At 43.0% G+C, this 72,089-nt stretch overlaps 1 protein-coding gene across 3 annotated transcripts; it reads right to left on the minus strand.

Annotated features, from left to right (window-relative positions):
- Nucleotides 1-1,419: 1,419 nt before the first annotated feature.
- On the minus strand, nucleotides 1,420-52,026 carry LOC135507825 (long-chain-fatty-acid--CoA ligase 1-like). 3 transcript variants are annotated; one of them, XM_064927505.1, is made up of 21 exons: nucleotides 51,937-52,026; nucleotides 31,089-31,301; nucleotides 23,344-23,458; nucleotides 19,768-19,832; nucleotides 19,375-19,476; nucleotides 18,815-18,914; nucleotides 17,952-18,127; nucleotides 17,713-17,745; nucleotides 17,478-17,529; nucleotides 16,378-16,451; nucleotides 15,302-15,379; nucleotides 14,387-14,521; nucleotides 13,504-13,638; nucleotides 11,550-11,645; nucleotides 10,906-10,978; nucleotides 8,947-9,035; nucleotides 6,471-6,587; nucleotides 5,614-5,757; nucleotides 5,284-5,385; nucleotides 3,618-3,689; nucleotides 1,420-3,382 (listed from the first exon to the last, which is right to left on the minus strand). In XM_064927505.1, exons 2-21 carry the CDS (start codon nucleotides 31,287-31,289, stop codon nucleotides 3,242-3,244), a joined length of 2,100 nt encoding a protein of 699 aa, XP_064783577.1. In that variant the 5' UTR covers nucleotides 31,290-31,301; nucleotides 51,937-52,026; the 3' UTR covers nucleotides 1,420-3,241. The 3 variants fall into 3 exon arrangements, with proteins under 3 accessions (XP_064783577.1, XP_064783576.1, XP_064783578.1); XM_064927504.1 differs by lacking the exon at nucleotides 51,937-52,026 and adding an exon at nucleotides 51,436-51,454; XM_064927506.1 differs by lacking the exon at nucleotides 51,937-52,026 and adding an exon at nucleotides 33,943-34,015.
- Nucleotides 52,027-72,089: the final 20,063 nt, after the last annotated feature.

Below are 72,089 nucleotides of genomic sequence, written 5' to 3' on the forward strand. Positions count from 1 at the left end.
CCTGTATATAGCCTCGCTTGTTATTTTACTGCTGCTGTTTAATTACTTGTTACTTTTATTTTCTATTTTTTTTTAACTTAAAGCATTGTTAGTTAAGGGCTTGTAAGTAAGCGTTTCACTGTAAGGTCTACACTTGTTGTATTCGGCGCATGTGACAAATAAGATTTGATTTGATTCGATTCAAGGGCTTGATGCTTAGTTGAATTAAGCCTGCCAGCCTGTGAATCTCCAGGAGCAGCATGGAAGAATGGATTTCACATGACTGTATCTGTTGGTCACAGATACCTTTAAGGTTGTCAGTATCTGGTGTAACCACCATTTGCCTCACATTAGAGGGCGGTTATACTTGTCCAACAGTTCATTTCTAATTTGTAATACAGTAATTCAGTACAATCCTCAATTACTGGCTGTTAATGTACTTTATAAACAGAGTTTTTTCCCTATGACCTAGGCCTATTCAATGCAGGGTGTGTTATAGCAGGGTTCTCCAACAGGTCGATTGTAAGCTACCAGTTGCTCGCAGCCCACCTGTGAGTAGCTCGCCAAACAATTCTGAAAGTACATGTAATTTTCACGTGTTTCTCGTAAACTGTCAAACAAATCTCACAAGTATCAGACACCACAAGCTCCCAGCTACTATCTAGTCGATGCAACATTGACAGTATCCCACCCCTGGTCAGCCACTATTGGTTTAAAAACCCAAACCTAACACAATATCTGCCAAATTAATTTCCAGGAATATTGCTAGTCTGTCTGTGTCGTGCGTTTGTCTATCACTCCGTGTGTAGCCAGATATAACCGTCTTGTGGGTTGACAAATACTTTCCCCAACCACTAGCAAAGCTGCAGCTGGCTCAACACAGAGCAGCACACATAGAACTAACACGCCAGTCCATCCTGGTCGAGGGTTCATGATAGAGTAACTACTTCGCTTCTAGGTTTCATGAGAAGTATTACTGCAATGAAAACTCCAGATTGTCTTCATAATCAAATAACATTCAGCTCAGACACCCATGTTTATCCCACAAGACATGCCACCAGGGGTCTCTTCACAGTCCCCAAGTCCAAAACAAAATCACGGCAATGTATAGTATTAAACAGAGCCATGATCGCATGGAACTCCAAACACTCAAGCAAACAGTAATATTACCTTTAGGAACTGGATTAGACATCTTATGGAACGGCGTGGACTGTGAGGTAACATTGTGTTGTATTTCGTTTGACTGTCCTTGTCTATCAGTGTTACTGTCTGGTATTTTTGTGGACCCCAGGAAGAGTAGCAGATGCTTCTACAAAAGCTAATGGGAATCTAAATAAAACCATGCATCTTAAAGTTTAACGTTTTTGTGATGACTTAAATCAGTTACCGTATTGCGTACATCAAAGAAAGTCCATATACAAAAAAAAGATGAATCAGAGAGAGCAGGGACAAAGTGTTTATTTGGTACAGTCAAGTAAATGAAAAGGTATGGTTTCTACTCCTGTACAAAACACATCGAAACCCAACACGGTTAAGTCGATTTAAAGAGAGGTCAAGTTCCTAGTATTGGCCATCTGTGATGGTGTCTCGATAATGTGATCCAAGCAGAAACCCAGTACAGAACAATGTTAACAAAACAGGTCAATGTGTATCATGAGCACTTAATTCATTGTTAAATAACCTGAATTCACAAAAGGACCCTTGCTAGATTGCAAAGGAGACAAATGTCTATAATGTGGTTCCTTATATAGAGGTAAATGGTTGGTTAGGCCTAACACAAATCACTATTTTTGTACACAAAAGTAAGCTTGCAAGGGGCCAGTGAGCCATGGCTTGGTACTGGTCTAAACCAGCTTAACCTGATCATTCTCCAGGGTATCCTTCATTAGGCATCAAATGGGAGGAAACATCTTCAAATGGATGGTGAGTGTGCAGTTCAATTGGACAAAGGTCAGTTTTACCACCTCCATTTGAAAACATTTGAATGTGGATGTGTAAGCATGGGCTAGCTAGAGACATTGCATCATTTCTTACACAAAAGGAATAATTGGGTGTATGAGTGCACATTTCGGAAAGAGAATCGGAGTTGGGCAGCTGGCTACTGATTGTTGCCTTCAGAATTACGACCCAGGTTCCAATTGGCCGACAGGACTAAGTTCTGTGGATAGGACAGGTACCAGCTTGTGCATTTTGGCACATTGAGGCCACTGTAGTTTTAAGGACACTTACGGAATAAATGTTTCTGTGTAAGAGCAGAAAACAGTGGCACTTTGCATGTGCAATACCAGAACGAACACACACAACCTAGTCTTTTATCCCTGCTGTGTGGGAGGCTTGTTTCCTTTGCCAGGCTTTTGTACCATTAGCGGTTCAGAAAATCATAACACCTTTCTGAATGGATGTCTTCTTACTTGTCATGTGTAAAATAGATCTGGAACTGTTCAGACTCGGCCTTCTGACAGTACAATGTTGGTATGCAGTTAAAGGGAATGCAGAGAAAAAGAAAATATGGCACTTCCTGTATCAACCATGACCCATTGATGTCCTCATGATTCCCCCCCCCCTTATTACAGACACTACTTACAGTAACATTCAATGATATTAAATATCAAATTAAGAGACAAACATTAAATAGCTACTGTATTTCTCAAGTTGAACAAGGGTGATACTGAAACATCTGCATGGGTGTGGTATTAACGTAACAAAAATAATCTAAAGTTTGTCAGAATTGAGATGATTAGTAAAAATGAGTTAATTGAAACTGACAATTGAGGGATTACCGACCGCGAGATGGTCGAGAAACTCCAAACAGACGACTCGATAGGCACTTGAAATGGATGACAGGAATGGTTGACACAGAGCGTCACATGGACAGTAAGGCATGAATCTCTCCCTCTTTCACTACGGCCTAGATATAAACAAATGTAGATAAACAACCTGTGCACTGCAATTTACTTCTAAAAGTGTTTGTGCTGACATGATCATGTTTGCCGTAAACACAGCGTGCTATGAACGTCTGAAAAGAAAAGAAAAAGCCTTATCGCAGTGCATGGGTCTACCTGCATTTGTACAAATCCCGGTCTAGGCCTCTAACAACCATCTCCCTCCCTCGCAAGGGGACCAAAGACACTGTCACAGTAGACAAGGGGTGGGCACAACCGTCGTCAATCGTCACATCCGAGGAGCATTACATTCAAGTGGAGCGGGCTATGGTTTCCAAATGATCGTCACCCTCTGCTTCCCTTTCCCCTCAACCGGGGGTTCACATCTTGATCTTCGCATAGAGCAGGTCAATCTGCTCTTGGAAGTGACTGCGGAGGTCGGTCCTCTTGGCCTTGAGCGTGGGCGTCAGGAGGCCGTTCTGGACAGAGAACATCTCCGTGTGCAGCGAGATATCTCTCACCTGCACAGGACAGAGAGTATGTTCTTCATTATTCCGCTAATTATGCAATTAGCGTTTATTTAACAAGCAGTGTCCCACATTGGGATGCAAATGTAGTTGTTTTTTTATCCAAGAGTACTCTGGACTAGAGGCAACATTATAATCATGCACATTTTGGTACCAACATCGCTTGTGAATTTTATCTTGTCTAAATGGTGCCTAAGGAGAGTGTGGAGCTTTAGGAAGGATGCCTTACCTGCTCAAAAGACTTCAGCCCCCCTTCTTTCCCCAGCCTCAGAATGTCCTCCAGAATGGCATTTTTCAACTCCTAGAAAGACAGGCACTTTAGACAATTCATCTTAATGGCTGTACTTAAAAGGGATAGTTCACTCAAACTATCTTGAAGTATTTTGTTCATTAGTCTATTGTTAATACAATCCCCCCAAAAAATGTGCATGTCAGCAGTCCCATTTTCTTGGACACTTTCAGTACAAACAAAAACTGATGTGTTTGAGATGAGATTGGCCTTGTTCCGATATCCACGCTAGCATGTCCAATACATTGCTTTATTCTAAGGCTTTACACTCCAAATCAAATTGTATTTGTCGAATGCGCCAAATACAACAGGTGTAGACCTTACCGTGAAACACTTACTTACAAGCCCTTAACCAACAATGCAGTTCAAGAAATAGAGTTAAGAAAATATTTACTACATAAACCAAAATAACAGTAATGTGGCTATATACAGGGGTTACCGGTACCGAGTCAATGTGCAGGGATACAAGTTAGTTGAGGTAATTTGTACATGTAGGTTGGGGTAAAGTGATTATGCATAGATAATAAACAGCGAGTAGCAGCGGTGTAAAACAGGGGGGGGGGGGGGGGTCAATGTAAATAGTCCAGGTGGCCATTTGATGAATTGTTTAGCAGTCTTATAGCTTGGGGGTAGAAGCTGTTAAGGAGCCTCTTGGACCTACACTTGGCACTCCGGTATCGCTTGCCATGAGGTAGCAGAGAGAACAGTATGACTTGGGTGATTGGAGTCTGACAATTTGTTGGGCCTTCCTCTGACACCGCCTCGTATATAGGTCCTGGATTTATTTATTTATTTATCTGTTATTTTACCAGGTAAGTTGACGGAGAACACATTCTCATTTGCAGCAAAGACCTGGGGAATAGTTACAGGGGAGAGGGGGAATAATAAGCCAATTGTAAACTGGGGATTATTAGCTGACCGTGATGGTTTGAGGGCCAGACTGGGAATTTAACCAGGACACTGGGGTTAACACCCCTACTCTTACGATAAGTCCCATGGGATCTTTAATGACCTCAGAGTCAGGACACCCGTTTAACGTCCCATCCGAAAGACGGCACCCAACACAGGGCATTGGGATATTTTTTTAGACCAGCGGAAAGAGTGCCTCCTACTGGCCCTCCAACACCACTTCCAGCAGCATCTGGTCTCCCATCCAGGGACTGACCAGGGCCAACCCTGCTTAGCTTCAGAAGCAATCCAGCAGTGGTATGCAGGGTCGTATGCTGCTGGATGGCAGGAAGCTTGGGCCCCAGTGATGTACTGGGCCGTATGCACTACACTCTGTAGCGCCTTATGGTCGGATGCCAAACATTTGCCATACCAGGCAGTGATGCAATCGGTCAGGGTTCTCAATGGTGCAGCTGTAGAACGTTGAGGATCTGGGGACCCATACTGAATCTTTTCAGTCTCCTGAGGGGGAAAAGGCATTGTTGTGCCCTCTTCACAACTGTCTTGGTGTGTTTGGTCAATGAGTTACTGTAGAGGCTCTGCAAGCTTCAGTGACATTTTTCTGAGGACAACACTTGAAGTTTAAGAGTGTGGAAATTAGCCACTGAATACACTGTTAGTTGATGGTAAATCTGCCATAACATTGAAGCTAGCTAACCTTGCTTGCGCACATCTCCAAATAAGAACCCTCGATGCCCTTTTTCTTTGCCCATCCTGGTAAGAAGTCTGGATCAGGCACCACAATGCCCACCAGGCATGCCTGTGCCAAACAAGACATTGTCAAACATTTATGTTTTTACAATTCATAACCATTTATACTAATTTACAAATGTATCAACATTTACAAGCAGTGGCTTATACATGAAAGTCATAAGTTTAACCCAAACAAGTTTCAGTTAAATGGTGAATACAACCACAAACGTTATGCACGTACATACCCAACCACAAACAAAGTGCTTCAATAGAAAGTATTTGGTTTGTCACACACCTGCAAGCTATCGCCATGGACAAAGATCTGGGCCACCGGGTCGCTCCGGCTGTAGATGTTCTCGACCTTCTCCGGGGCAACGTACTCTCCTTGAGCCAGCTTGAAGATGTGCTTCTTCCTGTCCACAATCTTCAGAATGCCATTCTGAAAGTAGAGTAAACCAACTTAACTCTGTAGTGATCAACTACATCAGATTTAGCCCCATTACTACTTTCCTACTCTTAGTCATATATTGAGGCCCAATAGCAGGGGTGGACCAGTGTCTGCTCTTTTGCCTGGTACCCATGTCATCATCTAAGCAGGGTCAGTTCTGATTGATCCTTGGATGGGATACCAGATGCTGCTGGCAGTGGTGTTGAAGCGCTAAGGAGATCCGATGTCCCAGGGCAGTGAAGGGGACATTGCCCTGCATAGTGTGCCGTCTTTCAGATGGGACGATAAACGGTGTCCTGACCCTCTGGTCATTAAAAATCCCACTGCAATTACCGTATGAGTAGAGGTGTTAGCCCCATTGTCATGGCTAAATTCCCAACCTGGCCCCATTCCATCATAGCCACCTAATCATCCCCTCATTCCTAATTGGAATATTTCACCTCACCACCTCATGTGTGGTGAACGTTCTGGCACAACAATTGTCACTGAAAGCCCCACCATAGGACAATTGATAAACGCTGCCTTATAGGCTAGCTCAGTGTTTCCCAATCTTGGTCCTGGGGACCGAAAGAGGTGCACATTTTTGTTTTTGTCCTAGCACTAACACGTGATTCAACTAATCAAGTCAACATCAAGCCTAATAAAAAAAAAAAAATACCAGAATTGAGAAACAGGTGGCTGAATGTAGAGTTGACAGTACTTACAGGCAGCCACTTCCCAATGTCTCCCGTGTGGAGCCAGCCATCTTGATCCAAGGCCTCCTTCGTCTTCTCCGGGTCATTCAGGTAGCCCTTGAATACGTTTGGTCCTTTTACACACACCTGCGAAGAAGCAGAATTTTATACACAAATAAACATGAGACCAGGCTACACACCCACCTCCTCAAAGGCTATTGATTAAATTGTGAAGTATCAAAGCAAGCTCCCGAGTGGTGCAGTGGTCTAAGGCACTGCATCTCAGTGCAAGAGGCATCACTACAGTCCTTGGTTTGATTAAAGGCTGTATCACATCCGGACGTTATTGGGAGTCCCTTAGGCCAACGCACAAATGGCCCAGCGTTGTCCGGGTTTGAGCAGGGTAGGCCGTCATTGTAAATAAGAAAGTTAACTTAGTTAAATAGTGAAGCACGTGGGTGGCAGCATCATGTTGTGGGGGTGCTTTGCTGCAGGAGGGGCTGGTGCACTTCACAAAATAGATGGTATGATGAGGAAGGCCAATTATGTGGATATATTTGAAGCAACAGCTCAAGGTATCAGTCAGGAAGTGAAAGCTTGGTTGCAAATGTGTCTTTCAAATGGACAATGACCCCAAGCATTGGATCTAAGGGGTATTAGCCAGAACCATGAAACAGCCCCAGACCACTTTTCCTCACGTTCTCCTGACATTTGCCAAACCCAAATTCGTCCTTCGGGACTGCCAGATGGAAGTGTGATTCAGCACTCCAGAGAGAGTTTCCACTGCTCCCTAGTCCAATGGCGGTGAGCTTTACACCACTCCAGCCAACACTAGGCATTGCGCGTTGTGACCTTAGGCTTGTGTGCGGCGGCACAGCCATAGAAACCCATTTCATGAAGCTCCTGACGAACAGTTCTTGTGCTGATGTTGCTTCCGGAGGCAGCTTGGAACTCGGTAGTGAGGGTTGCAACTGAGGAGAGACTCACTACGGCGGTCCCGATCTGTGAGCTTGTGTGGCCTACCACGTCACGGCTGAGCTGTTGCCACTAGGCATTTCCACTTCACAATAATAGCACTTACAGTTGACTGGGGGAGCTTAAGCAGGTCAGACGTTTTACGAACTGACTTGTTGGAAAGGTGGCATCCTATGACGGTGCCAAGTTGAAAGTCAGAGCTCTTCAGTAAGGCCATTCTACTGCCAATGTTTAGGTATGGAGATTGCATGGCTGTGTGCTTGATTTCATACACATGTTAGCAATGGGTGTGACCGAAATAGCTGAATCCACTCATTTGAAGGGGTGTCCACAGACATTTGTATAAATAGTGTGTTTGCTAACTTGGATAAGTTCGGATAAGCTAGTAGCATACCTAACCATATAGAAATCGATGGTGATATTTGAAGTTGTTTTTAAGTGTAATGCAGTTGATTGGGGCTAGTGTCTCCTGACCCCTCCTGTCTCAGCCGCCAGTATGCTGCAGTAGTTTGTGTTGGGGGCAAGGGTCAGTCTGTTATATCTGGAGTACTTCTCCTGTCTTATCCGGTGTCCAGTGTGAATTTAAGTATGCTCTCTAATACTCTTTTGCGGAGTACCTGAGCCCTAGGACCATGCCTCAGGACTACCTGGCATTATGACTCCTTGCTGTCCCACGTCCACCTGGCCGTGCTGCTGCTCCAGTTTCAACTGTTCTGCCTGCGGCTATGGAACGCTGACCTGTTCACCGGATGTGCTACCTGTCCCAGACCTGCTGTTTTCAACTCTAGAGACAGCAGGAGCGGTAGAGATACTCTTAATGATAAGCTATGAAAAGCCAACTGATATTTACTTCTGAGATGCTAACTTGTTGCACCCTTGACAACTACTGTGATTATTATTATTTGACCATGCCGGTCATTTATGGTCATTTGAATATCTTGGCCATGTTCTGTTATAATCGCCACCCGGAACAGCCAGAAGAGGACTGCCCGCCCCCCCCCCCCCCCATAGCCTAGTTCCTCTCTAGGGAGTTTCCTAGCCACTGTGCTTCTACACCAGCATTGCTTGCCGTTTGGGGTTTTAGGCTGGGTTTCTGTACAGCACAGATATCAGCTGATGTAAGAAGGCCTATATAAATACATTTGATGATTGGTGACAATGACGTGAACATGTATTGGAGTTGATAGGCTAATTTTGATGGGTGGCAATGAGGACATTCTGGCTCTATCCCCACCAGGGGGGACCCATGTGTGGAATTTCCATGGTGTTTACATTGTTTTGGTCAAACTCCAAACATCTCTTTACCGCATGCATTAAAGCCTGCACTTGGCCCTTATCTTTCAATGTTTGCAGATCAGTAAGGTGGAAGCTTTACCACTATAGTGATTATACCCATTCAGACCCTTCAGATATGCTAACATCGACTGGTTAGGGCCAAGGGGGAGGGACAGGGAGCAATTTGAGACTGGCTGTCCCAATCAAAGGCACACAAGAAACCAAGGTGGGACTTCCAATGGTCTTTACACCTCACCTCTCCTTCCCCATTGGCAGCAAAGTAGTTCATCTCAGTCACGTCTGCCAGCTTTACATAGTTGCAGGGCAGTGGAGCCCCCACATGACCTGGGCAGAAAGAGATGAGTTGTCACATTTCAGTAACACTTTGTTCTTTCATAATGCCAACATGGTCTCATAAGGTTTCATGAACATTCCAGTGAGCCACAAGACAGAAGTAAAACTGTTCTTGTATAATTTATTTCACCTTTATTTAACCAGGTAGGCAAGTTGAGAACAAGTTCTCATTTACAATTGCGACCTGGCCAGGATAAAGCAAAGCAGTCCGACACATACAACAGAGTTACACATGGAGTAAAGCAAACAGTCAATAATACAGTATAAACAAGTTTATTTACGATGTGAGTTGTTTGGGCTAAAATATAGGTGGGCTATGTACAGGTGCAGTAATCTGTGAGCTGCTGACAGTTGGTGCTTAAAGCTAGTGAGGGAGATAAGCGTTTCCAGTTTCAGGGATGTTTGTAGTTCGTTCCAGTCATTGGCAGCAGAGAACTGGAAGGAGAGGCAGCCAAAGAAAGAATTGGTTTTGGGGGTGACTAGAGAGATATACCTGCTGGAGCGTGTGCTACAGGTGGGAGATGCTATGGTGACCAGCGAGCTGAGATAGGGGGGAATTTACCTAGCAGGGTCTTGTAGATGACATGGAGCCAGTGGGTTTGGCAATGTATATGAAGCGAGGGCCAGCCAACGAGAGCATACAGGTCGCAATGGTGGGTAGTATATGGGGCTTTGGTGACAAAACGGATTGCACTGTGATAGACTGCATCCAATTTGTTGAGTAGGGTATTGGAGGCTATTTTGTAAATGACATCACCAAAGTCGAGGATTGGTAGGATGGTCATTTTCACAAGGGTATGTTTGGCAGCATGAGTGAAGGATGCTTTGTTGCGAAATAGGAAGCCAATTCTAGATTTAAATTTGGATTGGAGATGTTTGATATGGGTCTGGAAGGAGAGTTTACAGTCTAACCAGACACCTAAGTAGTTGTAGTTGTCCACGTATTCTAAGTCAGAGCCGTCCAGAGTAGTGATGTTGGACAGGCGGGCAGCAATCGGTTAAAGAGCATGCATTTAGTTGTTACTTGTATTTAAGAGCAATTGGAGGCCACGGAAGGAGAGTTGTATGGTATTGAAGCTTGCCTGGAGGGTTGTTAACACAGTGTCCAAAGGAGGGCCAGAAGTATACAGAATGGTGTCGTATGCATAGAGGTGGATCAGAGAATCACCAGCACCAAGAGCAACCTCATTGATGTATACAGAGAATAGAGTCGGTCCAAGAATTGAACCCTGTGGCACCCCCATAGAGACTGCCAGAGGTCCGGACAGCAGACCCTCCGATTTGACACACTGAACTCTATCAGAGAAGTAGTTGGTGAACCAGGCGAGGCAATCATTTGAGAAACCAAGGCTGTAGGGTCTGCCGATGAGGATGTGGTGATTGACAGAGTCGAAAGCCTTGGTCAGATCAATGAACACGGCTGCACAGTAATGTTTATCGATGGCGGTTAAGATATCGTTTAGGACCTTGAGCGTGGCTGATGTGCACCCATGACCAGCTCTGAAACCAGATTGCATAGCAGAGAAGGTATGGTGAGATTCGAAATGGTCAGTAATCTGTTTGTTGACTTGGCTTTCAAAGACCTTAGAAAGGCATGGTTGGATAGATGATATAAGTCTGTAGCAGTTTGGGTCAAGAGTGTCCCCCCCCTTTGAAGAGGGGGATGACCGCAGCTGCTTTCCAATCTTTGGGGATCTCAGACGACATGAGAGGTTGAACAGGCTAGTAATAGGGGTGGACTATAATCAGTGGAGAGGGTGTAGAGCCATGTGTGACTTGCTTGTTGGATTAAGCATGTGGTGGTATGCGTTGTGTGATGTAGTAATTGAATGTGTCGGTAACGCTTGAATGTGTGTATTACCTGCTGTCCAGTCCCCAGGCACAGACATGGTACACCCAGCTGTGCACTCAGTCTGACCATAGCCTTCGTAAAACTGTCAAGTAGAAGCACCAGACATTGATTTGAAAGCACTGTAATGGAGTAACTTGTGTTTCTGATGCTAGTATTATCTATCTTCGGCACCACAGCAGGCTGGTTGGGTAGGAGGTTGATTCCAAAGCATGAAGTGATTGTTTTGACTGATAGAAAGAACATGATTGAACAAACAGGAAGTGTCAAAAGAGGGAGCTACTTCTCTAGGGTATGAAACAGGCTACATTCTGATTCAATACCTTTCTCCCAAAGAGTGCGCCTGTAAACTCCCCCTAAAGGAGTTTAAAGGAAAGGACTAGTGTGTTGATATGGGGGAAATTCCTTCCAGCCATGCTTGTACCAATCCAATGCTTTTAAATGCATTAGGGGGAGTGAATGAGTGCACACCTCTTTAGAAGGTTAAAGAATTAGAATGCAACCAGGCTCTGCATCCAAATTCTCTGAGAAAGGGGGCATTTGTGCACTCTTCCCCACACATTTAGAAGCAATGGATTGGTGGAAGAATTGAACTAGAGTTTATCCTTTTGTTCACCTGTCATTTAAATTTGTAAATCAATGATGGGCAGTCTCACCTGGCAGCCAAGTGCGGCACGAAGGAACGTCAGGACGGTTGGAGAAACTGGGGCCGCTCCTGTGATCATCAGCCTCACACGACCCCCAAGACTGTTCTGGAGAGCACAAAGGAGAAAAGACGTTATTGACAGCCACGGTTGTACCTCACACAATAGACCAGCGATTCTCAAATTTGGGTTGAGGGAGGTTGAGTGGGTCGCGTGTCTTGAGTAATTCTTTCATATATTTTTGGTAAATTAATGAAAAATAAATACTCCAGCCTGAAATTAAACTAGAAAGAAATTATGAATTTACATTTATTAAATAATTAGCAGTGCCATTTTTGGTTGATTTTCTGGTCTCAAACCAGTGAGTTGATTAACCTTCATAAAGAACAGTGGCGACCCATTTTGTACCCCACCAGTTCTTTTAACGTTGCCTGTTTTACATTAATACGTCACATCTGTTCGCAAACTTTAAATTTTTTTTTTTTTTTTTTTAAATCATTGAGTTAATAAAGCCGCATACAAACATGGTCTCTTTTTTGCTTTCTTAAGGCAGCTCCAAAATGCAGGTATTTCAGCCTTGCACAGTGCTTTCTGTGGTGGTGGGGCAGCCAGCGGAAAATATGGAGTGAAGGGGTTGGTAATGTTCTCTAGTTGCGACGTGATTGGCTCAGTGTTCTGTCACTGACAGGGACACTGCGTCACCTCAAAATCTACAGGGAGTGATCAAGCACCCTTGGGTGCTGCCATAGAGTTACATTAAAAGTGCCCATCCATGGCGGCTCAAGGTCATAAGCCACAGATAAAATTCACATTATATTTACCGTAGCTTTGATTGGACTGATCATGTCAACAAAGTTTCACAATCTTAACTTGCAGTCATCATGAATCAAGTTGACAATCTACTGGGAAATCCATTTATAGGAAGAGAAATTATAAATAAACACCTATCAGTGCTCATTGGCCATAAACATTACACAACTCAGTGGCTAACTGAAAGCATTGCAAAGCAATCACTAGCCTGCTATTCAGTGGAGTGGGTGTGGTCCAAATCTGCAGGGTCTCTCCAAATTAAGGGTCTCTTTTCCAAGCTTAAAAGGATAAACATTCAACATGGGCCATGCTGTCAATCCAGCAGGACTTCTGGCGCACTCGGAAATCTTAGACTTCAGTGAGTTCAAGACAACTGGGAAGTCTAAAAAATAAGGCTCCGCTGGGAAAATAAGTTTTGAACGGTAATCCAACTCGGAATTTCAAGTCGGGAACTGGCATCTTTCTAGAGCTCCAACCTGAAGAACACCGACGTCATGATTCGACCTTGTCGTCGCCCCAGAAATGTTCCATACTCACAAAAAGCTTTGCTCTCAAGTTGTGCAAAAATTTGTTTACACCCCTTTTAGTGAGCATTTCTCCTTCGCCAAGATAATTCATCCACCTGACAGGTGTGGCATATCAAGAATCGGATTAAACAGCATAATCATTACACATGTGCACCTTGTGCTGAGGCCAAAAGGCCACTAAAATATGCAGTTGAGGGTGTGTGCAATTGGCATGCTGACTGCAGGAATGTCCACCAGAGGTGTTGCCAGAGAATTTAATGTCAATTTCTCTGCCATAAGCCGCATCCAATGTTGTTTTAGATAATGTGGCAGTACGTACAACAGGACTCAACCGCAGACCACTTGTAATTTTGCATGTGCATTCCACCCCCCCCCCCATCAATAAGTTAAGGGTTCCATTATAATACTTCATACAAATTTGCCAAATGCTAATGTGTGGCACTTTCTTACCACCAATTGGTTTTACCATTAACCCTAGTCTTTACAATACCCACAATCCTAACAAAATTAAAAACACCCTAACCTTAACCCTCACCCAGAACCTGAAACCTAAACTTAATTCATCTAAGTCGCAATATTAAAGTCAACATTGTCCTTTCTAGCACGATCTGGTTCCTATCCATAGGTACCTGGACTTTTTGGAAGATGAGCTTGTCCCACAAGCTGTCCTTCCTGACCACACCATTCATCATCTCCGCAAGCTTCCTCCTGGAGGCAAAAACCAGCAGCCACCTCTTCAGTGGCGTGTTGGCCTGTCCGAAGATCTATGAAGGAGAGACAGAAAAATATCTTATTTGTCCATCTTGCAAAGGATATTTGTCTCTTACCCTGCTCCCAACCTTGTGCCTCAGTCAAGGGCAAGACTGGAGTGGATGGGTAGCTACAATCTGTAAAGCAGCAGCTCGTTGGTTGACAGTTCAGTTTGCTCTTTTATTGCCCAGCCCAGGATTTGAACCAGCGACTGTCCGGCTACTGGTCCGCCTGTCTGACCTCTGGGCTACATACGGCAGGCGGCAGGGTAGCCTAGTGGTTAGAGCGTTGGACTAGTAACCGGAAGGTTGCAAGTTCAAACCCCCGAGCTGACAAGGTACAAATCTGTCGTTCTGCCCCTGAACGGGCAGTTAACCCACTGTTCCCAGGCCGTCATTGAAAATAAGAATTTGTTCTTAACTGACTTGCCTGGTTAAATAAAAAAATAAATAAAAAAAAAGCCGCCCCTTCTCCAAAGAAGAAAGTATTCAACAACATATCTAGGCCACTGAGCTATTTGAAATCTGTAGTTAAATTCAGTCCAACACACCTTTAAATTGTTTTTGAAGCATCTTGATTTACAAACCTTTGCCCACACCCACCCATGCTTTAAATAAGGTTTCGATACACATGTACAACTGTTCTAAGAATTTTTTGTATTCGTCTTTTGTGCATGTCTAATTCAAATAAATCCAGCTACCGGTACTAAGTGATATGGTCATATTGTTGAAAACATTCCTCAGGGTCTACAGTATATCTGACCTTGTCAAACATGCGGTTGAGCAGGCGGGGGACGACAGGGAAGACTGTGGGCTGCAGGGTTTTCAGGTCATCCATCAGGAGCCGGATGTCCCCCTGAAAGTAGCCAATCCGGGCACCGTGCACCAGGATCACTCCCTGGAGAACAGAGGTGGTGTGAGGGGGAGGCAGACGAAGAGTGTCCGTTAACTGCCAAGTACAGGTGTCAAATACGTTCAATATATTTTAGGTGATTTTGCTTAGAGTTCGCACTTTTGTGACTATTCCATTGGTTCCATGAAAACTAAATCAAGCTAAGCCCAAGTATGACATATGTATTAAACAGGGGCAATTTAAAATTGCTACATCCATTTTTTTTAAATATATATTTTTTTAAGTCCAAAAAATGGTACACACGAAGAATATAACTTATGCCTGATGAGCTTAGTCCAACTATCATACCCCCATCAGAACCCAAAATATAAGCTTGTTTTACTCTGTAAACAAAGAAAATGTACAATAGCCACAAAACGAGGCTAAACGTATAATGTTGATATCACGGATGATCAATCGTTACATCCATAGTAATCTATGAATTTGAGAACGATTCAATTTCTACAGCCCCATCCCTCAGCTTTTTACAGAACCAGGGGTGGGGAGACTGCTTTGTTATTGTTTATACTGCTGATTGCCGCTTTAAGGTCAAATACACAATATGTATATATCCTAAAGCACACCCTAAAAAAATAATTTTGCATGTTTCTTTTCTTTCATACAAAAGTTGTGCACTGGGCCTTCACTAGTCCTGTATGAGCAGACCGATATAACACTGTCGCATGGGGCATTTTTTTGTCCCCCCTGTCAAAAAAAGACTGTCTTAGTATTAACAAGGGTGAAATGAAACGAGGGGTTCCTGCTTCTCATTCTATCAGTACATACCTCCACCACCCTCTCAAACATGTGTGCTAGAGGTAGGTAGGACATGTGAACGTCGTGGAGGTTCAGCATGCAGTGTACCTGTGGAAGACACACACACGGCATTGCATTACCTCAAACATGTGGGCCAATGGTAGGAAGGAGATAAGCCCAGCACTAAGGATGTGCTCGAGTATGCTTGGAGTAGACACTGGGTGGAAAAATACATGGAATGGATAAAAGGAAGAGAGGGAACAGACAAGAAAGTCAAAGATTGAGGAACAAAAGCAAGAAAACAAATAACTGGCTTGATTTTAAAGGGCATTTAGCAGGGCGGTGGCAAGGCTTGGAAAATAGCAGCTTTATACAGTGTGAAATACAACAGTACATATTAACATGACACTAAGCATAATCTTTTTTTTAACCTTGATTTAACTAGGCAAGTCAGTTAAGAACAAATTCTTATTTACAATGATAGCCTGGGAACAGTGCTGCACTGTTCAGGGGCAGAACATTTTTACCTTGTGAGCTCGGGGATTCTATCTAGCAACCTTTCGATTACCCAATGCTCTAACCACCAGGGTACCAACCGCCCATAATAAGTCCACATTCTGTTTTACTTGCCCATCTAAGGCAGAGGCAAATGTTAAGATAACATGGGTGAAATATGTGATCTGATTGGTCAAAAGACCATGTTGGCAAAATATCAGAATTGGGCAGCCATAGACAATACTCAAGCACAAAACTTGATTTGTTGTTTTTATATGTGTCAGCTGCTTGTTATTGCGTTTACACACCTCGCTCAGATTCTCTTGTTAGTTCTGTAACTAAGAAGATTGCAGACTAAGGAGCGTTGGTTTGGAGAACTTTGGGAATCTCTCGGTTGTTAAACTAGTATCCCAATGCCCAAAACAAGGCTTTTCATGAGAACAAACAGTATGCAATCTGCCTTCTGTGAGAATATGCAGTGGCCAAATTTCAAATATGTTGTCATGCAAATCACGTGTCATGATGCCTATATTTTTTGATATTCCCAATGCTTACATTACCTGTGATACGCCATTCAGGGAACAAATTAATCGAAAGGGTGGTTAGTTTACCTCTGTTATCTTAATGAAAGCAGCACAATTGGCGATAACATTGCCATGTGTAAGCATTCCACCCTTTGGGTTTCCTGGGAGTAAAAGAAAACAAGTGACCGTTTATTAAATCTTGATGGTTAGATGCATCATATTTCCAGTACGCAATATCACTAATAAAAGAGTCAGTAATTAACGTGTGGGAATCTCCATTCATGGAAACACACAATGGATTAGTACCGTTTTTCATCAACTGGATCATTCTTGTCACGAGGGTCCAAGTGTAAACACACATCCTCCTGATCATGCTTGCATATACACAGTGTGTTACGTCACACTTGACTATCATACTATTTGTATTAAATGTATTACACGACACATGTCAGTGTACTGGCCTATTTTTTTCTACTGTGTTGCTTTCCAGTAAGACTGTTCATACTTTTACAATGTCTACTCTCCCTACTTTGAAACTTTGAAATCCCAGACCTTAGCATCTTGAAGTGTTTGAACCATCTATAGCCATTATGGTTATGTTCTGATCCTGCTGGTCCTCTATGAACAGATTTTTTTTTTTGTAACCTGGCCTTAAATGGTACTGTTAAATCTCTACCCGGTACAGTCAGAAGAGGACAGGCCACCCCTCAAAGCCTTGTTCCTCTAAGTTTCTTCCTGTTCCTGCCTTCCAAGGAGTTTCTGGCCACTGTGCTTCTAACTCTGCATTGCTTACTCTATGGGGTTTCAGGACAGGTATCTCAAATCAATTATTTTATTTGTCACATGCGCTGAATACAACAGGTTTAGACCTTACTGTGAAATGCTTACTTACAAGCCCTTAAACCAACAATGCAGTTCAATAAATAGAATTAAGAAAATGTACTAAATAAATAAAATAAACAATAATGAGGCTATATACAGTGGGTACCAGTACCAAGTGAATGTGCTGACGAGGTCATTTGTACGTAGGTAGGAGTAAAGTGACTATGCATAGATAATAAACAGCGAGTAGCAGCAGTGTAAAAACATAGGGGCCTTATAAAATACATTCGTTTTAATGTGGGATATCTACATTGTGAAATACAGAGTAATGACATGAAAGCAGAATTAATGCACACCACACACACCTGTGGTTCCACTAGTGAAGCAGATGAGTGCCAGGTCATCTGGTGTTGGGGGCTATAGCAGACCACAAAGAGATTTAAAATCTAGTAGCATGTTCATTTAACAGTACAGACATATCAGATACTCAAACAAATAACGTAAAGACAGAATAATAACCTATTACTTGTTTCTTTGGGATTCATCAAAATCACCACTCTTTGAATTAATCGCAATATGGCTTTGTGCAGTCCTACTTACTAATGGCTGGTGGTGGTGGGCTTTGCCAACAGCCTGAGGGTGACAAAGAAACCATAAAGAAATCACGACACATAATTCAGTTTCATTTTCCCCGCATTGAAACATTAGCTCGCTGGGATAAGCATAATCAAATAAAACTAAAGAACATTGAGAAAACCAGCGTGTTTGAGCAGAGTGCTCATTTTGATCTATGAGCCTCTGGATAAGAGCCTTTGCTAAAACGCGTCTACCGAGCTTACCTCCACATCCTTCAGGCTAAGGATCTCGATGCCGCTCTGCTGTCCGCGGGCCACAAGCTCCTTGTCGAAGGCCTCCATGAGCACGATTGTCTTCAATGTGTGCTCCTTGCCGCTCACGCAGTCCAGGATGAGCCGCACTTTGTCCACCAAGTCACAGATCACCGTAGAGATGGCGGCTGAAAACATGGGATGGCACTAGGTTATTTGTCTTATGGTCAGCTGTTATTTTTGAATGCTCTGTGACGGTCGTAATGGTGTGAGGTATAGTCCTGTCTTTTGTCCTGAGAAATGTACTTAGTTACACATAAATGTCATGTTTTTGTAGAATGCCTACAACAGTGACAACTGTGACTTGTCATCTAAATGACAGTTAATGCAGATTACATTTATTTTACATTCAGTGCTTTATAAACTTATGTTCAAATGATAAGTTCTATATCATGAACAAATCTTTGAGGGCCGCCGTGTCTGCTGCTTGATACTAGTTCATTCCACAGCTGGTGAGGAAGCTAAGACAGATACGTTTGCCAGTGTGGAATGTAGCTACTGTAGCCCCTTAGTATACCGTGTAGATCTGGAAGGATTCAATAGGTGTACAATCTATGGTAATAGCCGCACCTTGCTTTCTGAATTGGAACTTCTACCATAGTACTTGCATCTCTCCAACCCATTCAGCTCAAAATAACTGCCGTAATATAGAATCTTCAGTGTGGTACCCATGAGTAAAATTGCCATAATCTAAGGGGCTTTTCCTGTTCTAGCAATTCTATTTCTATGGAAAAGTCTAGTGGTCGATTTTGGATATCAGGCCGCACTAGTGTGACCTTGTTCCAAATGGCGTTTGTGGTTGCCCTGTGACATACCTTGGTCGATGATGTATTCAATGGCCTCGAGGCCTAGCGTGTCATACAGTGGTACACACACCAGGGAGTATGTGTAACAGGCCAGCTCTGAAATGGTCCACTGTAGGAGAGGACAAGGATAACATCAGTATGGGGGGGTCAAATTCATGCCGGGTCCGAAATCATTCTTGCTAAAGTATATACATTATGTACAATCCATACTATTTATCTGACAGTTTAGTAAATATGTATCCCGTAAACAACAAATCAACACTGAGTTGTCACCTTAGACTAGAAGCTGTTGTCAAACACACCTGGGTCTGAAAAGACCATGCGCTCTCAATAGTGTGGAGCAAATTCAGATAAGACAAAATTAGACATCCTGGAAATTCATACTAGATCCTAGTCAAAAAGCTTAGTACATTTTTGAAATATTACATACTAAACTTTATTTTAGTATACACAAGTACAGGTATTCAGATGCAGCCAGTGAATGTAAGATGGGATGTGTGCACAAGTGAAAGCAAGAGTGTAAGAAAGAGGGCGAGAAAGAAGAATTGCTGCTACTCAATTCCTCTTACCTCTGGCCTGTTCTGGGAAAAGATGCCGATATGCTTGTCTCCAGTCTGGGAGTGCCCTCTGTGGAGAAGAGCCGAGCCAATGCACTCAGCTTTGTCTGCCACCTTCACAAAACAAATAGCAAAGCAGCTCAGCTTTTCCCCCATTTGAACAACCATACCAGTTTGAGGGAATTCATTGATATGAATTTCAAAAAGGTAAAAAAAATATAAAAATTGGCACATCGCTCATTTGTTGATGGCATATATCCAAGTCAGTTAATTGCTAAAAAAAACTGACTGAAAAACGAACGAATTAACAAAATAAGCTGTAAAATGTCTAAAGTCCGTTGCTCAAAGAGAAACCAACTGGAACTACCTTTTCCATCGAAACCAAAAATTTGTAGTATAGCTCACCTCTCGGTATGACAGCCACTTGTAAGGCTGGTTGGGTTCTCTTGATCCTAGACAGGGCCTATCAACTGGAAAGTAAAAGACAATGCCCTGGTGATAAACTCTGCGGTTCTCTACATGCTTACTAACGGAAAACCATGGTCCTTAAACAATATTCTTCTCACAACTTAATATGAAAGTTTTAGAATTTGTAGATGTGTGTATTGCTAAATATTACTCCAGTGTTACCCCTCAAAACATAAGCATTTTGCTGCACCTGCGATAACATGCAAATCTGTGTACGCAACCAATACACATTGATTTGATGATAAACCACAAGTCAGTTACAACTAGACCGGGTTAAAATACTTATTTGAAATTATTTCAATACTTTGTCTGTGCTTGATTGAGCTTGCCTGGTGCAATGGGACCAATTTGCACATGTGCAAAGCCTTCCATCTGGAACTCCAGACAGACAAAAGCAAAGGCTAAAAGTATGTGAAAGATTTCAAATAGTATTTGAACCCAGGTCTGGTTACAAACTTTGGTGCATACCTGCCGACCTATTTTGCAGATAACAAAGTACACATCCCAATAGTGTGCTGCTAGAAAGTATAGCATGATGCAGACAAAGTTGTAAGAAAGCCTGAAACTCTACCTTTAACCTCTTGATGCTATGGGGGCGCTATTTCATTTTTGGATAAAAAGACATGCCCGTTTTAAGCGCAATATTTTGTCACAAAAAGATGCTCGACTATGCATATAATTGATAGCTTTGGAAAGAAAACACTGACGTTTCCAGAACTGCAAAGATATTCTCTGTGGGTGCCCTAGAACGGGAGCTACAGGCAAAACCAAGATGAAACGGCATCCAGGAAACCAGCAGGATTTTTGAGGCTCCATTTTCCATTGTCTCCTTATATGGCTGTGAATGCGAGAGGAATGAGCCTGCCCTTTCTGTCGTTTCTCCAAGGTGTCTGCAGCATTGTGACATTTGTAGGCATATCATTGGAAGATTGACCATAAGAGACTACATTTTCCAGGTGTCCGCCCGGTGTCCTCCGTCGAAATTGGTGCGTCTTTCAGCTGCTGGTATTTTTCCATGCGATTCTGAGGGGAAAGCAGGCTTCCACGAACTGCATATCAATGAAGAGATATGTGAAAAAACACCTTGAGGATTGATTCTAAACATTGTTTGCCATGTTTCGGTCGATATTATGGAGTTAATTCGGAAAAAGTTTGACGTTTTGGTGACTAAATTTTTGGTTTGTTTCGGTGGCCAAATGTGATGTACAAAACGGAGCGATTTCTCCTACACAAAGATTCTTTCAGGAAAAACTGAACATTTGCTATGTAACTGAGTCTCCTCATTGAAAACATCCAAAGCTCTTCAAAAGGTAAATGATTTTATTTATTTGGTTCTGGTTTTTGTGAAAATGTTGCGTGCTAAATGCTACTCAAAATGCTAAGCTAGCTTAGCATACTCTTACACAAATTAGTGATTTGCTATGGTTCAAAAGCATATTTTGAAAATCTGAGATGACAGTGTTAAGAAAAGGCTAAGCTTGAGAGCAGGCGCATTATTTTCATTTTATTTGCGATTTTCAGAAATCGTTAACGTTGCGTTATGTTAATGAGCCTGAGGCTTTATTCACGATCCCGGATGGGGAGTATCAAGAGGTTAAAGGTATGATAAGTGTATAATATGGTATGTGGTGGTTCCCTCGTTTTTGCAATATATATATATATATATATATACACACACACACTATTTGCATCAGCGTACTGCACATACAGTTGAAGTCGGAAGTGCACATACACTGAGGGTAGAGTCATTAACTTGTTTTTCAACCACTCCACAAATTTCCTGTTAACAAACTATAGTCTGTTAGGACATCAACTTTGTGCATGACACAAGTAATTTTCCAACAATTGTTTAGACAGATTATTTCACAGTATCACAATTCCAGTGGGTCAGAAGTTTACATACACTAAGTTGACTGCCTTTAAACAGCTTGGAAAACTCCAGAAAATGATGTCATGACTTTAGAAGCTTCTGATAGGCTAATTGACATCATTTGAGTCAATTGGAGGTGTACCTGTGGTTGTATTTCAAGGCCTACCTTCAAACTCCGTGCCTCTTTGCTTGACATCATGGGAAAAAATCAAAATAAATCAGTAAGAAATAAAATAAAGACAATGAGGCTATATAAAATGGGCACCAGTACCATCAGAAAAAAATTGTAGACCTCCACAATCTGGTTCATCATTGGGAGCAATTTCCAAGCACATGAAGGTACGACATAAATCTGTACTAACAAGTACGAAAGTATAAACATTAATGGACCACGCAGCCGTCATACCACTCAGGAAGGAGACATGTTCTGTCTCCTAGAGATGAACGTACTTTGGTGCGAAATGTGCAAATCAATCCCAGAACAGCAGCAAAGGACCTTGGGAAGATGCTGGAGGAAACCGGTACAAAAGTATCTATATCCACAGTAAAACGAGTCCTATATCGACATAACCTGAAAGTCCTCTCAGCAAGGAGGAAGCCACTGCTCCAAAACCGCCATAAAAAAATCCAGTCTACGGTTTGCGACTGCACATGGGGACAAAGATCGTACTTCTTTGAGAAGCGTCCTCTAGTCTGATGAAACAAAAATAGAACTGTTTGACCATAATGACCATCGTTATGGTTTGGAGTAAAAAGGGGGATGCTTGCAAGCTGAAGAACACCATCCCAACCGTGAAGCACAGGGGTGGCAGCATCAGGTTGTGGGGGTGCTTTGTGCGCGAGGGACCGGTGCACTTCAAACTAGATGGCATCATGAGGACGGAAAATTGTGGATATATTTGAAGCAACATCTCAAGACAAGTTAAAGCTTGGTCGCAAATGGGTCTTCCAAATGGACAATGACCCCAAGCATACTTCCAAAGTTGTGGCAAAATGGCTTAAGGACAACAAAGTCAAGATATTGGAGTGGCCCTCACAAAGCCCTGACCTCAATCCTATTGAAAATTTGGTCGGAACTGAAAAAGCATGTGCGAGCTTGGAGGCCACAAACCTGACTCAGTTACACCAGCACTGTCAGGAGGAATGGGCCAAAATTCACCCAAATTATTGTAGGAAGCTTGCGGAATACTACCTGAAACATTAAAGTTTAAATTGTTTAAGGCAATGCTACCAAATACTAATTGAGTGCATGTAAACTTCTGACCCACTGGGAATGTGATGAAATAACATTGAAATCTATAATTCTATTATTCTGACATTTCTCATTCTTAAAATAACGTGGTGATCCTAACTGACCTAAGACGGAATTTTTACTAGGATTAAAATGTCAGGAATTGTGAAAAAAGTTTAAATGTATTTGACTAAGGTGTATGTAAACTTCCGACTTCAACTGTATATCTCCCCCTCAACTGCATATTATTCAAATGAACTATCAAAATATTGATTTACTAATACAGTTGCTTATTTGTAAGAGTATTTGTCCATTTCTGCATGCCTGTTGTCATTTGTGTCTATAACTCAACTAAATAAAAATGTTTAAAAAAAAATATATACCCCCAAAAATATTGTGGTTGAGTACTCACTGGACACCCGCATGCCTCGGAGGAATACCTCGTACATGGTCCGTGCGTCACTGTAGTAGTGAGTCATGTGCTCGTCGTTGTTATTTAGAATGGACCGCCTGACGTAACCGTCACCCTGTGAGGAGAGCGAGGCATCGTTAAGAAGTTAGGTTTGAAGAATGTTTTGAAATGAAAACTTGCGCCCCCCCCACTGAAATAACTGATCCACTTAGAACTGGGGTGGACAGGACAGTCTTACCCTGTAAGGGCTGGTGTGTGTGCAGACTTCTGTTCTAGCCAAGCAGCAAAGCACCTAATTCAAATAATCTTCAATCAAGAATTTGGTTGTGATTAGTAGAATAGTAACTGCTTGGCTGGAACAAAGGCATGCATCTACACCGGTCCTTGCAGGGGGAGATTTATTGCCCATCACTCAGAGCAGTTTTAATCAATCTTGGTCTTGGGGCCCACAGGGTGTGCCAGATTTTGTTCCAACACAGTATGAACACACCTGAATCAATTAATCAAGGCCTCGATCCATTGAAATTAAAGTGTTACTGCTGGGCAGGAATAAAATGCTTGCTCGCTGTGTATCCCAAGGACCATGGTAAAAAAAACTGAAAGAATCAGTTAGTCTGAACAAAGGCAATAACTGTTTTTACCACACTTAACTTCCTGCACTCAAACCAACCATTAACATGTCACAAGTCTTAGCTAAAATAGAGTGTAACTATGTTTGTCATGCTCTCTATGTAACCCTTGTGTTAAAATATTGCAAGTGGCATAGCAGCTACACTCAGGAATCACTTTTAGGTAGCTTGCTGAAATGCCAAACATCCAAAAGGCACTCCCCAGATCCTATTTTGGCCACAATGAGACAGACACACACCTCTAAACTGGATCGTCACAGCTAGCTAGCTGCTATCCGAGTGGCTACTCCTGGCTAACGTCTGTCCCGAAGCAAGTACCAGTTAGCCACGAGCTAGGCCCATCTCTCGGCTAGCCAAAGAGGTCCACCAGCCAATTCTTGGGCTACAATACCTCTTTGCCAACTGGCTTGGACCCTTTTACTGACGACACGGAGCCCCGCCGATCCACCACGACTGGTCTGCTTGACGTAACCATCAGAGGTGGTTTCAACAGGCTGTTCCATTACAACGTCGCCGGATGCCCATCTGCTTTCCCCGGCCTCCACCAAGAATCGCTGTGTCTCCAGTTAGCTACGGAATAGCTTTAGCACACCTCCGCCAACCCTCCTGGCCGTGTCTGAATCATGGCTTAGAAAGGCCACAAAAATCCTGAACTGTAACATCTTCCGACAAGATAACTGCCAAAGGGGGCAGAGTTGCAATCTACTGCAGAGATAGCCTGCAGAGTTCTGTCATACTATCCAGGGCTGTGCCCAAACAATTTGAGCTTCTACTTTTAAAATTCCACCTTTCTAGAAACATGTCTCCCACCATTGCCGCTTGTTATAGACCCCCTTCAGCCCCCAGTTGTGTCCTGGACACCATATGTGAATTGATTGCCCCCCCATCTATCTTCAGAGTTCATAATGTTGGTCACCTAAACTGGAATATGCTTAACACCCGGGTCATCCTACAATCTAAGCTAGATTCCCTCAATCTCACAAATTATTAAGGAACCTACCAGGTACAACCCTAAATCCGTAACCATGGGCATCATCCTGACCAACTTTCCATCTAAATACACCTTTGCTGTCTTCAACCAAGATCTCAGCTTTCGCAGCTTTTGCCTGCGTAATGGGGCCGCAGTCAAACGACCACCCCTCACTTTAAAACAGTTCAGTGAGTAGACCTTTCTAATCAACCTGGCCCGGGTATCCTGGAAGGATATTGACCTCATCCCGTCAGTAGTGGATGCCTGATTACTCTTTTGCAATCGTAAATACGCATGCCCCATTCAAAATAATAATGTAGAACTAAGAGATATAGCCCTTGGTTGATTCCTGACTTGACAAGCACAAAAACATCCTGTGGCGTTATGCATTAGCATGGCTCTAGCCCCCACGATATGCAACTTTTCAGGGAAGTCAGGAACCGATATACTCAGTCAGGAAAGCTAAGGCTAGCTTTTTCAAACAAATTTTCATCCTGTAGCACTAATTCAAAAAAGTTTTGGGACACTAAAGTCCATGGAGGATAAGAGCATCTCCTCCCGAACAGCCCACAGTAGTGAGGCTAGTAAACACTCACCACTGATAAGTCTACGATAATTTCATGAAATTTATTTTGGAATGACAACACCAGCTTTCCCCTTCGGGCCGGTCATGCCAAATAATGTCCCCTGGCCAAATGTCACAATGGGATTCGATGAGTTCAAATCTGTTCCAAGAAATTGCAGCATTCTGACTGGATTACATAATGAACCAAAGCGTCCGTTGCTATGCTGGTTGCTTGGTTACCTCATAGCGGTCGCGAAGGAAGGAGGTTCTACTTCACCTCAGAAGCCCTCGATCAGTCCGCACAAAATTACAAGCGGTTTTTAAATAGACTATATTGACATTGCTAGTTACTTATTTACCTCAGCTAAATAACTAAACATCTGTCTGGCTATGTTGGCTTGCTAGCCACTTTCTGTTCGTATTATAGTAGCTTGCACTTTAAATGGCATCCCTCGTGGAGATTCATCTTTCCAACTGGGTGAAGTCACGTAAACTCACTTTTGTACATTGCCTTGGTCCGTACAATGAACCTTATTTTATTGCCCCAAAAGCGTAATACTTCCAGATCAACTGTAATGTCAATAGCATTGTAAAGCACAATTTCTCCCCTTTCCAACAGAATCAATTACATGGCCCCCACACTGCCTGTTTCTGCAGGACTCAAGGCAATGAGCCCCGTCGGGTCTTTATAAAATTGCCGGGTGGGGAAGAGAAACTAATGCGTGATAGTGAGAAGGAGAGAAATTGCTTTTTTCCCCCCACTCGATCTGTCCAACTTATCACCTTATCGCCTCTAAAATGTAAAGACTTTATATAATGTCATTACATACCTATTTGAAAGTTTGTCGAATTTGAGTCGGGTTTAGGGTGGTGCTAAAGTGATCTTAGAAGTAAACCGCAGCTTTGAGAATAAACATCGCATGCTATGACGCAAAAAATGACCATCCCCCTTACCCCAGTCACTGTCCATTTCTTGTTTTTAAAGGATGAGAGAAGTGCTACACCTGGTGGAGAGATTGTAAGAGAAATATTTGCTTGATGTGTGCTGTATGTTACGGCATGACACGTCACAATGTAATGGAGGGTCAGTTCTCAACTTTTCTCCAATACTATAGAGCCATTACCATGTCAATCAACACTTGAATATAGAAACCTAGTTCACATCCCCCAATTTTGAAGTCAACACAGTCCCATTAGTTTCCTTTGTAGCCTCGTTTGAATGTTGCGGTTTCGCACATTTGTACTCAACTTTACTTAGAAATTAGTATTTCAACAACTCGTCTTCAAACTTGTTAGGCAATCACATGTACCTATGGGGGAAGGAATGGCCAGCCACACAGGAGGGTGATTTTCACTAAGGAGAAGGAGGCTGTGTTGACAGATGCATGCTGGACATTTAATATGAAATATATTTGTTATCAATCAAGATGAGACTGAACATCAAGAAGGCACAGGATAAGCAGAGCGAAAGACTTGGTTTGGAAGAAGGACGGACGAAAGGAAGGCAAGACCTGGGAAACCTCACTGCTCCTTAGCTCCAAGCTGGGGTCGTCATTCATTAAAGTAAATATTTACAATTTTCAGATAATAACTATTTGAATTTGCACACAAAATAACCTGAAGCTAGTTTTGGTTTTCCTAACACTGACATTTCTCTTCATAACGGTTACCTCTGTGGAAGCCAAAAACCTCCAGTTGGGCGGTCGACCACAAAGCCCTGACGCCCTACATGTCGGTGAAGCCCATGAGACAAAGTATGTTAAGCTTTGGTTGACATTTGAGAAAGCAAGAAATGGTAGTTATGCTGAGCTCATAAAAATGTACCTTTTAAATCTCTCCAAATGACTTTAGGACAGTCAACTGTCCGAGCCATCCAGGAGGTGTCCCATCCACCAGAGCCTGTGAGTTCGGATCAGTCTGATTCTCTGTGCTCTAAGTCAGAAGGGGACCAGCTTGAGGTAGGCTATACTTTTCAAAATCTGTTGAAAAGTACATCTCCCCTTCATAACACTGCACTAATCCGTCAAATGGTCTTCCAGGTGGCTTGCATCAGACTGGAGGAACAGGGGCGGTTAAGTCCAGACTAGAAGACACTAGTGAGGTTCGCATCACTAGTGTCCAACAGGGACAGGTAAGGCCAGCTGCTCTCTGTGTGTGTGTGTCATTCTTCCATCACGCTCCTGGTTAGACAATTTTACAATTGATAATGCTCAAGCTCTTTTGTAGGTGCAGCATCCAGAATTAGGAGGCCTCCTCACAGTGAGCGGCATCACCATGCTGTCAGCAGTACCAACACTGGCTCAGGGGTTTGTCCAGATAGTCGATCAAGGTTAACCACTGGGTCACAGTAAGTAACCGTCGCTGCCAGGTAGGTATGTGGTGGTGTATGACTCCAGTGGTTACACCACCCCAGAGTTTCTTACAACTCACCTCTCCCTCATCTTTTCCAGGGACCTCTGACTGTAGAGTGGCTGACAGTCCAGTAGAAGGGGGCACATAGTGGGCTGTTTGCTATTGCAAACACTTACTCTCTGCAGAGATGAGGAACGTTCCATGGCACGATACCATCAGAACTGGTTTTCAGGCTGGGCACATGGCACCATTTCCCAGTCCCAATTCCATTCCCCGTCCAGGAGATGCAGTAAGTATTTTCATGCGTGTTGTCACATCTTGTCAATGTGAGTGAATTTGTCTGTTCATCGTCCATCGGTTTTGTCTGACATTTCCCCCACACTTGTTTTCACTGCTTGGCCAGCTCTCCACCTCAAGACAGTAGGTATTTTACTACATTGCATCTTGTATGTTATTGTAAATAACCTGTTGTATTGTATAAAGATGTGTTTTATTGCAGACATTGGCTGCGAAGTTGGTAAGTATATAGCATATGTATTTGTCTTATATTCTAAGTAACATTTACAAGCATGTAAATATTTGTATATTATTCCATTTGTTTGCTGATAACATATTTTAAACTTGCTCAAATTGGCTGTAAATGCATACATTTGCATATTAAGATGTATTCATTGCAAGTAAAATTCTCAATTGACAGTTAAATTGCCCACTTGCTTACTGGTCCTTAACGCCTTCTCCCTAACCATTCATCTTTTGTGTCCAATTCCAAATTAACATTAGGCTAGGGTTGGTATGGAATTGGACATTGGTTTCTAGTTAGTGTTTGCATATCTGGAGGTTCTAGATTTGTGGATATATTATGGCATAAGTCTCCCGGGAGTCCATTACACAGCAGGGTTGAGTCATCACCATATTGCTACACCTATCCAAGCCCCATCAGGTCAATCACTACAAAGAGTAGGGGGTTAAAGGCCTCAATTATAAACAATCATTCTCTCAGCCTGTACCTTGACGTGGTGAGAGGACTTCCAACTAAACCAGGCCCATGTTATTGAACCCATGACTGAGATTGCAGCACCTGATCAAGCAGCTAGTTCTTCCCTCGACAGGCAGCCAATCTCGATTCTGCCCCTTTCCTCATCCTTTAACTCTCCTCTCCCTACAGATGAAATTCTACATTTGGTGACTTCTGATTGCCCAACAATCTTCCCATCATCTAAAGCTACTGTTAATGTCATGTTATCTGCTAATGAAGTTTGATAGCCATATTATACAGGGCACATAATGTGAAATACACTGATGAACTAAAAACCACTAGCACTGCAAACACTCAGAACAAAGAAAGCAGGAGTGCTCCCTTCCAAGACTGCATGCTGAAAACAAGTGACAGGCAGAACCTCCCAACCACACAGCACCCACCCCTTTATTCCACACATCAGAATGAAGTATTTCAGTCTGATTGCCATGTGTGTACAAAAAAAAAAAAACTTAAACTAAAAATAAGACAACTGTACAAAAAAAAAAGGATCAAAGTTTGTATTAAAATCAGGTTGCCAGGTTGGTTTTCAAAGCTGTTCATTATTGTAAGATATCATTTGATGGTATTTATTTGTTCCACATTATTCCATCCTAGTACACATACATAACATTCAACAAGGGTGTGTGTACCAATGAGCTATGAGAGAGAAAAAAAAAATCTAGACTACTGAAATGATATTATTTCAGTGTAAACAAGGGAAGGGCATGTTAAAATAAAATAATGACAGCCAGAGTATGAATCAAACAGATTTGAATATGAATGGAGTGGAAATTAGCTGACTTTGATCTGTAAGGTAAGTAAACTAACGTGTCAAGCAGATTACACGTTTTGCCATTTCTGAAATGTGGCAACTTTTAAGACATGGATTTCATGTAGTAATGTTAAGGTACCAAAAAGTAGTTAAAAAGATATTTTTTGGTTTAAACTGCAGAATTGTGGAAATCAGCCTTGTTTGCATAGCGATGATGAAAAGAATGTCATTTAGGCTTTAATGAGATCCAAAATCATTAGGTCGTCACACCGTTGATACAGCAACGGACGCTACTAGTTTGTTGAATCCCATTGTGACAGAGGCGGACACCATTTGGCATGACAGACCCCTACTATTCACCAAACTGGGATCATTATGCAAAAATATAGTTACACATATCCACGGGCTTAAGATGGACAAGTCCAAAAAACAGGCCATTTCAAAACTTCACTTAGAAACAGGCAGCAGTTGCTAGAAGAGAAGACTGTGTCCACCCCTGTATTTTCCATAAGTCGTGAATCATGATGAGTATCTGTCTGCATAATGACTTTGTACTGTACGTCGAATAGAGGACTGGCTGAAAGGACAAAGACACTAGTTACACCGCGCACACACACAACGCAGTTCTATTACACATTTTCATTGTCTTGAGCTCACAAAGAAAAATAAGAGATGACTGGAGGAATGCAGTGCTGGCACAGCGAAGAACTTCGTTTTTACGTAGGCCGGAACAGCTTTCTCAAGTCCTCCCACTGCCAGCACCGGGGTGTGTGCACTCACACACTAATCTCACTTTTAAACAAGATAAATACAGGGACTTAGTTGGTATCCAATCAAATCAGGGGAGTCCATTAAAATGCTTCAATTTGTACTGGAGCTCATGCAGACATTCAGTGACTCACTCAAAAATGTAAATAGTCAAACTACATGCTCAGACAAGCACAATTGTTGTCTGGCCTCCTACTCCGTTACTGAGATGGAATATTTTGAAAGTTGAAATGGAAAAATCTGGTCCTACGCTTCAAAGTGTTGTTAACAAATTAACCTGTATATTAACCTGTGCAGACAAACAGGACTGAAAACACATGGGATACATTGTCCAAAGTACCCATGTTAACTGGCAACTGTTGAACTTCCTTAAACCAAGTTAACATTAGAACACTTCAGAAAAGCACACAAGAATAACTTACTGTGGACAAGTACAATGCCATACAGTAATGAAGACTGATGCATCTATAGACAGCTCTCTTGTAACATGTAGCCTTTTTTGTTGACAAATCCATAGCTGTTATTTCCTCATCACTTCCTCCTATGCAGTTACACAAGTTGTCTTAGAAACTAAGGAAACCTATGCTCTTTGGACTTGTGCAGGAACATTAAAATGTACAAGCTGCGATTTGAACATAAATAAAACTAAAGTAACGAAAGCATTCCCTTACCGTCATGGCCACTGACTGCATGTTGAGGTCGCAGGGCGGCTTGAGGGCCTTGGGCCGCGTGGCGTACCAGTAGGTGGTGAGGGCGGCAAGGGCGCCCACACCCATCAGGATGTTGGCGGGCAGGCTGTGCATGTACTGGCACACATCCTCCAGCTCTGGGATCTGCAGCTGTCGCAGGAGCTCCTGGGCTTGCATCTGCATCACGTCTGTTGTCTAGAGAGAATTTTTTTTTAAATGACAGTGTAACACTTACATCTGTAGTCTTTGGGCATGAGGGAGAAAGAAAAAAAAGTTACATTTCCATACCAGACACCACCCATCTCAACCTAGCTACCCCGTCAATATATAAAAGAGATGAAACTGCATAGGGGGAAAGCAATAGTCGCCACAGGATGACTAGTGCCCAGTTCCTTTCTCCCACCCTGCACACTGAGGACATTTTGGGTGACATGTTTGACTGCAAGGAGCTTTGGTTGAGGGTAGAGCTACACTATTATTGCACCATCTTAACCCCTTGGTTCTGCAAACATTAAAGTAGCAGGTACTAGTGAAAGTGGTTGGTCCTATTATTCTCAAATAGCTTCCTTTTTTTGTCCACTCACCTACAATAACTAGACGTCTGAAAGCGACAGTAATAGTAGGCTTCCTTCATCTCATGCAATCTTAGACCAGTGCAGCTGACAGAAATAACACTAGAGGAAACCACTTCAGAACATTGAGACAAAGCCACACATTTCATGTGAAATGTAAACAAGATGTGAGAGAAAGGGTTTAGTGCAACACCTCAAACCAAGGGAGAAAAATATAGCTCCTCATTATATTCTATTATTTTCCCATTGCCATACACTTGACTTGCAAACATAACGAATGTCTTAAGGGAGGCAATCTGACACTCAAAACAATCCTGAACACAGGTTTCCATGACAATATCACCACACCAACACATGCCACATCTCATTTTAGTGGGGAAGTAAGACATGGTGACATTTCCTGTTTGAGGTGTTTTGATAGTGAGCCCACTGGAATCCCCTCTTCCCTGCACACAAGGCCAGGGCCCTGTATAAACACTTCCTTGAAGTCAGCATTGTTCTCATAATACAGCACGGTTTAATTGATCCAAGCAAAGAGGGTGGGATTGATAGTCCAGGGCGTGATGCAAAAACTGTAAGGTGGTGTGGATACTTTCTACAGCATGGATCACCAACAAGAACCAGCCGCGGGTCGATTGAGCGACTCGCCGGGGACTGGAGCATAACAAATATTTTGTCAATTGCAAATTGACCACGAAGCCCAAAAAGTTATTTTACTAAAGCTTTTCAAACCTTGCTTACATTTGTATGCAATTTTGCTATTGAAGGTGGGAATACTTGGGAGCAGATTACAGAATTAAAATAGATTCTGGTTTTGTTAAGTCTGAGCAAAAAATGAAATTGCTAAAAAAATATTTTATAACAGTATTACCTTCAGGAAGTATTTTATAGTACAAGGTTCTGAGTCTAGTCACTCAGTCGCCACATGGAGACCAGTGTGACCGTCACAGGTCACCTCAACATGTTCTCTCAATGTCAACATCTCTTCTGTCAATACAATAGTCAGCCAAACTGAATGTTGCATTACTTGTTTATATATCACCTTTTAGCATTAAAACCGTCAAGGGTCTTTAAAACTAAAGACTACAATTCTCTCATTTTAGTTCAATAGTGACAATATTTTTTGACGAGCCTGTTGCTCTTAAAAAGCACTTTATAGGACAGAGGTGAGTTACCATTGGTAACTGCACTACAGTCTCAGTCTTAATCCTGTCCTCCCATAGCCTCCATAACAAATGGCACAATTACAGAAATCAGAGAGCGATAGAGAAACAGGAAAGAGTGAATAGGTCGCCCTATGCTCTTTGTCCCCAGACTGCCTGCCACTATTGACGACTGAAAAGGGTTATTTCAACAGGGAGATGGAAGTCAAAATTGAGCCAACAGTGGCAGTCACATTTAGCCTAAGAAATTTTTCTAAATATAAAAGATTTGCTTCGTTCACATTTGAGTCAAAATTAGTGGGAGGAATCATTTCTAATCAAACTTTCATCTAATACTTCACCTGGTTATGAATCATGAGTCAAAAAGCAATTCATCATTTGAAATGCAAATAATCACTTGAAATAGACCTTAATCTTTATTTCAAGTCAATTTAAGTCAAATGACAAAGATGCTGTCCTGAGGTTAAGCAGAGGGCTCAAATTATTAAAGACACTTCAGTACATAAATTTCCAACCTTGGTACAAAAACCTGTTCAGCCTCTTGGCCCTTAGGCTGCTGTCCATAGGCCTTACATTTGACTTCACTTTTTTTTTTATTATCCCTCAAGCAATATGTCCCAAGAGGCTTTGTTCTAACTTGATCCCTGCTGTCGATATCAGACCAGTAAAACGTCACACTTGGAAGATAAGCTATTTGCTGATCGTAAAGTCACAATTAATAACCAAATGTGTGATGATGTATAAGGTTTAACAGATAATTTGATAATGATAAAGGATGAAAGTGTGGCCCACATAGAAAATACCAAAATCAGTGTGTGTAAAGCATGTGGCTTAAACACAAATTATGTTCCAACTAATCATTTTACGTTAGGTTTGTCGCATCACATGACTTCAACTTCCCAAATGCGATGACTACACTTCAATTCCAAGCATGAATACAATTACCAAAACTCCAGTTCTTTGAAGCTGTAATACTAGGAACTTGGTGGCTAATGCAGGTGACAAAAACCGAGATTCACCGAGAATCATTGAAAAATAGCCACAAAAAAGACATAAGTAACTGCTTTCAATCAGTATAGCATACAGTAGAGGTACCTTTACCTTGTGTCCCTGAAGTAGTAGCAGTTGCTCCCAGAGGGGACTGAGCTACAGTAGACCTCTTCGTTCTCACAACTATGAATAGTAGGGTGACGCCCCCTTTCAAACAGGAGGGGGGGGGGTTGCCTAAGCAACCAAAGTCTCAAATCAGAGACTGTTTACTTATAGCTAAACTGACAGCTTGGGGTTAGCTAGCCTAACTTGCTGATATATCTGTCAAGTGACAGTGTGGCCCATTTGTGGTAAGCCATTGGGTGCATGTATTTGCTGATTTTTGCTACAACACCGAGCTAAAACAAGGAGCAGCAACGTTTCATCACGTTGTAAAGAGTCCATGTTACCGTGGAAATGGACTCAACCACACGTCTTGTGGTTAATGCCTGGCCATCTTCAGTCAGTCACTAATTTGTAAGTCGCTCTGGATAAGAGCGTCTGCTAAATGACTTAAATGTAATGTAAATGTAGTAATGTCTACAGACATCACTACAGACCTTGGTTTGTTCCCAGGCTGTCTCACAACTGGCCCTGATCGGGAGTCCCATAGGGCACTGCACAATTGGCCCAGCATCATCCGGGTTAGGGGAGGGGGAGAAAAAATAGAAAATGGCCATGTGTAAATAAGAATTTGTTTTTAACTGGACTTGCCAAGTTAAAAAATATTAAATATTTCTTTATGTATTAAACCGCGTATTATTTTTATTTTCATGATGTCTTCATCCATTATCGTCGGTTACACGATTACAGAATTACTGTGGCAGCCCTAACCATGAAAGCCCCATCATAGTGATTTGAGGATTTAGTCCAGGATGTTAATGGCAGATCCATCACATCTGAAACATGTTAATTACGAAGAATCTAATCTCACGTAAACTGGCTCTGAGGTAGACCATTCCCGCACTGGTAGCTTGGCACACACACTGCCAGTGACAGGGAAATGAGAGATTGTAACAAGAGGTAAATGTTGCTGTATTTACAGAACAACCTTCAGATATGGAACACCTTTTAGGTCAAACAAAATGGTGGAATTCTTAAGACTAGGGCAAACAAGGAACAGTTTGTAACTAACCACAGCCGAATGCTCGATATACTTAAAACCATTGACATCTCCCTCTCAGCCCCCCTCTGTTATCATTGTTTCCATACCAACCTGCCCACACTCCGAAGTGTGTGGTATGTGCATACAAGCGTCTATATGCATGTATATACCCCACACACACACGGTGCATGTGTGCGCTCGTCTCATTCAGCTGGCTGGGGAGAGCAGGGAAAAGGGACACGGCACAGGCGTCACATGGCTTGGCTGGGACTCGTTTCCAGGCTAAAGGTAACCCTCCACTGCTGCTCCCCCTCCAGCCAGCCCCTCCATAATAGGCCTGGGAAGATGACAGGCCAATGGCAGCGCTCGGCCACCAGTCACCCCACTCAGCAAGAAAACGGAAGTGTGTGGGGGCCACAAGCCAGCTGGATTTTGGCCCCCCAGGCCCAGCTAAAGAGTGTTTCAGTCATTTCAGGGCAAGTCAAGTGCATGAGTCAGACTAGCCAATTAACAAAACATCTAAAATAATCACAAAAATACACAACGCCACGGTAGACAGATTTCACAAATCAGAAACACACATCTAAAATTCATAATTGAGATGAAAATAACATTAAATATATTGGAATATCAAAATACTATTTGGGTATACAAATGTTGAAAATGTTTTTTTTAAAAGTGGCCTTGCTAAATGTAGCATCAACTTTCAGAAACATTCTTGGAGATCCCTGGATATGTGATGTTAAAAGATGGAGTATAACTTATCTACTTTTACTTGCTTAAAAAGAAGAGCGGTTAACCTGAGCCATGTTCAAAATATAATATAGTAAAAAAAAGCGCCTGGAATTCAGGTTGTTAAACAGTAGGCTACTTTGAAAATGTGCAGGGCACAAACAAGTACTACAGTTTTGAATACGCTGCCGCAAACAAAGTATGCACATACAGGACAACTGTAGGGGATAAAACAGACAGTTTCCAAGAGAAGGGAACTGAACAATATTTTAAGAGGAAAGTGTTAGTCCCATATTTCATGAGCTGAAATAAAATGTTCCATGCACAAGAAAAGCTTTTATTTCTCTCAAAAAATGTGCACAAATTTGTTTACATCCCTGTTAGTGAGCATCCTTTGCCAAGATAATTCATCCACCTGACAGGTGTGGCATATCAAGATGCTGATGAAACAGCATGATCATTACACAGCACCTAGTGCTGGGGACAATAAATGACCACTCTAAAATATGCCGTTTTGTCACAATGCCACAGATCTAATTTTGAGGGAGTGTGCAATTGGCATGCTGACTGCAGGAATGGCCACCAGAGTTGTATCTTATGGTTTCTCTACCATAAGCCGCTGCCATAATTTTACCCCCTTTTCAATCATATTGGTAGTTAGTCTGGTCCTTTCACTGCAACTCCCGTACAAACTCGGGAGAGGCGAAGGTCGAGAGCCATGGGTCCTCTGACACAACCCGCACACTGCTCCTTGACAATGCACGCTTAACCCGGGAAGCCAGCCGCACCAATGTGACGGAGAAAACGGTACACCTGGCGACAATGTCAGCATGCATGTGCCCGTTACAGGAGACGCTAGAGCGCGATGGGACAATGACATGCCGGCCGGCGAAACCCTCCCGAACCCAGACGACGCTGGGCCAAATGGTCCTCCTTGTCGCGGCCGGCTGCAACACAGCCTGGTATCGAACCAGGATATGTAGCCGATGTCATTTTAGAGAATTTGGCAGTAAATCCAACCGGCCTCAAAACGCAAGCCACGTGTAAGCAGGCAAGCCCAGGACCTCCACATCCGGCTTCACCAGTGAGATCTGAGACCAGTCACTCGGACAGTTGACGAAATTGTGGGTTCTCACAACCGAAGAATTTCTGCACAAACCATCATGGAAGCTCATGTGCGTGCTCGCCGTCCTCACCAGGGTCTGACCTGACTGTTCTTCGGTGTCATACCAGACTTCAGTGGGCAAATTCTCACCAGCACGCTGGAGAAGTCACATCACGGATGACTCCCAGTTTCAACTGTACCACCATACAGCGTGCATGGCGTCATGTGGTCAAGCAGTTTTCTGATGTCAAAGTTGTGAACAGAGTGCCCCATAGTGGGGGTGGGGTTGATATGGGCAGGCATAAGCTATGGAAAATACCATGACGAAATCCTGAGGCCGATTGTCGTGCCATTCATCTGCCACAGTCACCTCATGTATCAACATAATGCATGGCCCCATGTCGCAAGGATCTGTACACCATTCCAGGAAACTGAAAATGTCCCAGTTCTTCCATACAGATGTCACCCATTGCTTACGGCAGTGTTCCAATTTCTACCCATTTTTCTCCCCAATTTCTTGATAGTTACAGTCTTGTCCCGTCGCTGAAACACCCCTACAGACTCAGGAGAGGCGAAGGTTGAGAGCCACGTGTCCTGCGAAACAACCCTGCTAAGCCACACTGCTTGCTTAACCTGGAAGCCAGCTGCACCAATGTGACGGAGGAAACACCGCACAGCCGGCGACCAAGGTCAGCTTGCAGGCGCCCGACCTGCCACAAGGAGTCGCTAGAGCACGATGGTACAAAGAAATTCCAGCCCACCAAACCCTCCCCTAACGACGCTGGGCCAAATTGTGCGCCGCCTCATGGGTCTTCTGGTCACGACCAGCTGTGCCCCAGCCTGGGATCAAACCCAGGTCTGTAGTGAAGCCTTAGACCGCTGCACCACTCTAGAGGCCCCAATATCCAGCAACTTCGCACAGCCATTGAAGGAGTGGGACAACATTCCACAGTCCAAACAGCCTGATCAACTATGCGAAGGAGGTGTGGTCACACCAGATACTGACTGGTTTTCTGATCAACTTTATTTTTAAAAAGGTATGTGACCAGATGCAGATCTGCATTCACAGTGATGTGAAATACATAAATTAGGCCCTGATCTATTTCAAATGACTGATTTCCTTATAAACTTTTAACTCTAAAATCTTTGCAATTGTTGCATTTATATTTTTGTTCAGATCAGTATACCTTTTCATAACTTTTAGTAGTTTGCTATGATGTATACAATTTCAGAGAAAGCGCTTTCGAGAAACTCTAGAAAGCACATTATCACAAGGCAAGAATACCAGATCACATCACCAATGAGATCAGGACTAAAAGAGATGATCGAGCGATGTAAATATGCCATGCATACATTTTTTTTTTAACTGCGAAAACGCAGTGTGACATCCCATATCTGAAAAAGAGATTAGACTTGAAAACAGTAACACTTCCTACGAAGCTACTATAAGTGCATACATACACATTATATATATATATATATATATAATGCATTGTGGTGCATTATGCAGTATCAGACAAATGCATTATAAACATGGGAAAGTAGTGTCTTACTAAAAAAAAAGGAATGATAAAATATTGAACATAACCACAGTTTACACCTCGTGTTTCCATCTCACACAGTCAAACTCAGAACTAAAGACACACAACACATTGAATGGAAAGTCTCCATTTAGTATGCTTATGTTCAGGAATGAGCATATTCTGAACTAAGTCAACTCCCCTACCCCTGAGACAGACCAACAGGTAATCTGACAGGAGCCACACCTGGGTTCAAATATATTAACATTTGAGAATTTGATTGAGTCTGCCTGGAGTGCCAGATGGGCAGGATTTGCAGTTTTGAGGCTTTTCTATTAGGTTAATCAAGCCAAGCAGGCTCAAACAGGTACAGATGTCAATTATTTTTCAAGTACTTGAAACCCAGGCCTAAAAAGGCACGCATACACACCAACACACCTCTCCAGTCTAGGCTTGCTTCAGATACAATGCCTAGCCCATTCCCACTGCTAGGCCTAGTCCAGAAACACTAAATCCCTAGTCTACTAAAGAATTCTGTTAACTTTAAGCTGCTAAAGATGTTCGAAAGCAGCGTTCTAGCCCAGTTTGTGTACGCACTCTAGGCATTTCTGTCACAAAACCAGCTAATCCACTTCTAGATAGTGTATTCAGTGAAGTGGGACATTCTGAACTTTGCAATTGCAGATCTAAAATCTTATTCAAAGAGATTTCACTTTAGTGAGAGCGATGCAATTCTGTAACATTGCACCCTCCTAAATTCACCTTGAATTCTCAGGACCAAAGCCACCAGGCTTCCAGTCTCAGTGATGTGAAAAAGGCAATCAATTGGAGGAAAACATCAGCACCATCCCTGTAGCATATCGATTCACTCCTGAATTAGCACAGTATGGATACCCTAGCCAGCGCAACAACCTTTGGCATAAAGAAATACCCCTCAAAACTCACTATTGTTATTTTACTGTTGGTTAAGGTCTCATAAGTGAGCATTTTACTGTAAGGTCTACCAACACCTGTTTGTATTAGGCGCATGTGACTAATAACATTTTGTTTGAAACTGCCATGCACTATTCAGTTATTGAATAGGCTGTGTTCACGCGAGTGTTATGATTTGTTAAGCATAGATGCCTCACTGATAATTCAACATTAGCTACAAATAGCCCTGGAAGATGTTGTAGTAAAGGGGCAGGAGGGGGGGGGGGGGGAAATGTAATTCTATTCATAAAGTTGTTAACATATGACACACGTTGGGGAAGCCTAACAGAATAACCTCCCTTCTCCCTTGCAGTGAAATAAATCTAGACTAGCGTGACTGAGGTGGCTAGCTGTGGACTGAGTGTAGGGTGCGGGGGAGGTGGAAGTCACTGCCAAAAGGATCAATCTGCGATAATTAGCCCCACAGACGCAGTCTCACCGCTCACCCTCAATTCCCACTCCGCTTTGTACACAAAGGTGACCCCTGAGAGGAAATCAACCACGCTCAGAAACATGTCTTCACTGTACAGGGTCATATAGAGTTGGGACATTGGGGAGGGAGAGGGGTGAAGTGGAGCCAAGGTTGTCCACACTGCAGGTATAGCTTGGTGACTGCAGCCTCCCTCTCAGCCCTGTCAACAGGACCTAATGACAGTTAGTACCCTTAGCCCGGTCCCAGATCTGTTTGTGCCATCTTCCCAACTCTTATGTTCATGCATAAATGTAGCCATATAGCACAAAACATGGGAACAGGCTTTCCTAACCTACCCATACCGTGTCAAGATTCCATGAGGCTCGGACCATCATTCTGCACTGCAGAGTCAACCACTGTCAGCACATTTAGATTGCACCTAAGAATCTGAGTCTGGGCTATGAATCCTAAAAACATGGCAGAGAAATTTCAAAGTAACGTCAGACCCAATTTTCACCTAGTTTAATTTTAAACTGCATGTGCGTTTGTCAAAAAGCCATTTATAACCATGATCATTAAGAGAATACTAGCTCTCTACATCTAGCTTAATAAACAAAGCGTCAAACCTGCTGTCTTTTCATTCAAATAAAATGTAGGGTGCAAAGGTTTACTAAATCCATGTGTCAGTTCATTAATTGTTTGTCACGGTTCGGTTGATACCGCGGTTCAAAAATACATAGTGTTACAGGATACAATTTGGCATCCAGTGGTGAACCAAATATGTTATTTATAAACCCATTTTTTTACAGCAACGTTTCACAGCACTCTGGCTACGCATAACCGAAAATAACTTCTGGACATCAGAACAGCGATTGCTCACTTTGAACTGGAAGTGGCACTACAGAGGGTAGTGCGTATGGCCCAGTACATCACTGGGACCAAGCTTCCTGCCATCCAGGACATATATAATAGGCTTTGTCAAAGGAAAGCCCCCCCCAAAAAAAAAAGTGGTCAGAGACTCCAGTCACAGACTTTCTCTGCTACAGCACAGCAAGCGGTACAGGAGCCCCAAGTCTAGAACCAAAAGGCCCCTTAACAGCTTCTACCACTAATCCATAAGACTGCTGAACAAATAATAAAAATGGCCACCGGACTATTTACATTTGACCCCCCCCCCAATTTATTTTGCACGCTGTTTATCATCTATGCAATCACTTCACCCTTAACTACATGTACAAATTACCTCGACTAACCTCTACCCCCACACTGACTCGGTACTCCTTGTATATAGCCTCGTTATTGTTTCTCTATTTGGTAGATATTTTTTTTACTATTCTTGAACTGCACTGTTGGTTAAGGGCTTGTAAGTAATCAATTCACGTTAAGGTCTAAACCTTACCGTATACACTATTCGGCACGAGACAACTTACGGTTATTTGATGCCAATACATTGTAATTTAGAATTGTTTTTTCCCCGCAAACATTTTAAATCACCACGCCATTATACTGAAATGCTACAAACTCAAAACAATTTCACCATCGATGGAAAGTATTAAATACCCTTAATCTCATCAGCTTTAGCTCATTTAGCCGTTTAGAGAAAGTTTAGCACTAACTTCGCTCAACGGAGTAGGGCTCTCAGTAATAGTAACGCCTGGCAAAGACAAGCAGAGCAGGCGGGTCGCAGCGGTGAGGCAGTGCGCCCTTGGCCTGGTTCCACAGAGTGCGGTGAGAGCCCCGTAATCTGTAGTAGAAAATGCTAGATTCTCATGTGAGACTCTGAACATTTGAGACGACAGCGATAGAGGACCAAGAGTTTATCCCCACACCACAAGCCTCCATTTCCAGATTTCCTTGAATGGCTTGGTATGAATGCTGTCATTGTACTTCAAAGCTGACAGGACAAGAATCCTCCAATGCGCCACATGATAGTCACAAGTTTGTAGAGTGGAGAAATTGGTCTGTGTGAGTCGCAGAAACCCGTGTTATGGCATTGCGTTGTGACTTAAAACGTATGGCAAAAAAGTTAACGAACCATACGCACAAGGACTACTTAATTTAGACATTTTTACAAAAATACATTTACTGGAAGAACTGTGCCGATGCAGTTTGGTCAAATGTTTTCCATAAACTCTTAAATATCTGCTCCAAATTAATTAAACAAATGTCTGCAGAAAGAATGATGTGTCAGCTATTACAGAGTTTAAAAAAATATTTAAATACAAATAAAATGACTTGTTAATTGAACCACAGTAAGTGAAGTGGGACCCTGATCTATACTACACAGAATGTCATTATGATGGCTATGAATGCCATTCTCTTCATTTCACCTTTATTTAACCAGGTAGGCTAGTTGAGAATAAGTTCTCATTTTCAACTGCGACCTGGCCAAGATAAAGCATAGCCGTGTGAACAGACAGCAACAGAGTTAGACATGGAACAATAAACAAGTCAATAACAGTAGAAAAAAAAGAGTATATACACACGTGTGCAAAGGGCATGAGGTAGGCAAATAATTACAATTTAGCAGATTAACACTGGAGTGATAAATGATCAGATGGTCATGTGCAGGTAGATATACTGGTGTGCAAAAGAGCAGAGAAGTAAATAAAACAGTATGGGGATGAGGTAGGTAAATTGGGTCAGTTTTACGGCATGAGTGAAGAAAGCTTTGTTGCGAAATAGGAAGCAGATTCTAGATTTGATTTTGGATTGGAGATGTTTGATATGAGTCTGGAAGGAGAGTGTACAGTCTAACCAGACACCTAGGTACTTACAGATGTCCACATATTCTAGGTCGGAACCATCCAGGGTGGTGATGCTAGTCGGGCGTGCGGGTGCAGGCAGCGAACGGTTGAAAAGCATGCATTTGGTTTTACTAGCATTTAAGAGCAGTTCGAGGCCACGGAAGGAGTGTTGTATGGCAAGTGAAGCTAGGTTTGGAGGTTAGATAGCACAGTGTCCAAGGAAGGGCCAGAAGTATACACAATGGTGTCTGCGTAGAGGTGGATGAGGGGATCGCCCACAGCAACATTGATATATACAGAGAAAAGAGTCTGCCCAAGAATTGGCACCCCCATAGAGACAGCCAGAGGACCGTACAACATGCCCTCCGATTTGACACACTGAACTCTGTCTGCAAAGTAGTTGGTGAACCAGGCAAGGCAGTCATTAGAAAAACCGAGGCTACTGAGTCTGCCGATAAGAATACGGTGATTGACAGAGTCGAAAGCCTTGGCCAGGTCGATGAAGATGGCTGCACAGTACTGTCTTTTATCGATGGCGGTTATGATATCGTTTAGTACCTTGAGTGTGGCTGAGGTGCACCCATGACCAGCTCGGAAACCAGATTGCACGGCGGAGAAGGTATGGTGGGATTCGAGATGGTCAGTGATCTGTTTGTTGACTTGGCTTTCGAAGACCTTAAACCTATATCCATCTTGCCCTAACAGTTTGGGTCCAGGGTGTCTCCCCCTTTGAAGAGGGGGATGACCGCGGCAACATTCCAGTCCTTGGGGATCTTAGACGATATGAAAAGAGGTCGAACAGGCTGGTAAAAGGGGTTGCGACAATGGCGGCGGATAGTTTCAGAAATAGAGGGTCCAGATTGTCAAGCCCAGCTGGCTTGTACGGGTCCAGGTTCTGCAGCTCTTTCAGAACATCTGCTCTCTGGATTTGGGTAAAGGAGAAGCTGGGAGGCTTGGGCGAGTAGTTGCGGGGGGGGGGGGGGGGGTAGCTGTTGGCCGAGGTTGGAGTAGCCAGGAGAAAGGCATGGCCAGCCGTTGAGAAATGCTTGTTGAAGTTTGATTATCACGGATTTATAGGTGGTGACCGTGTTACCTAGCATCAGTGCAGTGGGCAGCTGGGAGGTGCTCGTTCTCCATGGACTTTGGTGTCCTAGAACCTTTTGGAGTTAGGGCTACAGGATGCAAATTTCTGCTTGAAAAGGCTTGCCTTTGCTTTCCTGACTGCGTGTATTGGTTCCTGACCTCCCTGAACAGTTGCATATCGCAGGGACTATGCTATTGCAGTCCACCACAGAACGTTATTGTGCTGGTCGAGGGCAGTCAGTTCTGGAGTCAACCAGGGGCTATATGTTCTTAGTTCTGCATTTTTTTGAACGGAGCATGCTTATCTAAGATGGTCAGGAAGTTACTTTAAAGAATGACCAGGCATCCTCAACTGACGGGATGAGGTCAATATCCTTCCAGGATACCTGGGCCAGGTCAATTAGAAAGGCCTGCTCGCAGAAGTGTTTTAGGGAGCGTTTGACAGTGATTAGGGGTGGTCATTTGATTGCGGACCCGTAGCGGATACAGGCAATGAGGCAGTGATCGCTGAGATCCTGATTGAAGACAACAGAGGTGTATTTGGAGGGCCAGTTGGTCAGGATACCGTCTATGAGGGCGCCCTTATTTACAGATTTAGGGTTGTACCTGGTGGGTTCCTTGATGATTTGTGTGAGATTGAGGGCATCTAGCTTAGATTGTAGGACTGCCGGGGTGTTAAGCATATCCCAGTTTAGGTCACCTAACAGAACAAACTCTGGAGAGATTAATTTTTTTAATTAGAAGTACGAACTGTTTGGGTATGGACCTGGAAAGTATGACATTACTTTGCAGGCTAACTCCCCCTTTGGCAGTTCTATCTTGATGGAAAGTGTTATAGTTGGGTATGGAAATCTCAGAATTTTTGGTGGCATTCCTAAGCCAGGATTCAGACACAGCAAGGACATCAGGGTTGGCAGAGTGTGCTAAAGCAGTGAGTAAAACAAACTTAGGGAGGAGGCTTCTGATGTTGACATTCATGAAACCAAGGCATTTTCAGTCACAGAAGTCAATAAATGAGGGTGCCTGGGGACATGCATGGCCTGGGTTTACCTCCACATCAACCGCGGAAGAGGGGGAGTAGAATGAGGGTGCGGCTAAAGGCTATCAAAACTGGTCGCCTAGAGCGTTGGGGACAAAGGATAAAAGGAGCAGATTTCTGGGCGTGGTAGAATATATTCAGGGCATAATGCTCAGACAGGGGTATGGTGGGGTGCGGGTACAGCGGAGGTAAGCCCAGGCACTGGGTAATAAAGGTTGTATCTCTGGACATGCTGGTTGTAATGGGTGAGGTCGCCGCATGGGTGGGAGGTGGGACAAAGGAGGTATGAAGAGTGGAATTAGGGGGTCCATTGTAAACTAAAACGAGGCATATTGACATTTGAGACATACAGCGAGGCATAAAGTAATCACAGGTGGTGACTGGGAGAGCTAGCTAAAACACGTGAGACAACGCAACAGGTAAAATGGTGATGACGAGGCAGAGCGGGTCAGATTAACTACACACAGCCTGAGTTTGTGGCATTTGCCACTATATCCAATCAGTAGCAGCGGTGATCCGGTGCCAAGGTCCAGAGTTTACAGCAAGGATCCGGTGGAGTTTTGGGCTTGAGCCATGTATGAGTGGGGTTCGGGTGAACAGCTGAGTAGGCCGGGAAGGTGGGCCTCAGGGAATAGCGTCGGTACTGGTGTAAGCTAGCTGTGAAGATCAGAAGTAGTGGTCCAGGGATTACGGCAGGAATCCTGCGTTGTTGTGGAGAGAGTGATATCAGTAGACAAGCAATATTGGTAGACAGGTGAGTATTATCCAGGCTAAGAACAGGGCTGGTATCTGTGCAGAACGTAAAAGCCGCTAGCAGTGGCTAACAATGACTAAATAGCTTGTAGCTAATTAGCTTCTGGAGATTCTTGAATGTGTTCTAAAATTGAAAATAATATTGATTCCGTATCACATTGGGTGAGGCAAGTTACCGGAAGGTATAATCGAATAAAATCAAGAAGAGATTGAAAATAAATTGAAATACTGTATATAAATAAAATACTGAGATTCACACACATGCAATTAATGAAAGAAACAGGTCCTCCTACTGGCTTCATTTAGAGTTCTTTATGAAACTTCAGTTGTGATACAAATGTTAGGCTATACGTTTAGATTTTTTTTTATACTTAAAGCCTGCATGATGCGACTAATGATGATTTGTAGAAAGGCATGAGCTCTGCTTCTTGCGCAGGCTGCACACACACTTCAGTCTCATTCACAATTTAACAAGCACTTAGACTATTCTTAATTTAATATTGTCATTACATATAGCCTATGGATGGATTTTTAAAATGTATTTAGAATGGCCTAAAAAAAAACTAATGGAATCCATAGCCTATACTCAAATAACGAATGAGGTTACGTTTTTCATATGTAAGCATAGGCAGTGCATGCATAAGGCTAGAAGCTTTTCCTAAAGTAAATTGAACTTTAAAAAAGTGCCAAAATTACAGCCTAATCCAGTCTACACAGATGTAAATAAAGTATTCAAAATAGGCTACTAAAGCATGATTTGAAAAGTTATGGATTGCTTTAAAATCATATTGTACACAGGTCAGAAGGAAATGCAGCAGATGCAATCTGCCCAAATTGTTAAATTGGGGCAGGTCTAGGGTTTCTAGGATAATGGTGTTGATGTGAGTCAGGAACAGCCTTTCAAAGCACTTCACAGCTTCAGATGCGAGTGCTACGGGTCGGTAGTCATTTAGGCAGGGACTATGGTGGTCTGCTTGAAACATGTTGGTATTACAGACTTGGACGGGGAGTGGTTGAAAATGTCAGTGAAGACAAGCCAACGCATGCTCGGAGTACACGTCCTTGTAGTTCGTCTGGCCATGCGGCCTTGTGAATGTTGTTTAAAAGGTCTTGCTCACATGGCTACGGAGAACGGGATCACAATCTTCGGAACAGCTGATGCTCTCATGTCACTGGGCAGCTCTCGGCTATGCTTCCCTTTGTAGTCTAATAGTTTGAAAGCCATGCTCCTTGAAAGCAGCAGCTCTAGCCTTTAGTTCAGTGCGAATGTTGCCTGTAATCCATGACTTCTGGTTGGGGTATGTACAAGGTCACTGTGGGTACGACGTCGATGCACTTATTGATGAAGCCAATGACTGACGTGGTGTACTCAATGCCATCGGAAAAATCCAGGAACATAATCCAGTCTGTGCTAGCAAAACAGTCGTGTAGCTAAGCAGCGGCTTCATCTGACCACTTTCTTATTGACCGAGTCACTGGTGCTTCCTGCTCTAATATTCCACCTAGTTTCTCAGAAACTTGGTAATTAACTACAATAACCATAATCCATTGCTTCCGTTTCTGGCTGACGAAGATGGATCAGATCGGAAGAGGCGAAGAGAGAAACCGCTCTGCAAAATCTGTCCTAAATAAGCCCAATGTGCATCATTGGATGTAAGCTTGTTGCCTGTCTTCCCACCTTTGGGACCACGGCTCCCATTGTTATGTCGGCAACATGAGCATCTCGTCATTATATACAGATCTCTGGACCGACACAGACCGCATGAGAGTGTACACAACGAAAAAGGGACAATTTGAAAGTATGCCTTATGTACTTTGAAGAACTAGTCAAATGATTGTCAGATAGCTCTGAAGCATAGTCTACTTAGGCAGGCTAGCTAAATAGGATGCCTAAAGACAGTACCGTATGGGGAGTGAATAGATAAGGTCAGGTCTGACTGGCAGACTTAATCCCTTTGCAGAGATTAGATTTAATGTTTTAAATTATATCGAAACCGAACAGAGCTAAAAAAAAAAAAGCACTAAATCCCTCAACACTACTTTGTGATCCTCAAACAATGATATCCTCAGGACATTGGATTCTCATATATTATCAGTGCACAGAAGTCTTTCAAATGATGCCCAACGAAGAGAAGACTGTGTGCTTCTGTGTCCAGACCCTTCCAGAACATGACATTTCCATACAAAATAGATTGTGGTTAAAAAAAGACAACTTCTCCTTTAAGTTGTGTAAACAGTTCAAAGCTGAAGTGATCGCAAACCGTCTCAAGTGCAGTAAATCAAGTGTAGAGCTAGACTGTTAATAGAATTAACGGAGCAACTGGTCTTCACGGTAAATAAGCATTTGCAAAAGTTTAAAAGGGCAATCTATAGTTAAAAAAACAGTAAAGTCTTCACCCCGCCAGTGTTTTGAGTGTGAGAGATACAGTTGAAGTCGGAAGTTTACATACACCTTAGCCAAATACATTTAAACTCAGTTTCACAATTCCTGACATTTAATCATAGTAAAGAGTCCCTGTCTTAGGTCAGTTAGGATCACCACTTTATTTTAAGAATGTGAAATGTCAGAAGAGAGAATGATTTATTTCAGCTTTTATTTATTTCATCACATTCCCAGTGGGTCAGAAGTTTACACACTCAATTAGTATTTGGTAGCATTGCCTTTAAATTGTTTAACATTTCGGGATGGCCACAACTTTGGAAGTATGCTTGGGGTCATTGACCATTTGAAAGACCCATTTGCGACCAAGCTTTAAACTTCCTGACTGAGATCTTGAGATGTTGCTTCAATATATCCACATAATTTTCCTCCCTCATGATGCCATCTAGTTTGTGAAGTGCACCAGTCCCTCCTGCAGCAAAGCACCCCCACAACATGTTGCCACCCCCATGCTTGGGATGGTGTTCTTCAGCTTGCAAGCCTCCCCCTTTTTCTTCCAAACATAACGATGGTAAATATGGCCAAAAAGTTCAATTTGTGTTTCAGACCAGAGGACCTTTCTCCAAAAAAGTACAATCTTTGTCCCCATGTGCAGTTGCAAACCGTAGTCTGGCTTTTTTAATGGCGGTTTTGGAGCAGTGGCTTCTTCCTTGTTTAGAGGACTTTCATGTTATGTCAATATAGGACTCGTTTTACTGTGGATATTAGATACTTTTTTACCCGTTTCCTCCAGCATCTTCCCAAGGTCCTTTGCTGCTGTTCTGGGATTGATATGCACATTTCGCACCTAAGCACGTTCATCTCTAGGACACAGAACGTGTCTTCTTCCTGTGTGGTATGACGGCGACATGGTCCCGTGGTGTTTATACAGGTGAACGTGGTACCTTCAGGTGTTTGGAAATTGCTCCTAAGGATGAAGCAGACTTGTGGAGGTCCACCATTTCTGAGGTCTTGGCTGATTTCTTTTGATTTTCCCATGATGTCAAGCAAAGAGGTAATGAGTTTGAAGGAAGGCCTTGAAATACATCCACAGGTACACCTCCAACTGACTCAAATGTCAATTAGCCTATCAGAAGCCTCTAAAGCCATGACAACATTTACTGGAATTTTCCAAGCTGTTTAATAGAGTCAACTTAGTGTATGTAAACTTGACCCAATGGAATTGTGACAGTGAATTCAAAGTGAAATAATCTGTCTGTAAACAGTTGTCGGAAAAATGACTTGTCATGCTCAAAGTAGATGTCCTAACCGACTTGCCAAAACTATAGTCTGTTAACAAGAAATGTGGAGGGGTTGAAAAAAAGAGTTTTAGTGACTCCGGAGAGATGTTTATTCCTGTCGGCACAACGTACAAAGAATCCAAGTGGCTGTATCAACTCCGACAGCATATCCCGAGAGAGTCATTTTCTGTGAAACGGAGTATGTTACAATCCCTGATGTCTCTCTGGAAAGCAACCCTTGCCCTAATTTTATATACCTTTGTTATCTAGAGACATTCGCAAGAAATACACTCGAAAGCGGTGGGTGGTGTGCGCGCCTTCAAAGTCTGACCAGAAGACCGCTCCGTCTACCTCTTCTCTGGCGGCGTTGTTTTGGATCAGCCTCTGGAATCATCTCAAATTCCCTGGGTAGTCTGGACAAAGGATACGCTTCAGAACAGCAGTATTCCTGGTCATAGTGCTGGTAAGTTGACACCGCTCTGATATCTAATTCTTCCCAGCTCTATGTAACAAGATTCTGGGCTAACAATGTATGAAAGACATAAAACAAAATACTGCAAAGTTTCCTAAGGACTAGAAGCGAAGCAGCCCTCTGTCGGCACCATTTCGCGGCACATTTGGAGAGATGTAAACATAGACAAATATGAACCAGACTTCGTAGCAGAACACCTTTGTAATATATAGTAAAAGGCATGTGAAGATCTTCTGTAGAAGTTGCCACATGGTTGTCAGTCAACACATCGTTCATATCTGTATTTGACATGAATTCAAAAGACATGAATGCATGCTACTAAAGAAAGGTTCCATAGGGGTTGGTTTCAGACCAGATTTAGGACCTTTTAGGCAAAAAAAACTAGGGTGGGATTGGGAACCAGGCAACAGGTGGCACACAGCCTGGCTGGATGATGGATGGGTGTAAACAGGGACGGGTTCAGGATGGTGCAACGTTACAGAAACGTTCATATATAAAAGCATCGAGTAGAACAGATATGGTTGTCTGTCAAGTAGAATAAGAATCCATGTTACCTGTATTTGTTACACTTCTATCTGCGACATTGTGAACATTTCACCTCACTGAAACACATCACAGGTGACCCCTTCCATGTGTTCCATAAGCGCCAGCTGCCTACTTAAGGAAATCTACTTAATTGACTAACAAATTGGTGCGCATCAGATGCAACTAAATCTGATTTTGAAGGGCAAACATTTTTACAGGGGGGCATGCCACCACTCCCCCTTAGCTGGCAACTTTTTTTTATAATGCAGACGACTACAGAGTTTCAGGAACACACTGCCCCTAGGGGTTGTAGTCAATAAGAGACATTCACCTTTCACCTAAACCTGACCATCTTCATCAGCAGTACTGTAAATGCACTGACGAAATACTCTCCCCTTAGTAGTATATGAAAAAATGCAACTCCACATGATAACCACATGGCAGACCAATCCAGTGAAATAAAGGGTTCGCATCTCACGAATATTGTCAACAGGAGAGGCAGTTAAAACCAGCGCACTCAGTAAGTCAGTGTCAAAAACAGACTCCAGGCAACATTCCACACAATTCCACTGGGGTTGTCTGCTGTGCCACATTGAGCCAGGTATAGGCCTAGCTTATAAACGTCAAATGTTCAGGTGTTCTACCCAACCAAATTTCAAAGGCACCAGTCATTATTTGAACTTGGGCTTAATAAGTAGGCTACAACCATTGGTAACAAGTGTATGTCTTTGAAATAGCTGTGAACTTGCAGCCACCCTGAGCTGGCCTGGGCAGGGTTAAGAAAGTGTGCATTACAGATTTCTGGCAAAGAACATTGACGATTTAGTAACACCAATAAGTCTAAATCTTTCTTGCCACCTGTACTAAGCTTAACGTTTATGAACTGTTTAGCGAGAGCAAAAATAAACCTTCCTTTGAAAAAGGTCATCAAGACCGGAGTAGGCCAAATGCAACATGCTACTCCATGAAAATATATTGCTATATTGCAATTTCAACAGAACCTGATCACTTCAACGGGTATCACCCTTTCCATTTAAATGCAACGTGATAAAAATGACTGTTAATCCCAAAATCAAATCAAAAGTATTTCCATTTCGGAGGAGCCTATCGTTTTTGCTTTAATGGAAATATTATTTTATATTGCTTGTTTAAATCGTTTTTTTTAAAGCATAAGAATATTTTTCGACAATCACTGATAGCATCTCAGCAAATGGTCTCGATACAAATGACAAGGCGGGGGATGCCGCAACACAAGTTTGACAATGGATACCTTGTCTCCTTTTAGACTTGTATTACAATATTAGCTAACTAACTATGGTGTCATTCGGGCTCTTTTCACAAGTCCTAACAGCGCGCATCACGCTAATAAACGTTTCGAAACAAAGTTGAGTGTCGCATATAAACGTTTCGAAACAAAGTTGAGTGTCGCACAACACGTACCATTTCCTCATACGACCTTTTTCTTCAACCTCTTCCACTAGACTACCTCGGATATTTCGTTTTACAATTTGTGGTCGCAAGAAGTTGATATAGTTCACAGGAAGAAAAAGTTATACAGAACATAGCTATTTTAATGACTACGTGTTGATTCACCAAGCACGTTACGAAATAGGGAACGCCTGTAAAAGAGAACTGTTGTTTTCGTGATGTTTCGAGTATAGGCCTACGTCTTAAAATCCGTAGACTATCCAGCCTGCGATATCACGTAATCTGTATTGATAATATGATGGAGGTTATCTACATTTAAAAACGAATGAATCCACCAGACATCTACACCTTTTGAAAATTGAGCGATGGTGACTGGTGGGGTTTTTAATAACCCAGTTATCAATGTTATTGCGCAAACAAACAATGTATTCATTATTTTTACATAGTTATTGAGCACAAACCTGGAACAATATAATTGAATAGGCAAAGCATAAAGTTAAACAGCCAACAAACCTGTGTCAAGCAGCCTCCTCGGCGTGAACCATTCAGAATCTTTAAAGTGGATGTAGCGCTCAACAGTGCATCTCACCGGTAAAGCTGCTGCTTGGCCAATCAGTGATGCTGTCTAATATATATTTTTTTCTCACATATATTTTCAAAGGCGTGTTTTCATTGGTCAATTTCTATTGAACGTTAACGTACACCCACATTTTTTGCACATTCCATCACACTTCATTTAAGTTACATTATTCAATACACATTCAATCACCAAAAGAGTTTCAGATCATATTTGATCAAACCACTTGAATTAGTTTATTAAAGATGCTTCGACTGCAAATTTGTTCAGACAAGTTCAATTTGGTTCCAAGTTCAATTTCAACGAAATCTTTATCAGAGCAATTCATGTAACCTAGGATTGTATTACATTTCTTGTTGTTTTTGACAGCACAGTTTTGCCACATTATCAGACACTCGCTAAATTTTATCAGCATATCGAATGCGCGACCCAGGCTGGCAAAATTCTGGATCATTGTTACTCTAACTTCTGCTACACATACAAAGCTCTCCATCACCGTCCTTTCGGGAAATCTGACAACTACTCAATTTTGTTTGCCTATAGCCAGAAACTGAAACAGGAAACGCCCGTGCTCAGGAATGTTCAGCGCTGATCCGACCAATCTGATGCCACGCCTCAAGATTGCTTCGATCACGTGGACTGGGATATTTTTTATTTTATTTCACCTTTATTTAACCAGGTAGGCAAGTTGAGAACAAGTTCTCATTTGCAACTGCGACCTGGCCAAGATAAAGCAAAGCAGTTTGACACATACAACAACACAGAATTACACATGGAACAAACATACAATCAATAATACAGTAGAAAAATCTATATACAGCATGTGCAAATGAGGTAGGATAAGAGAGGTAAGGCAATAAAGAGGCCATGGTGACAAAGTAATTACAATATAGCAATTAAACACTGGGAATTGTAGGATGTGCAGAAGATGAATGTGCAAGTTGAGATACTGTGGTGCAAAGGAGCAAGATAAATAAATAAATACAGTATGGGGATGAGGTAGATTGGATGGGCTATTTACAGATGAGTTATGTACAGGTGCAGTGATCTGTGAGCTGCTCTGACAGCTGGTGCTTAAAGCTAGTGAGGGAGGTAAGAATCTCCAGCTTCAGAGATTTTTGCAGTTCGTTCCAGTCATTGGCAGCAGAGAACTGGAAGGAGAGGCGGCCAAAGGAAGAATTGGCTTTGGGGGTGACCAGTGAGATATACCTGCTGGAGCGCGTGCTACGGGTGGGTGCTGCTATGGTGACCAGTGAGCTGAGATAAGGCAGAGCTTTACCTAGCAGAGACTTGTATATGACCAGGAGCCAGTGGGTTTGGTGACGAGTATGAAGCGAGGGTCAGCCAACGAGAGTGTACAGGTCGCAGTGGTGGGTAGTATATGGGTCTTTCTTGACAAAACGGATGGCACTGTGATAGACTGCATCCAGTTTGCTGAGTAGAGTGTTGGAGGCTATTTTGCTAATGAAAATCGCCGAAGTCGAGGATCGGTGGGATGGTCAGTTTTATGAGGGTATGTTTGGCAGCATGAGTGAAGGATGCTTTGTTGTGAAATAGGAAGCCGATTCTATATTTAATTTTGGATTGGAGATGTTTAATGTGAGTCTGGAAGGAGAGTTTACAGTCTAATCAAACACCTAGGTATTTGCAGTTGTCCACATATTCTAAGTCAGAACCGTCCAGAGAAGTGATGCTGGACGGGCAGGCAGATGTGGGCAGCGATCGGTTGAAGAGCATGCATTTAGTTTTACTTGCATTTAAGAGCAGTTGGAGGCCACGGAAGGAGAGTTGTATGGCAATGAAGCTCATCTGGAGGTTAGTTAACACAGTGTCCAACGAAGGGCCAGAGGTATACAGAATGGTGTCATCTACATAGAGGTGGATCAAAGAATCACCAGCAGCGAGAGCGCCATCATTGACGTATACAGAGAACAGAGTCGGCCCGAGAATTTAACCCTGTGGCACCCCCATAGAGACTGCCAGAGGTTCGGGCAACAGGCCCTCTTATTTGACATACTGAACTCTATCGGAGAAGTAGTTGGTGAACCAAGCGAGGCAATCATTTGAGAAACCAAGGCTGTGGAGTCTGCCAATAAGAATGTTGTGATTGACAGAGTCGAAAGCCTTACCCAGGTCGATGAATACGGCTGCACAGTAATGTATCTTATCGATGGCGGTTATAATATCGTTTAGGACCTTGAGCGTGGCTGTGGTGCACCCATGACCAGCTCTGAAACCAGATTGCATAGCGGAGAAGGTACGCAGAGATTCGAAATGGTCGGTAATCTGTTTGTTAACTTGGCTTTCGAAGACCTTAGAAAGGCAGGGTAGAATAGATATAGGTCTGTAGCAGTTTGGGTCTAGAGTGTCTCCCCCTTTGAAGATTTGGGCGAGTTGCTGTGGGGAGCGCAGGGCTCTTGACCGGGGTAGGGGTATCCAGGTGGAATGCATGGCCAGCCTTCGAAAAATGCTTATTGAAATTCTCAATAATTGTGGATTTATCAGTAGTGACAGTGTTTCCTAGCCTCAGTGCAGTGGGCAGCTGGGAGGAGGTGCTCTTATTCTCCATGGACTTGACAGTGTCCCAGAACGTTTTTGAGTTGGTACTATAGGATTGCAAATTTTCGTTTGAAAAAGCTAGCCTTAGCTTACCGAACTGCCTGTGTATATTGGTTCCTAGCGTCCCTGAAAAGTTTCATATCACGGGGGTAATTCGATGCTAATGCAGAACGCCACAGGATGTTTTTGTGCTGGTCAAGGGCAGACAGGTCTAGAGTCAACCAAGGCCTATATAATTTCCTAATTCAATTTTTTTTTGAATGGAGCATGCTTATTTAAGATGGTGAGGAAGGCACTTTTAAAGAAAAAACAGGCATCCTCTACTGATGGGATGAGGTCAATGTCCTTCCAGGATACCCCGGCCAAATCAGCTGGGCTTGACAATCTGGACCCTCTATTTCTGAAACTATCCGCCGCCATTGTCGCAACCCCTATTACCAGCCTGTTCAACCTCTCTTTCATATCGTCTGAGATCCCCAAGGATTGGAAAGCTGCCGCAGTCATCCCCCTCTTCAAAGGGGGAGACACCCTGGACCCAAACTGTTACAGACCTATATCCATTCTGCCTTGCCTATCTAAGGTCTTCGAAAGCCAAGTCAACAAACAGGTCACTGACCATCTCGAATCCCACCGTACCTTCTCCGCTATGCAATCTGGTTTCCGAGCCGGTCACGGGTGCACCTCAGCCACACTCAAGGTACTAAACGACATCATAACCGCCATCGATAAAAGACAGTACTGTGCAGCCGTCTTCATCGACCTTGCCAAGGCTTTCGACTCTGTCAATCACCATATTCTTATCGGCAGACTCAGTAGCCTCGGTTTTTCGGATGACTGCCTTGCCTGGTTCACCAATTACTTTGCAGACAGAGTTCAGTGTGTCAAATCGGAGGGCATGCTGTCCGGTCCTCTGGCAGTCTCTATGGGGGTGCCACAGGGTTCAATTCTCGGGCCGACTCTTTTCTCTGTATATATCAATGATGTTGCTCTTGCTGCGGGCGATTCCCTGATCCACCTCTACGCAGACGACACCATTCTATATACTTTCGGCCCGTCATTGGACACTGTGCTATCTAACCTCCAAACGAGCTTCAATGCCATACAACACTCCTTCCGTGGCCTCCAACTGCTCTTAAACGCTAGTAAAACCAAATGCATGCTTTTCAACCGATCGCTGCCTGCACCCGCTTGCCCGACTAGCATCCCCACACTGGATGGTTCCGACCTTGATTATGTGGACACCTATAAGTACCTAGGTGTCTGGCTAGACTGCAAACTCTCCTTCCAGACCCATATCAAACATCTCCAATCGAAAATCAAATCAAGAGTCGGCTTTCTATTCCGTAACAAAGCCTCCTTCACTCACGCTGCCAAGCTTACCCTAGTTAAACTGACTATCCTACCGATCCTCGACTTCGGCGATGTCATCTACAAAATTGCTTCTAACACTCTTCTCAGCAAACTGGATGCAGTTTATCACAGTGCCATCCGTTTTGTCACTAAAGCACCTTATACTACCCACCACTGCGACTTGTATGCTCTAGTCGGCTGGCCCTCGCTACATATTCGTCGCAAGACCCACTGGCTCCAGGTAGTCTACAAGGCCATGCTAGGTAAAGCTCCGCCTTATCTCAGTTCACTGGTCACAATGGCAACACCCATCCGTAGCACGCGCTCCAGCAGGTGTATCTCACTGATCATCCCTAAAGCCAACACCTCATTCGGCCGCCTTTTGTTCCAGTACTCTGCTGCCTGTGCCTGTGACTGGAACGAATTGAAAAAATCGCTGAAGTTGGAGACCTTTATCTCCCTCACCAACTTCAAACATCAGCTATCTGAGCAGCTAACCGATCGCTGCAGCTGTACATAATCTATTGGTAAATAGTCCACCCATTTTCACCTACCTCATCCCCAGAGTTTTTATTTATTTACTTTTCTGCTCTTTTGCACACCAATATCTCTACCTGTACATGATCATTTATCAATCCAGTGTTAATCTGCAATATTGTAATTATTCGCCTACCTCCTCATGCCTTTTGCACACATTGTATATAGACTCCCCTTTTTTCTACTGTGTTATTGACTTGTTAATTGTTTACTCCATGTGTAACTCTGTGTTGTCTGTTCACACTGCTATGCTTTATCTTGGCCAGGTCGCAGTTGTAAATGAGAACTTGTTCTCAACTAGCCTACCTGGTTAAATAAAGGTGAAATAAAAAATAAAATAAAAAAGGTTGATTAGAAAGGCCTGTTTTAGGGAGCGTTTGACAGTGATGAGAGGTGGTCATTTGACCGCAGACCCCATTACGGATGCAGGCAATGAGGCAGTGATCGCTGAGATCTTGGTTGAAAACAGCAGAGGTGTATTTGGAGGACGAGTTAGTTAAGATGATATCTATGAGGGTGCCCGTGTTTACGGATTTGGGGTTGTACCTGGTAGGTTCATTGATCATTTGGGTGAGATTGGGGGCATCAACCTTAAAAGGCCGAGGTGTTAAGCATGTCCCAGTTTAGGTCACCGAGCAGCACGAGCTCAGAAGATAGATGGGGGGGCAATCAATTCACATATGGTGTCCAGGGCACAGCTGGGGGCAGAGGGTGGTCTAAAGCAAGCGGCAACGATGAGACACTTTTTTCTGGAAAGTTGAATTTTTAGAAGTAGAAGATCAAATTGTTTTGCACAGACCTGGATAGTAAAGACAGAACTCTGCAGGCTATCTCTGCAGTAGATTGCAACACCGCCCCCTTTGGCAGATCTATCTTGGTGGAAAATGTTATAGTGAGGGATGGAAATTACAATGTTTTTGGTGGTTTTCCTAAGCCAGGATTCAGACACGGCTAACACATCCGGGTTGGCAGATTGTGCTAAAGAAGTGAATAAAGCAAACTTAGGGAGTAGGCTTCTAATGTTAACATTCATGAAACCAAGGCTTTTACGATTACAGAAGTCAACAAATGAGAGCACCTGGGGGTGGGAGTGGAGCTAGGCACTGCAGGACCTGGATTAACCTCCACATCACCAGAGGAACAGAGGAGAAGTAGGATAAGGGTATGGCTAAAGGTTATAAAAAAGGCTATATGTTCCGGATAGCGTCGAACAACAACATTGATGTATACGCTTTCTCAGTGAGCGAGTTTATTAGCAAGTGCATCGGTGATGTTGTACCCACGGCGACTATTAAAACATTCGCCAACCAGAAACCGTGGATTGATGTCAGAATTCGCGCAAAACTGAAAGCGCAAACCTCTGCTTTTAATCAGGGCAAGGCGACTTGAAACATGACCAAATACAAACAGTGTAGCTATTCCCCCGCAAGGCAATCAAACACGCTAAGCGTCAATATAGAGACAAAGTAGTCGCAATTCAACGGCTCAGACATGAGAGGTATTTGGCAGGGTCTACAGTCAATCACAGACTACAAAAAGAAAACCAGCCCCGTCGCGGACCCCGATGTCTTGCTACCAGACAGACTAAACAACTTCTTTGCTTGCTTTGAGGACAATACAGTGCCACTTACACGTTCGGCTACCAAAACCAGCTGGCTCTCCTTCACCGCAGCCAACGTGGGTAAAACATTTAAATGTGTTAACCCTCGCAAGGCTGCCGGCCCAGACGGCATCCCTAGCCGCGTCCTCAGGGCATTCACCGGACCAGCTGGCTGGTGTGTTTACGGACACATTCAATCAATCCTTATCCCAGTCTGCTGTTCCCATATGCTTCAAGAGGGCCACCATTGTTCCTCTTCCCAAGAAAGCTAAGGTAACTGAGCTAAATGACTATTGCCTCATAGCAGACACTTCCGTCATCATGAAGTGCTTTGAGAGACGAGTCAGGGATCATATCACCTCCACCCTACCTGATACCCTAGACCCACTCCAATTTGTTTACTGTCCCAATAGGTCCACAGACTACTCCAGGTGGTGAGGGTAGGAAACAACATCTTCACCCCGCTGATCCTCAACACTGGGGCCCCACAAGGGTGCGTTATCAGCCCTCTCCTGTACTCCCTGTTCACCCATGACTGCGTGGCCATGCATGCCTCCAACTCAATCATCAAGTTTGCAGACGACACTAGAGTGGTAGGATTGATTACCAACAACGACGAGACGGCCTACAGGGAGGAAGTGAGGGCCCTCGGAGTGTGGTGTTAGGAAAATAACCTCACACTCAACGTCAACAAAACAAAGGAGATGATTGTGGACTTCAGGAAACAGCAGAGGGAGCACCCCCCTATCCACATAAACGGGACAGTAGTGGAGAAGGTGGAAAGTTTTAAGTTCCTCGGCGTACACATCACGGACAAACTGAAATGGTCCACCAACACAGAGAGCGTGGTGAAGAAGGCGCAGCAGCACCTCTTCACCCTCAGGAGGCTGAAGAAATTTGGCTTGTCACCAAAAACACTCACAAACTTTTACAGATGCACAATCGAGAGCATCCTGTCGGGCTGTATCCCTGCCTGGTACGGCAACTGCTCTGCCCACAACCGTAAGGCTCTCCAGAGGGTAGTGAGGTCTGCACAACGCATCCCCGGGGGCAAAATCCTGCCCTCCAGGACACCTACACCACCCGATGTCACAGATAGGCCAAAAAGATCATCAAGGACAACAACCACCTGAGCCACTGCCTGTTCACCCCTTGATCATCCAGAAGGCGAGGTCAGTACAGGTGCATCAACGCTGGGACCGAGAGGCTGAAAAACTGCTTCTATCTCAAGGCCATTAGACTGTTGAACAGCTATCACTAACATTGAGTGGCTGCTGCCAACATATTGACTCAAATCTCTAGCCACTTTAATAATTAAAAATTGGATTAAATAAATGTATCACTAGTCACTTTAAACAATACCACTTTATATAATTTTTACATACCCTACATCACTCATCTCATATGTATATACTGTACTCTATACCATCTACTGCATCTTGCCTATGCCGTTCGGCCATCGCTCATCCATATATTTATATGTACATATTCTTATTCATTCCTTTACACTTGTGTGTAAAAGGTAGTTGTTGTGAAATTGTTAGATTACTTGTTAGATATTATTGCATGGTCTGAACTAGAAGCACAAGCATTTCTCTACACTCGCATTAACATCTGCTAACCATGTGTATGTGACCAATACAATTTGATTTGATTTGACCCACTAATTAGGCCTACCCTTTTTCTCATATGGACAAACTATGATATTCTACCAGGGCAAAGGACATGATAACCTACAGTAAGCAAAGGACATTGTTTGAAGTCAGCTGATCAATTGCTTATGCTGTCTAGCCTAACTTAACTTTGTCCAACCAATGGTCCAACTAATATTAAGATTGTCAGTCAGCGGTCAAGTTACTCACACACTGTCCTCTGTGATCTCATGGTGACAACTAACATTTAGAGCAGTGGTTCCCCAACTTTTTATAGTCCTGTACCCCTTCAAACATTCAACCTCCAGCTGCGTACCCCCTCTAGCACCAGGGTCAGCGCACTCTCAAATGTTTTTGCTATTATTGTAAGCCTGCCACACACACACTATACAATACATTTATTAAACATAAGAATGAGTGTGAGTTCAAACTCAGTGCCTCTTTGCTTGACATCATGGGAAAATCAAAAGAAATCAGCCAAGAACTCAGAAAAAAATGGTAGACACCAGTCTGGTTCATCCTTAGGAGCAATTTCCAAACACCTGAAGGTACCATGTTCATCTGTACAAACAATAGTAGGTAAACACCATGGGACCACGCAGTCTTCATACTGCTCAAAAAGGAGATGCTTTCTGTGTCCTAGAGATGTACATACTTTGGTGCAAAAAGTGCAAATCAATCCCAGAACAACAGCAAAGGACCTTGTGAAGATGCTGGAGGAAACAGGTACCAAAGTATCTTTATCTACAGTAAAACGAGTCCTATATTGACATAACCTGAAAGGCCACTAAGCAAGGAAGAAGCCACTGCTCAAAAACCTTGATAAAATAGCAACTGCACATGGGGACGAAGATTGTACTTTTTGGAGAAAGGTCCTCTGGGCTGATGAAACAAAAATAGACATGTTTGGCCATAAATACCATCATTATTTTCGGAGGAAAAAGGGGGAGGCTTGCAAGCAGAAGAACACCATCCAGCAGTGAAGCACGGGGGTGGCAGCATCATGTTGTGGGGGTGCTTTGCTACAGGAGGGACTGGTGCACTTCACAAAATAGTTGTCATTATGAGGAAGAACAATTATGTGGATATTTTGAAGCAACATCTCAAGACATCAGTCAGGATTTTTTTATTTCACCTTTATTTAACCAGGTAGGCTAGTTGAGAACAAGTTCTCAATTACAACTGCGACCTGTCCAAGATAAAGCATAGCAGTGTGAACAGACCACACAGAGTTACACATGGAGTAAACAATTAACAAGTCAATAACACAGTAGGAAAAAAAGAGAGTCTATATACATTGTGTGCAAAAGGCATGAGGAGGTAGGCGAATAATTACAATTTTGCAGATTAACACTGGAGTGATAAATGATCAGATGGTCATGTACAGGTAGAGATACTGGTGTGCAAAAGAGCAGAAAAGAAAAGAAATATAAACAGTATGGGGATGAGGTAGGTAAATTGGGTGGGCTATTTACCGATAGACTATGTACAGCTGCAGCGATCGGTTAGCTGCTCAGATAGCAGATGTTTGAAGTTGGTGAGGGAGATAAAAGTCTCCAAATTCAGCAATTATTTTGCAATTCGTTCCAGTCACAGGCAGCAGAGAACTGGAACGAAAGGCGGCCAAATGAGGTGTTGGCTTTAGGGATGATCAGTGAGATACACCTGCTGGAGCACGTGCTACGGGTGGGTGTTGCCATCGTGACCAGTGAACTGAGATAAAGCGGAGCTTTACCTAGCATGGACTTGTAGATGAGCTGGAGCCAGTGGGTCTGGCGACGAATATGTAGCGAGGGCCAGCCGACTAGAGCATACAGGTCGCAGTGGTGGGTGGTATAAGGTGCTTTAGTAACAAAACGGATGGCACTGTGATGAACTGCATCCAGTTTTGCTGAGTAGAGTATTGGAAGCTATTTTGTAGATGACATCGCCGAAGTCGAGGATCGGTAGGATAGTCAGTTTTAATAGGGTACGTTTGGCGGCGTGAGTGAAGGAGGCTTTGTTGCGGAATAGAAAGCCGACTCTAGATTTGATTTTAGATTGGAGATGTTTGATATGAGTCTGGAAGGAGAGTTTACAGTCTAGCCAGACACCACATATTCTTGGTCTGAACCATCCAGGGTGGTGATGCTAGTTGGGCGTGCGGGTGCAGGCAGCGAACGGTTGAAAAGCATGCATTTGGTTTTACTAGCGTTTAAGAGCAGTTGGAGGCCACTGAAGGAGTGTTAAAGCTTGGTCACAAATGGGTCTTCCAAATGGACAATGACCCAAGCATACTTCCAAATTTGTGGCAAAATGGCTTAATGACAACAAAGTCAAGGTATTGGAGTGGCCATCCCGAAATGTTTGACCCAAGTTTAAGAAATGAAAGGCAATGCTACCAAATACTAATTGAGTGTATGTCAACTTCTGACCCACTGGGAATGTGATGAAAGAAATTAAAGCTGAAATAAATAATTCTCTCCAATATTATTCTGACATTTCACATTCTTCAAATAAAGTGGTGATCCTAACTGACCTAAGACAGGGAATTGTTACTGGGATTAAATGTCAGGAATTGTGAAAAACTCAGTTTAAGTGTATTTGGCTAAGGTGTATGTAAACTTCCGACTTCAACTGTATGTGGTTGCAAAGGGTCTTAAGTGTCTTAACAGCTCGATTTTCCAAGACAGGTTACTCTGAGCGGAGACCAATCCAGAAATCTGGCGGTGGCTTCTGATTAAAATAGATTTTCACAGAACTGCTTGTTGCAATTTCGATGAGGCTCTCTTGTTCAGATTTCGATGGACTGGAGGCAGGGCATGAAAAGGATAACAAATCCAGTTGTTTGGGTCATCTGTTTCGGGAAGGTACCTGCGTAATTGCGCACCCAACTCACTCAGGTGCTTCGCTATATCACATTTGACATTGTCCGTAAGCTTGAGTTCATTTGTGCACAAATCATACAATGATGGAAAGACCTGTGTGTTGTCCTTGTTAATGCAGACAGAGAAGAGCTCCAACTTCTTAATCATTGCCTCAATTTTGTCCTGCACGTTGAATATAGTTGCGGAGAGTCCCTGTAATCCTAGATTCAGATTCTTCAGGCGAGAAAAAACATCACCCAGATAGGCCAGTCGTGTGAGAAACTCGTCATCATGCAAGCGGTCAGACAAGTGAAAATTAGGGTCAGTAACGAAAACCTTAAGCTTGTCTCTCAGTTTTAAAAAACATGTCAATACTTTGCCCCTTGATAACCAGCGCATTTCTGTATGTTGTAAAAGTGTTACATGGTCGCTGCCCATATCATTGCATAGTGCAGAAAATACACGAGAGTTCAGGGGCCTTGCTTTAACAAAGTTAACCATTTTCACTGTAGTGTCTTAAACGTCTTTCAAGCTGTCAGGCATTCCCTTGGCAGCAAGAGCCTCTTAGTGGATGCTGCAGTGTACCCGCGTTAACACTCCACTATGTCTCCCTGTCATGGCTTTTGCACCATCAGTACAGATACCAACATGAGCAGCAGCTACGTTTGGCTACATACGGACCGTTAGTGGAATTCCCGCGAGAGAGTAACGGTTAATGTGACTGGATGTTTATTATTTGACGAGGCTACCTGTATTTGACATTGTGTTGTTATTTCGCTGAACACTAGATGGTTTAATTTTTATTTTTGGCAGTGAAATGAGGCTACTCAGGTGAGGAAAAAAAACTCACCCAAATGTATAGCCCCGTTGTAAAACATCAATGGACTTTTTGAAAATGTGAAGAAATTTTTTTTTATTTAAAAATACTTTTTTTTCAATGTGAATCACATTTTTATTTGGCGCACCCCAACAACATTGTGCGTACCTCAGCCACAGTGTCCAGATCTCAAATTCAATAGAGCAATTGTGGCGTGTCGAGTAATGGAAGCAAGCATTCAACAAAAGAGCACAGAGAAATCTGAGGGAGCTGGTGACATTCGCTAGCATTGGTCAACAACATTCCGAGCAGGTGCCTCAACCAAGCCAATGGCTGATCCTGATGATGGGGAATGAATGTAAAGTAAAAAATGTACTATTGCACAAATATGTACATTAAGGGCAGATTAAAAACAAATCTGTGTACAAGCAAAACAACACTGGATTTCTGAGAAAAGGATGTTCCATGACCACCTGTTTTATGAAATAATAATATAATAATAATAATAATGTATGCTATTTAGCAGTCTTACAGTCATGCATACAAATTTTTACGTATGGGAGAACCCAGGAACTAAACCCACTATCCTGGCGTTGCAAAAGCCATGCTCTACCAACTACTAGCTGCAGAGGACCTGTAACGGTTTTCTTGAGGTGAAGGAGAGGCGGACCAAAATGCAGCATGGTGGTTATTCATGTTTAATATATAAAGACACTATACATTAATAAACTAACAAAAACAAGAAACGTGAAAACTCAAAACAGCCCTATCTGGTGCAAACACAGAGACAGGAACAATCACCCACAAACACACAGTGAAACCCAGGCTACCTTAGTATGATTCTCAATCAGAGACAACTAATGACACCTGCCACTGATTGAGAACCATACTAGGCCGAAACATAGAAATACCCAAATCATAGAAAAACAAACATAGACTGCCCACCCCAACTCACGCCCTGACCATACTAAATAATGACAAAACAAAGGAAATAAAGGTCAGAACGTGACAGGACCGAACATAAAGGACAGTACAAAAATAGCAACTAAAAGTTTAGTGAAAGAATACGTGTATGTGTGTAGTAATAGTGTAGATGAAGACAGTTTCATAATTGTTAGTTGTTTTGGTGTTTTATCCATTACTGAAGGTGCCAATTTGGCATCTGCACTCAAAAAATGAGGGATTCAAGAAGGGTTCTTCTAAGATCCTCAAAGGTCTTTGAAGAACCTTAAGGTTCTTGGCACTGAAAAGTGCCCCAAAAGGTTCTTCCAAGAACCCCATAGGAGGTGGGGTTCATCAAGGAACCTCCTTAGTTGGAGGTTCTTGCAGGAACCAAACTGCCCAACTGAAACATTTGGATTTGAATTTGAAAGGACAGCAGTTGCAGGCACTTAACTAATTCAATTTAAGGTAAGGTTTGTCCCTTGTATGATCTAAACTGATATTGTTTTCTGATGACACCATCTATCTTTTCTTATTTGTGCAAATCTTTCTAAAACTGAAATTGGACACAATTCCATGGATATCAATCAACAAAGAGGTAAGAATATGTACTGCAGGCTATACAAATATGTTGAAGGCTAGCTGTATTGGTGCATATGACTGAACAGATCACTTTTGTGTCTGTGTCTGCAGGTATACGGACGAGGAGGCATACAAAGGTATGTATGTCAACTGGTATTGGTATGTTATGCAGATCACATTACCATCTTCCTCCCTTACCTCTTCAATGAATGTCCTATAGGCCTCTACATTATAGACAAGGTATGTCCATAATACAGTTTTTTTCATTCACATTTACCACACAAACCAAGGTATGAATACTGTCGTGTGCATGTTTTATTAATCAATCACCATGCACCATCTTCATCTACTCTATTAAAACGCATCTACACACATACACATAAAGGGTTCTTCAAATAACTTTAACAGTTTCAACTTGAATAACCCCTAACAAATACTCCAGGAACCTTTTCTTTTTAGATTGCTGTGCAAACCTGGGTCAATCTGGCCAATAGTTCTGTGCAGAACCCAGTCTGCAGCCACAACCGCAAAGTAATAAAGCAATCCACTACTAGATCCCATCTCTCACTTTTTCCCACTTGGGAAAAACGGTAGGCTGAAACGGCCATAAGCAGTTCAGGTAAAAGGGGAAAACATGGGCTGATGTGGCAGTAGGACTACATGCTCTACCCCTTTAAGCTGATGACAAACAATAATTATGAACATAATGGATTGGATTGCTATAGTGCTTTTCCACCAGATGCTCAATGCACTTTGAATTGAATGGGCGTCAACTCAACTCATCCACCACCAAGGTCTGCCTTCTTATGACAGACAAGTATAATGTCAACAATGTATTTCTGCTTCCTATTGTGGTTATAACTGGAAATGGTTCATTCTGTAATAACAATATTTCATATGTAATAATAACCATAACAGCGTCTTTCATACATCATCAGTAGTACACTGTGTTATTTTCAATCAACTTTTTATGTTAAATTACAGACTTTTTAATTTTAATAATTGGAAAGCTTTGCCTTTCTTTCGAACCTTAAATGTTTGATTATGGAAAACTGTTATTTGATAATATGATGAACCCAATTATTTGTTTTGCTCATTATTTAATTTGACCAGACCAATAGTGCACTACTAGATGTCCAATGTCCTACTACTAGATTAGGACACATCAAAGTGAGACTCAGCAAATCTTTGTTTGATGTCAGACTATCAGTTATGTTATTCAACGAAATCTAAATCTAAAGCTTAGAGCTACAGAGGATAGTCATTATTTCATTGTCAATTTGAAGAGTATCAATTTGAATGGCTGACTACATATTACTATATTCTGTATTGCAATAAAATGCATAACATTTAGAAATGTGAATGCAAGAATTGTTTTATTCCGTAGACCCCCGCGTATGGTAGTGCAAACACCACTTCTAACTGCCCCCTGGTGGCGATTCTAAATATTCAATATTCATTCAAATCCTCCTACTGCAGGTTAGTTTTCCCCCTGAAACAAAATAGGTCATATTAAGATCGGACATCGATAGGCTACAAAATAGGCTTATACTATTTTCCTGATAAAAAATTGTCAACACTTCAATTATATGTGGCATTACAGTTTTTTTACAATCACTTTGGTGCAATTTTCACAACTCCAAGCAAAAAATTCTAAACATCAAAATGGCTTATGTTTCAAAACTCTAAGCACATTTGACTGAGTACAACAAACACATTTACAAAGTCACTTTGTAAATGCACCAAATCACTCTTTCAATTTGGATAGTCTACATATTCAATCAGTATCTGCTTTTCAAAATGCAATATTCACATTACTTTTGATAATGTTGTAATGTCATTTGTTAACAATACAATTCACTATCACCTAATCAAACTGCTCTAAACAGATAACTACTGAACTAAAATATAGTGCTTAGTTAATGTATAGTTTGATAAATGCTGAACACTGTACATTTCTATATTTTATCTCATAAATGTATCAATTTGACATGAATTTATGTGTGAAGGAAAACCAAATAATATATGTATGTGGCTGTAAATACTACATCATTATTCTCCGTCAACCAGTGTGCTTCAATAGGACAACGTGGAGTCACTCTACATTCTAAATAGAAAAAGTTCATGGAGTATCCTTTAGGGGTTCTTCAAATTGAAACTGTTGGGGAACCCCATTTTGAAGAACCCTTATTAATATTAATAATATGCACAGCAATAGCAAAATATTTTTGTTCTCAGTGTTTATTATGATTTTAGTGGCAAATTAGAATAAAATATCCAAATATGTGGTAAATTCCCAGCAGAGCCCCAAGTCCAATAGGTATATCCTCTGGCGTGTGGATGTTAATGTGTTGATGTTCTCTGTATCCATAGCCAGAATGATTTTGCAGTGTATGGTGATCGAACAGGTTTCCTGTCATATTTATCAGAGGTGTAGGGAGGGTGAAGTCTGTGAATCAAAAAATAGTAATTACAGAGATGTTTAACAAAACACGCACACGACAGTAATCATACCTTGGTTTTAGTGGTAAATGTGAATGAAAAAAAACTGTTTTGATAATGGTTTTCATACACATGCCTTGTCCATAATGTAGAAGCCTATGGGATTGTCATTGACAAGGTAAGGGAGGATGGTACATGTGATCTGCACAACATACATTTGTATGCCTCCTCCTCTGTATACCTGCAGACAGACACAAAAGTGGGCAGTTCAGTCACCTGGACCCAATACAGCGAGCCTTCAACATATTCTTATAGCCTACATATTCTTACCTCTGTTGACTTTTTATCCATTGAATTGTGTCCATTTTCTGTTTTATCATTGACATTTAGATAATGAGTGGAATATATTAAAAACAACCCAGGTTTTTCAGCAGTGCACTACACTATAATTCCAAATCTACAAGATTTGTATGAATTTGAAAAGATAGATGGTATCATCATAAAACAATATCAATTTAGATCATATAAGGGACAAACCTTTTCTTAAATTGAGATCTTTACATTTTTAAGTTATGTCCTTTCATATTCAAATCCTTTCATATTAAAATCCAAATGTTTCAGTCGGGCAGTTAGGTCCTTGCAAGAAGCCCAACAACTAAAGAGGTTCATCAATGAACCCCACCTCTTATTGGGTTCTTGGAATAACATTTTGGGGGTAATGTTCAATGCCAAGAACCCTAAGGTTTCTCAAAGAACTTTGAGGATCTTAGAAGAACCCTTGTTGAACCCCTCATTTTAGAGTGTATGCACTACCATTTGGAATTATAGTGTAGTGCAATGCTGAAATACTTGGGTTGTATTTAATCATATATTCCACTCATTATCTAAACGTCAATGATACACTAAAAGCTGATGAATTTCAAGCAGGGGATACTGCATCAGTTGACAAGTCATGTGGAAAAGGTGATTTAGTACAATGTTGCATGGGGCAGAAATGGAATACAACACTGTTCTACGTTTTTGCAGTAGCCAATACCCCTATTTCTGATGATTTGTCTTACGTATGTACTGTATAAGGATAATGAAACTGTAAGACACATATTTCTCAACATGCTCACAACCTGCCATTACAGGCAGCAGTAGCCTAATGGTGTAACGGTTTTCTTTAGACGAAGGAGAGTCGGACCAAAATGTGGCGTGGCTATTGTGATTCAGATTTTAATGAAACAAGGAAAACCCGAATCAATACAAAAACAACAAATGTAAGCACATGTAGTCTGGCTGACTGGCGGATCCTGGCAGACTGACGGCTCCGGCTGCTCCATGCTGACTGGCGGCTCCGGCTGCTCCATGCTGACTGGCGGCTCCGGCTGCTCCATGCAGACTGGCGGCTCCGGCTGCTCCATGCAGACTGGCGGCTCCGGCTGCTCCATGCAGACTGGCGGCTCCGGCTGCTCCATGCAGACTGGCGGCTCTTGCGGCTTCTTCATGCAGACTGGCGGCTCTTGCGGCTTCTTGCAGACTGGCGGCTTCTTGCAGACTGGCAGCTCTGGCGGCTTCTTGCAGACTGGCAGCTCTGGCGGCTTCTTGCAGACTGGCAGCTCTGGCGGCTTCTTGCAGACTGGCAGCTCTGGCGGCTTCTTGCAGACTGGCAGCTCTGGCGGCTTCTTGCAGACTGGCAGCTCTGGCGGCTTCTTGCAGACTGGCAGCTCTGGCGGCTTCTTGCAGACTGGCAGCTCTGGCGGCTTCTTGCAGACTGGCAGCTCTGGCGGCTTCTTGCAGACTGGCAGCTCTGGCGGCTTCTTGCAGACTGGCAGCTCTGGCGGCTTCTTGCAGACTGGCAGCTCTGGCGGCTTCTTGCAGACTGGCAGCTCTGGCGGCTTCTTGCAGACTGGCAGCTCTGGCGGCTTCTTGCAGACTGGCAGCTCTGGCGGCTTCTTGCAGACTGGCAGCTCTGGCGGCTCCTTGCAGCTCTGAACAGGCGGGAGACTCCGGCAGCGCTGTAGAGGAGGAAGGCTCTGACTGCGCTGAACAGGCGGGAGACTCCGGCAGCGCTGGAGAGGAGGAAGGCTCTGGCAGCGCTGGAGAGGCGAGGCGCACTGTAGGCCTGATGCATGGTGCTGGCACTGGTGGTACTGGGCCGAGGACACGCACAGGAAGCCTGGTGCGGGGAGCTGCCACCGGAGGGCTGGTGCGGGGAGGTGGTACTGGGTAGACCGGACCGTGCAGGCGCACTGGAGCTCTTGAGCGCCGAGCCTGCCCAACCTTATCTGGTTGAATATTCCCGGTCGCCCTGGCAGTGCGGCGAGGTGGAATAGCCCGCACTGGGCTATGCAGGCGAACCGGGGACACCGTGCGCAAGGCTGGTGCCATGTAAGCCGGCCCAAGGAGACACACTGGGGACCAGATGCGTAGAGCCGGCTTCATGGCATTCTCCTCGCTGCCTCCACCTGTTCCCATGGAAGGCGATCCTTTTTGAGCTGCTCCTGTTGCCTCTTCTCCTGCTGCACCTTGGGGCGGCTACACTCCCCTGGTTTAGCCCAGGGTCCTCTCCCGTCAAGGATTTCTTCCCAAGTCCAGAAGTCTTTATTTCACTGCTCCTGCCCGTTACCAAGCCGCTTGGTCCTGTTGTGGTGGGTGATTCTGTAATGGTTTTCTTTAGACGAAGGAGAGTCGAACCAAAATGCGGTGTGGCTATTGTGATTCATATTTTAATGAAACAAGGAAAACACGAATCAATACGAAAACAACAAACGTAACACGAAAACCGAAACAGCCAAATACTGGTGCAAAGTAACACAGAGGCAGAACAAGGCCAGGAACAATCACCCACCAAAACCCAACACCAAACAGGTTACCTAAATATGGTTCCCAATCAGAGACAATGACTCACACCTGCCTCTGATTGAGAACCATATCAGGCCAAACATAGAACTAGACAAACTAGACATGAAACATAGAATGCCCACTCATATCACACCCTGACCAAACAAAACATAGAAACATACAAAGCAAACTATGGTCAGGGTGTGACAAATGGTTAGAGCATTGGGCCAGTATCTGAAAAGTTACTGGTTTGAATACCCGAGCTGACGATGTGAAAAATCTGTCGATGTGGCAATATAACTTTTTTCTTTTTACAACACAACCTGCCAAGTTATAAAACAAATTGTGGATCAAGTTCTAAAATATGTACCATTTACTAAACTGACTAAGTACAACCCATTAAATAATATAGTCACTTTTTTCAGCAAAGTTAATCAGTTTCATCTTGAAATACATGTTCACATAAAGTAATTGCTTTCACAATGCAATGCTCACATTAATTTTGATATGATAGTCTGTTTATTTGTTAAAATACATTTTACTATTACTCTGACTGCTCTTAATCGATAATCACTTAACCGTTTGGTAAACCTATAGATTTTAAACTGGTTTGTCTACTACTGATTTTGAGAACTACATAATGAAAATGTATGATATGGTATTATGATGATCAATCAAACAATGTATTTATAAAGCCCTTTTTACATCAGCCAATATCACAAAGTGTGCTGTACAGAAACCCAGACTAAAAGCCCAAACAGCAAGCAATGCAGGTGTAGAAGCACAGTGGCTAGGAAAAACTCCCTAGAAAGGCAGGAACCTAGGAAGAAACCTAGAGAGGAACCAGGCTCTGAGAGGTGGCCAGTCCTCTTCTGGCTGTGCCGGGTGGAGATAATAACAGTACATGGCCAAGATGTTCAAACGTTCATAGATGACCAGCAGGGTCAAATAATAATAATCACAGTGGTTGTAGAGGGTGCAACAGGTAAGCACCTCAGGAGTAAATGTCAGTTGACTTTTCATAGCCATTCATTCAGAGTTAGAGACAGTAGGTGCGGTAGAGAGAGAGAGTCGAAAACAGCAGGTCCGGGACAAGGTAGCACATCCGGTGAACAGGTCAGGGTTCCATAGCCGCAGGCAGAACAATTGAAACTGGAGCAGCATCACGACCAGGTGGACTGGGGACAGCAAGGAGTCATCAGGCCAGGTAGTCCTGAGGCATGGTCCTAGGGCTCAGGTCCTCTGAGAGAAGAGAGAAAAGAGAGAGAGTTAAAGGGAGCATACTTAAATTCACACAGGACACCGAATAAGACAGGAGAAATACTCCAGATATAACAGACTGATTCTAGCCCCCCGACACATAAACTACTGCAGCATAAATACTGGAGACTGAGACAGGAGGGGGTCGGGAAACACTGTGGCCCCGTCCGACGATACCCCCGGACAGGGGCAACCAGGCAGGATATAACCCCACACCACTAGAGGGATATCTTCCAACCATCAACTTACTGCCCTGAGACAAGGCCGAGTATAGCCCACGAATATCTCCCCCACGGCACGAACCGGAGGGGTTGCCAACCCGGACAGGAAGATAACGTCAGTGACTCAACCCAATCAGTGATGCACCCCTCCTAGGGACGGCATGGAAGAGCACCAGTAAGGCCAGTGACTCAGACCCCGTAAAAGGGTTAGAGGCAGAGAATCCCAGTGGAGAGATTGGAACAGGCCAGGCAGAGACAGCAAGGGCGGTTCGTCGCTCCAGTGCCTTTCCGTTTACCTTCACACCCCTGGGCCAGACTACACTCAATCATATGACCTACTGAAGAGATGAGTCCTCAATAAAGACTTAAAGGTCGAGACCGAGTCTGCGTCTCTCACATGGATAGGCAGACCATTCCATAAAAATTGAACTCTATAGGAGAAAGCCCTGCCTCCA

This window comes from Oncorhynchus masou, chromosome 21, assembly GCF_036934945.1.
Source record: "Oncorhynchus masou masou isolate Uvic2021 chromosome 21, UVic_Omas_1.1, whole genome shotgun sequence".
Lineage (NCBI taxonomy): Eukaryota > Metazoa > Chordata > Actinopteri > Salmoniformes > Salmonidae > Oncorhynchus > Oncorhynchus masou.

Bases quoted from the DNA above. Each gene is read 5' to 3' on its own strand.
- LOC135507825 (XM_064927504.1), bottom strand. The intron at 19,477-19,767 runs GTGAGCTATACT...TGTTTTGTGAAG, and splicing joins AGTGGCTGTCATACCGAGAG to GTGGCAGACAAAGCTGAGTG. The intron at 5,758-6,470 runs GTAAGTACTGTC...CTCTACTTTCAG, and splicing joins ACATTGGGAAGTGGCTGCCT to AATGGCATTCTGAAGATTGT.